Raw genomic sequence first — 52,395 nt, 5'->3', positions numbered from 1 at the left:
TCAGATAATGACTGTTGTAAAGGCCCTTGATCCAAACAAGTGCCTGAAGCCTCTTGGGATGAAAAGGAAGTATCTGGAGACCCTGGAGCAGATGATGAATGTCCAAGAGATTCTTGTACTGATGAGGATAGTACCAGAGCTCCTTGTGTAGACAATAAATTTGCTAAATAGATTTTCTGAGGTGGTGAATCTTCTGGAGTTACTTTTTCATCCAAAGACACTTCCTGTTAACCTTTATCTGTTAGCAAAGATCTTATAGGCCCAGTTTTACATAAGGCAGATTTCACAGACTCTTGGTCAGATGGAGAATGGTTCAGAGTGTCCTGGGAAAATGTTGGTGATACCAGTATCACTTGGTTAGATATAGAAGGGTCCACAGCACCTTAGGCAGCTGTTGAAAGTTTCAGTGCCTCTAGGACAGATGCCAAAGTTTCTAGAGACGTTGAGATCAATTTTAAAGTTCTATGAACCTCTTGGGGAGATGGCAAATGTTCTGATGTCTCTAGTTTAAATTGTGAAGGACTAAGAGTCCTGTCCAATGGAGCCTAGATTCCTATAACTCTTTGAGCAGATGATGCAGACTCTACAGACCCTTGGGCAGATGATGGTGTTTCTCTAGCACCTTGGGTAGATGATGATGTTCCTAGAGTACCTTCTGGAGACTGGGAAAGTTTATAATCTCCTGGAGCAGATTGAATATGCTAAAGCCCCTTGGGCTAAAGAAGGGCCATACTCCTTTTAGGAGAATGTGAAAATTTCTGGAGACCATTGATGAGGTTTTGAATGTCCTACATACTCTTGAGTTGATATGGAAGTGCACAGAGCCCCTTGCGAAGATAATGAATCTCTTAAACACCCGTTCTGTGATGGTGAAGGACCTAGAGACCCTTGGGTAGATCTAGGCAATTCTGGACACAATTGGGCTGATAATAAAGATTCCAAGGTCCCTGGTACAGATGGAATAGGTTCCACTGAACCTTTAGAAAATGGAGAAAATTGAAGAGTTTCCTGGAGAGATTTTGATGATCCCTATATTGACTGGTCAGAATCACAAGGGCACACAACACTTTGGGCAGATATAAAATGTCCCAGAGAACGTGGAAGAGGTAGCAAGGTTCCTAGAGTCCCTGATAAAGTTTCAGAAAATTTAGAAACCATTTTTGGGGGATGGTAAAGTTTGTGATGTCTTTGGAATACATTGGGAAGGTCCCAGATACCCTCAGGAATGAGGCTGAAGTGCTAGAGTACCTTGCACATCTAAAGAAGCATCTACATTTCTCTCGACAGAAGGTGATGTTTCTAGACTAATGTGGGAAGATGGCAAAGTTCACAACATCCCCTGGGCAGAGGGAGAAAGTCCACCTCATGGGATAGATGGGAACTGTGCTACATCCCCTTGATCATAAGTAGGGCCTAGCACTTTGTGGGAAGATGTGGAGGTTTCTGGATTCCCTTGAATAAATGATAAATGTCCTAGAGACTCTTTCCCCTGGGAAAATTGGAAAGGTTCCCAAGTTCCCAGGGAAGGAGATCTGAGTCTTAGATTGTCTTGGGCATATGGCAAAGGTTCTTTATTCCCCTGGCCAGCTGGTGAAAGTTTCATAGCCAATTGGTCAGATGTTGATGTTCCTAGAACACCCTGGACAGATGGAGAAGATTCTAGATTCACTGGAGTAGATGGTGAAGATTCCAAATCCCCTATTGAAGTATGGGATATCCTAAGATCACCATGTGTACTTGTAGAAACTTTCAGAGTTCCCTGTGAAGACAGGCAAGGTCCTCTAGCTTTCTTGGAAAGATAAGAAAAGTCCTGCACTCACTTGACCAGATAAGGAAATTACCAAAGGCGCAAAGGAAAATGCTGTATGTCCCTTGTCCAGGTGAAGAAATTACCATGTAACCTTTTGAAGAAGGCATAGATATTGAAGAGTCTGAAGCAGAATGATCTGTTTTTTGAACCCTTTGGGCAGACTGTAAAGACTCAACAGGTTGCTGGGAAGAAACAGAAGGTCTTAGACTACCTTGTGCATGTGTGCAGAGATCCAAAATCCCTTTTACAGGCAGGGAAGGTTCCCAAAGGCTTTGGGAAGAAATGAAAAGACTCACGTTTGCTTGGGTAGATATGGAAAGTTCCAGAGTCTCTTCATTATATATCACATGTCCTAGGGTTGTTGTAGAAGTTTTCCATGTGCCTACTCCAGATGGTGAATATATCAGAGTCTCCTGGGGAGATGGAAAAGATTCTAGAGACCCTTGTGCAGTTATAGAAATTCTCAGAGACTCTTGGGCACATTTGAAAGTTCCTACCATCTTTTGACCATGGTGGGTATATTCCTGAGACACTGTGGTGGATGGTAAATGTGCTACTATGCTCTGCAAAAGTGGACTGTGGGGCTGTACCTTGTTTGTGTGAGGAAGTGATTGAAAGGCCTTGGGCAAATGGAAGATGTCCTGCAGTCCTTTGAGTAGATGAAGACAGTCCCGTAGTCCCTTGTGTAGTTAGGCAGGAACCCATAGCTCCTTGAGCACAATGAGAAGGTGTGTGACTCCCTTGTTTTAAAGAGGAAAGTCCCAGGGGCTTTGAAGCACAAGGTAGCTACACAGAAGTCCCTGGAGAAGATGAAGTCTCCAAAGTCTCTCCTACATGTGACAATTGCCCATTTCACCTCTGTGTAGATTGAAGTGTTCCTAGAATGTCTTCAGAAGAAGACAAAGACTCTAGAGTTCTTGAAAGATAAAAGGCACTTTTGAAAGAGGCTGAAGTACTCAGAGAACCCTACATACTAAATTCTAGAGGCAAATGAGCAGAGATCAGAGGTGCTGGATCATGTGGGGCATTTGATGAAAGTCCCCTAGGCACTTTGTTAAAACAGGAAAGCTCTCTAGGACCTGAGACACACGGAGAGAAATGTACTAATGGTTCTAGAGTCCTTTGAAAAGATTTGAAAGAACTTTGCACGGGTAAAGTTCCCTCTGCAGCTGTGGAGAGTTCCATAGGCCCCTTAGAAGAGAGCAAATGTCTTAGAGACCCTAGAATAGTTAGAGTATGTTCCTCAGCACATGGTGCAGATGGTGAATGTTATACATCCTCTGGTGAAGCAAAAAAAAAAAAGATCCTTGAGTTTGCTGGTTAGGTGGGAAAGGTACTGTATCACCTGGGGAAGATACTGAATATTATTGGTCTTCTCATCCATGCTGCTTAATTTTTAGTCTCTGTGGCTGGATGGATCTTCTTTTAGGCCATTTTCCATTTTCATCAGAACATTTTTGAAAATTATATCTGGAATTTCATCTACTTCAGTAAGTATGGGTTCAGTAGTAGAGGAGGTAATACTGTTTGAGAGAGTCATGTTAACTTGTATTCTTATGTTTCTTGTGTTTCCATGTTATGATTTATTCATCTGTTGATTTGAATTTCTTTATTATTTTGTATTCAATTAGAGGGAAATATTTTTCTAGCACAGTCTATTCTTGAAGGTTCGATATCCAGTACTATCCAGTGAAGAGAAAACAAACTGCTTTAATAAGAATATTAAACCACATACAATATGGAAATACACTTAAAATTGATTGAAACTGAGTTTCACTTGACAAGATCTAAAATCATCCTGGAGATGGGCTTCTGTGTATACATGTGTAACAGTTGATTTTGATTTCATTAATTGATGTAGAGAGAGACATTTTTGACGCTCAAGGAAAGTTTTTTTTTCTCCCCCTCCCGCCCACCCCTCCCCCCAGCCCACCCCCCATTCCCACCTCCTCCAGATCAAGGTCTCCCCCGAGGACCGGGGTTGACCTGGTAGACTCAGTCCAGGCAGGTCCATTTATTATATCTTAAAAGAAAAATCTTGGGTTGCCAAGATGTGAATACCAACATCAGTCTAAAGGAAGATAATAGATGTGGGGAAGAAAACAGCCATGTTCTTTGACTTACTGGCATGAAGGTCGACCATGGGGCAGCCTTCTGGTGGAGAGTTTACAGAGAAGCTCCAGAGAAAGATTGTGATCCCAACATATCAGAAAAAGCACACTTTGATATTTAATCAGCATCTGAAAGAAGACAGAATAAAGGAAAAGGAAAAGTTGCAAAGTTAAGAGACTCAGAAAGTTGAGGAGACCCAGTGAAAGCTCATGGCTTCTAGGGTTATAGGAGTTGTGTGGAAATTGTGGTTAGGAACAATTCAGTACTCTTTAAAAAGAAGAGTTATTATTCTCCTATCTCTGTAGTGTTGCTCAATGAGAACCCACCTTCCAGAGGGGTAGTCCTGTATTCAGGTCATTGACACTGTATCAGTTACTTTTGCTTGCTGTGATAAATACCATGACCAAAAGTGACTTGTAAAAGAAAGAGTTCATTTTGGATTAAAGTTCAAGAGAAAGAGTCCATAGTAGCTGAGAAAGCATACTCACAGATGGACAGATTGGGAAGCTCAGAGATCACATGATGGTCCACATTCAGAAAGAGTAAGAACTAAATGGAAGTGGAGCAAGGCTGTAAACTCTCAAAGCCTGTGCTCAGTCTCCAGGGATGCATTTCTTCTCACAAGGCTATATGTTCTTAAAGTTCCATAACCTCTCCAAAGAGTACCACCAACTGTTGAAATACATGATCCTGTAGGGGACAATTCTCATTTAAAAAACCATACTGTCCAGCTGGAAGTTTAGATCCACCCAGGCCAGAGATTCCATTCTCTTTGCCAGAAGGACCCTTTATCTCTAACATTCGCCACTCTGAAGAGGTAACCTTAAAATGATTTAGGAACCAGATAAGTAATCAGATCTCCTAAACACTACTGGCATTTCTGGCCTCCAAAAAGGAAAAGGCTGCCCCAAAGCCCAAGAAAATTATGGTCTTTAGCCAAGAAAGAAACTACTTAATTTCCTCCATTGATATAAGTAGTAGAGATTTGATTACAATGCCTTGACCTTTGTCCTTAGAATTAGATTTAATATCATATACATATCATCTCTAAATCTCATTTTATGTATGTTATATAGCATACTCAGAGCTTTGTAACTCTCTTAGTCCTTCATGCTTTTTTCACCATTCTGGAAGAAACATCCAGCTATCTTAATCTTTATACACAACTCCTTTTTGCTCAAAATATTTTTATTCTTATATCCTTTAAACATTTATTTTTCCTACTTTCTGGTTACCTTTAATTTTATTTTTCATACCATGAGATACAGTAACAAAACTTTACCATCTGTTGTGAGAATTTTCTCCCTAAAGGGACTAAGTAATAGGAAGACTCATCTTAATTAGGGGATGTGCCAGTTCCTGGGGAGAGCATCTCAGAATATATATAAGGTGGAGAATGTGAGCTGAGTGCTAACTTGGATTTGTCTCATTGTGTTCCTGAATGTGGATGCACTGTTACCAGATGCTTCAGACTCCTGGAGTCTTTACTTCCCATCTATGATGGACTGAATTCATACTTCCCCAATCTCCATGATGGACACTCTCCTGGAAGAAGATTTGCTGCTGGGCCCTCTTCTTGCCATGAAACTTCAACGGAGATTTACAAGATCAGATTTATTTCTATTCATCAACAGCAAAGAAGCAAGGACAGACAGATGACAAGGAAACTTTGGAAACAATAGGATACAGGAGGAAAAGAGAACAAGATTCCATAAATCATATCCCAGGCCACCTCAAAACCTTCAAACGTCACAGTGAGGGGCAGAAGACGCTGGCAATCCAGGTGACCCAGCAGCGTGATCTGCTGCCCAGAAAGCCCAATGCCATGTGACACACACAAGGCAAAAGGAAGCTTAGCCGATGACCATGACCCCTAACTGAGGCTATAGTGAGGACTTGTAAATCAGTACTCCCAGTCCCCTCTATCACCTCCAGGCTGTTTCTTCTTATAAAATAAGGGTTCACTTACTAGGGTACAGCACTAGTACACAAAGCTCCTGTTCCACCTATGATGATGGGGTAGCCACATCATATTTGCTGGAGTTCTGGCTCAGCTATCTCAAGACCTCTGCCTTGTTTTCTTTTTCTGTCTGAAGCCCTGGAACATGGGGGAACCTTTTCTAAAGCAAGATGAGAAAGGACGTGAACAATTAAGACCCTTTCCACCTTCTTCCTGGCCCTCAGTGCTATTTTCTTCTCCCCAGAGGAGATGTTAAAGGACACTGAGAGAAGAGGTACAGGTGGGAAAGGATGAGGCCACACCCTCCCATTGGCACACCCCAGAAAGGCAGCAGGAGGACAGGAAAGCTAGGTTTCCTAGTTCGGCAACACTAGCAGCTTCTCTTCCTGCTCAGGCTTCCCATCCATAGCGTCACAGTCACAAGAAGTGGGAAAAGACACTGGACACTCAGGACCCACCCCAGCCTTGGTAGAGCATCTCCATTTACTCCACTGGTCTGTGAGTATGCTCACCCTGGCGGGCTTCAATGGGGGCTGAGGAAGGAGTAACGGAGAGAGGCACCTGTTCTCTGATGGTGGATTATGAGCTGGAGGAGGTCACTGTTTGCAGTGTGGCTCAGATAATGTGCCCTATGACTGGGGAGGAAGAGCCCTAACTACAACAGGGAACCTCCTGAGGCTTGTTTTTGATTTGTCCCGTTCGGGCTTGTTGTACCCCCTCTCGTCCTCCAGAGGGAGACAAATGCTGCTGGTTTGGTCTCCTAGGCCTGCTTCTGAGGTTTCCATGCAGTCAGTTGTCTGGCCCATGTCTCCCTGCAGAATTTCTCTAGGCTTTGGCACTTCATGGGACCCCTCCTGGAACTTCTGCATAGGTGCAGTAGGGTGCATGGGCCTTAAAGTTGCAATCAACGGGAAGCAGGTGGCAGTTTAAGGTTCCCCGTTCTTCAGTGCCCACATTGGGGACAGCTGCTGCAGAAGATGTTCTGGGGTTACCTTAGAGTGAAGAAACCAAGCAAACATGGAGGGTGGGTCTTGGAGGTGGCCAGAGGGAAGTGGTCTGGAGGAATTTCCTCAGACAGGAGAGGATCGGCTGGTTAATTGATCTCTCCAACAAGGGCCCCGGCAGGCCAGGTTGCCCCAAGAGCTGGTGGTACCTGAATGTTCTGCTTCTAGATATTTCACTGAAGTTATTTTTCCAAGACCACATTTCATGGACTCACATACATAAATGTGAGAGTTTGAATTTCCTATTTGTTTGAGTTGTGTACTGCCTTGAGAGGTGGTTTTCAATCAGGGTTAGGATATGTTTTTTTTTTAATTGTTAAAAATATTTTAATTATTCTTTAAAATTCAAAATCCCATTGTTTGTTGAATTAAAGGAAACAAGAAGAAAAGGAAACATGTATGTTACTGGTTATACTTTAGTTGTTAAAATCCCTACAATTACATAGGTCAGAGTGGCTCAGACTAGTCCGTCATCATGCTCAGACCTCTGTGATCATCATTCTCAGAATAATCACTAATGGTGAATACTATAATTCCCAGTTTAATTAGATGCTCAGCTTACATTTCTCTTAGAAGTCTGAAATACAACCATTCCCACTAACACCAATATTCAATAACTGAGCCAAACTTTGAAGCCAGAAAACTAGATGCCTAAGTCTACCTTTTCCAACTGTATATGTATCTGTCTTAGTCGGGGTTTCATTGATGTGAGTACATGCCATGACCATGGCAACTATTTTTTTCCATTTCATTAAGAAAATTTTTTCATTCATAAATTTTTCTCCAAGTGTCGGCAGCAATAACTTAGCTGCCTTAATTTTAAATGCCCTCTTTTGTCCTGTCCCAGTTAAGTTGTTTGTGTGAAAAATGTGCAGTTGGTTTCTGGAGTGTGCTGAAGATTAGTTCCCCTGTGGTTTTTCCTGTTTGGAAAGCAGTGTCCAGCTTGCCTCTGGATACAGAGTAGCTGTTCCTTGACCCCTGCTGTTAGAGGGGTATATAAGCATATGTTGGTACGAATAAAGAGAGCTGCTTCCCTGACGAACTGAGATTGGGTGTCTAGAGTGCTGTTTAACCTCGGCGTCCTTCGCCAGATTTCGTGCTCCAGCTGCTCAGGTCATGGCAAGTGGAGGTTCCACTGGGACCTGGAAAGAGGGGTAAGTGAAAGAGGCTCACCCTAAAAGAAGGGGTGGAGGATTGAAACATTGGTACATACCATGGGTAATTCTACTGCAAAAGCTCAGTTGGCCACTGAGGAACAGGAATTAAGTTAAGTAAGCAAGGAACCGGAATTAAGTTAAGTAAGCAAGGAAGAGGAGTTAAGTCTAGCACCACACTCACATTTGTGGACACCATAGCTGAAGCAAGTCCTTGGTTTCTGACGCGAGGAGATTTGAATATTCCAGATTGGGAAAAAGTAAAAAGAGATTTACAAAAGATGTTGCAAGAGAAAGGCACAGATAAATTTCCTACAGCTGCATTTTCTCTATGGAGACTTGTGAAAGATGCTCTTCTGACTGATGAAGTGAAAGTGAAAGAGCAACTTTCAGAGTATGAGCAAGCATTTGCTAATGCTCAGGAGGTAGAGATGAATGAATCTTTGAAAGGGGAAAAGGAAGAGGTCGAGGTCCCTTGTAAAGAGCGTATAAGGATATTTGTGAAAGATTTAATGGATGAGGAAGAAGATGATGATCTTGCCTGTCTCAGATTTAGTAGAGGAGGAAGAGCAGCTAGAAAAAGAGATAGAAGAACTACAACAGAAATTGTGCCGTGCAAAGGTGAAAGCACAGTCAGCACCTTCTGCTCCTCTATTGTCTCGACCCCCACCAAGAAATCCTCATTGGATAGGGGAGGAAAAAGAATCAGAGGACAGATATAGGCAAAAAAGGGGGTGGTTTGGCATGAAACATATCCAGTCATTGAAACGCAGAATCAAGCTGGACAGGTGGTCCGGGAGCATGTTCCTTAAACTTTCAAAGAGATGAAGCAGTTGAAGGAGGCAGTGAGCAGTTATGGGCCACAGGCTCCATTCACTGTGACACTGTTTGAATCATTTTCTGCTAATCATCTGACACCAAGTGATTGGCAGCAATTGTGCCGAACTGTGTTATCTGGGGGTGATTATTTACTATGGAAAAGTGAAAACCACGAGAAATGCTTAGAACTGGCTCACATAAATGCTCGAGCTGGACAACCCCAGAGAAATTATGACATGCTCACAGGATCAGTACAGTAGGCTAACCTTCAACAACAGATTTTATATGATCCCAGTACCTATGCTCAAATAGCTGCTGCCGCAGTGCAAGCCTGGAAATCATTACCTATTGTAGCTGCAGGAGAACAGATATCAAAAGTGCTGCAGGGCCCTTCTGAGCCATATGCTGACTTTTTCTCACGCTTGTTACAACTAGCTGAAAAGATATTTGGGGACTCTGATCAGGCTATGCCTGTTATTAACCAATTGGCTTATGAGAATGCTAACAAATATTGCAAAAAGTTACCATTTAAAATTGCAGAATTGCAAACCTTGCATCGATGGCAGCATTTTTTAGGAGAAATTCAATGGCTTAGACCTACATTTCAGATACCTACTGGAGATCTAAAGGCTCTTTATGCTATTCTTAAAGGAGATTCTTCACCTACATCATTACGGGAATTAACCCTAGAAGCAAAAGCGGCATTGGCTCAGGTAGAACAGGCTTTATTAGATTTACATGTTCAGCAGATAGATTATGGTTGGCCTTTACAATTATTAGTCTTGCCTTCCAAATTTTCTCCCACTGGAGTGTTTTGGCAGACTGGGCCTATTTATTGGGTTCATCTGTCTGCTTCACCTACTAAGGTATTGAATCCTTACTTTGAATTGGTTATTCAATTATTGTGGAAAGCTAAGGAACTCAGTTTGGTCACCTTTGGAAAGATGTTTGATAATCTTGTATTGCCTTATGTACAGGAAATGTTAGACACTTTGCAAAAGGAACATGAATCTTTGTGTTTGTTTCCCTGTACCTTTTGTGGCCAGATAGATAATCATTATCCTAAGCATAAACTTATTGAAAGTTTTAAAGTTTGCTCATTTATTTTTCCCAGGGTAATAACACAAATCCCTCTTAATAATGCAAGGACTGTCTTTATGGATGCCTCTGGGAATGGATATGTAGTGGTGGTTAGTGAGAACATTACTGAACGAGTATCTACTTCCAATATGTCTGCTCAGCAAGCAGAGTTATTTGCCTCACAGCTAGCTCTTCAAATGTTTCCTACAGAAGACCTTATTATCTATACTGATAGCTGTTATGTAGCTAAGGCCATTATGGTTATAGAAACTGCCCCATACATAGGCCGACCCTCTACTGTACAAAGCCAACTTCAACAAGTTCAACTATTAATCTGGGCAAGGAAGCATCCTGTGTTTGTTGGGCATCTTAGAGGACATACAGAGTTGCCTGGTCCACTAGCTAAAGGCAATAAATTGGCAGATCATTATACTCCTTTCATAGTTTTCTCAGTGTACTTTGAGTATTCAAGGCTGCTGCATGGCATGAAGCAACTCTTCCTGGCTTTCTGAGAGTCCATTCGTTCAAGGCTGCCTGGGCAGTACGGGAGAATCCTGCAGTTGCTGCATCTTTGCTTCCTTCCTAGAAAACGAACATTAGACAAGTACAAATTACCTACATTTAAAGATCTTACACTTACTACTAGTAGTGATTGTGCAACGGATTGTAATATTGCTTCAGAGGTGCTCTAAGACACCTGTCCAGTGCCATGGGGAGATAAGCCACCTTAACTAGATCATGAAAGTTCACACTATTTCGTGCTGTCCTTAGGCCTGGGATGCCAGTCTGTCCTTCAGGTCAGACTTAAAACTCCAATTCCATCTGGTCATGGGGAGTGCCATTGTCTTGGAAGTCCCTTCCTAAAGAGACATCTTCTTGAGGATGATCGAGAAAGATAATGGGGTCTGCTTGTTTTTTGGGGTTCCCCGGGCTGGCGGGATGATGAGATGCAAGCAGCTCATATCCCAGGAGGCTTCATTGAGAAGAAGGCCCAGAAACATGCCCTGGTGTACCTGTTCAGCCAAGTGTCTTGCAGTGGGTGAACACTGAGTATGAGGGTGCCTGCTGACTAGTGTGTTTGGCAGTCTCTACCCTCTCTGCCTTGGTGTGCACAAGGGTAGGAAAACAACACAGTGTGGAATCCAGTTGAAGAACCAAAACTCCCCTCACAATGGCTTGAAATAGGCCTGAGTTTTGAAATTCTCAGAGCTGCTGACATTGTTCTCAGGAACTCAAAAGTACAGGTCAAGATGTTTGAAGGACTATCTGGTAGCAACTGATTAACCACATAATGTCCCAATACCAGAGATAGTCAAAAGAACAAAGTCAGGATGTTTGAAGGACTATCTGGTAGCAATTGATTAACCACAGGATGCCCCAAAGCCAGAGGTAGTCCATAGGGTTAGACAAACAACCAGTCAAAATTGCAAATTAGGATAACAAAGAATTTTAGAAAGTCCCTAAAACTTGAGCTAATCAGAATTGTATCTCTAGTAGCACCGCTAACTGGTGTAACCTTGTGATTTTTGCCTTTAATACTGAGCTTGCAGAGGGGTGGACAACTCCTCTAGCCTCCACTACGTGGGGGTACATGATGAGGTCCCTAATGTGCTGCTTAAAATGCTCCTATAAACCTGGCTTTTACGTTTTGGTGATTCGTGTCTTTGGTGGTCTCTTTGGGACTCTTGCACCCAGGGCACAACACAGTGACACCAAGAAAGCCAAGTCTGAACAGTTTGATGGCAAAGACAGAGAAGTCCACACAAGCCTCCACTGTGGGACTGGAGGTGTCCAGCTAAACAGTCTGCATGGAGGGAGTTAGATTTGTCTGGGCTGGCATGGTGGAAGTGCCTTTGTTCATGTCCTCTGAGCTTCTTTTTTGTCAAGGGAGCCATGGAGAGTCTGGTCCATTTACATATCCAGAGTTTTGTAGCTATTTATTTCCTCTGAATTGAAACTTTCTTTCCTGAAGTGAAAGGACTCAGAGGCTCATATGGCTTAGGAAACAGAAAATTCAGGAGAGTTGCAGCATTCACAAGAGCCATCCCAAGGGTTGTCAAAGAAGTAAATGGAATTCTGGGGAGAGGCAATCCTCCAGGCTGGGCACCTGCAAATTTTACAAGGAGCTCCATGGACACAGCTATCATGAGCTGTCTGTCACTCATGCTGTGGAGGGACTTCTAATGATACAGCTACCTTTGAGTGACCCATGTTCTTGTAACCTCTCACATATGCCTCTGTTTGAAAACCCCGACACACTGACTGGTTTACTGAGTGGAGCCGTGTATTTGGTTTAACGTGGGTGAATCTGTGGTCAATAGTAGTTTGATCACCCCTCCTCAGGAAAAGTCACACAACTGGTGTAGGCCCTGCAGATTAAAGAGAGGTACTTGAGTAGAATGAGGACTGAATTTGCCTTTCCTTTCAGTGAAGAAGCATCAGGAACCTCTCATTGCCTTTGAGCCTGAAGTCCTGATCCAAATCCTGACAAAAACAGGCAGAGATCTCTGAAGAACTCTCAGGTAGAGAGCAGGATCTGGTAGATGCCTTGCCTGGAAGGGGTTGCTAGGAGTAAAACTGACCCCCAAGGGTTATTTTCCAGTAGCAGGAGGACCCCCAACAGAGATCTGGGTTCACCAGCAGCAGCTGAGGCTAAACACCATTGAAGGAAGCCACATTTCAAGGCATCAGCCTACCAACAGTAGCAGGCTGTAATTAACAGCTCACAGAGACAGTCAATTGCAATGCCCACGGAAAGGTTGTGGCAATCAGGAACACACAAAACAAACAAATAATAACCCTAACCTGGGCAAGGAACAAAAGGGAGAAGGGACAACCCACACACATATCTTTGATGCGTACCTGCTGACCAATCTGAGCCCATTCCCACACCTATAGAAAATAAACAGACTGCACTGTGGTGGAGCATGCCTTTATTCCGAGCCCTTGGAGGCAGAGGCATGTTGATCTCTGTGAGTTTGAGGCCAGCCTGGTATACAGAGTGAGTTCCAGGACATCTAGGGCTGCACAGAAAGCAGATTTCAAAAACAAAACAAAACAAAACAAAAAACAAAATCCAAACAACCAACCAAACAACAACAACAACAAAAAAACCAAGCCAACAACAACAACAAAACAAAACCCCACAGAGGTTCTTTGATGGACTCTCAGTGGCAGCTGGCTCCTGCTCTGGTCTGGAGAGACTTCAGAATCCAACTCTCAACTGGAATTGAGTTCTCAACCAGCTCTTGGTTCTGACAGGGGTCTTGGTACTAGAAGGACATTAGAGAAGATTGCTCCCCAGGCCTGCTAGGCTTGTTGGAGAGAGACTCACTGGAGATCATCCTCAGATAAGGGGAGTTTTTCTAGTTCCCACTACTGCTCCCAGAGTCATTGCTTTTGCGTTGAGATCCACAGTTTGGGCCGCAGCCTTGGAGACTTGGTGTTTCAGACACAGGCAGGGAAACTCCCCCGGCCTTTGAGACATGCCTGACATGGGAGATCTTCCACTTGTGCTCCTCAGTGGCCTGCTCTCTGCAGACTTGCTCTGCAAGGGACTCTTCCCAGTTGGCATACCGTGACCCCTGCTACTGAGACACTGGTTGATGGTGCTTGGCTAGGCACCCTGAAGCCTGCTAAAAACTTAGTGCTGAAACACTAACAACATCTCTCCATCACTTAGCATCCTTTCTTCTTCCCTAGTCAAATGTCCACTCTTGGGTCTTGCTTTGTTTTTACCCTTCACTGACTGTCCACTTTATTCCTGGAGGGAGGGGTAAACAAGGAATAAAAGTAAGAATAGACCACCTCAGGGAAATGGAGTGGTGAAACATCATCATCCAGCTGACCGATGTTGGGGGTGGTCACAGCAGGGACTGGTGGATCCCACTGCTGCTTCAGGACAGACAAATGGGAACAGGAAGGGAGTCAAGCAGGCTGTAGAGCTGTGGACACCAGAGGGTTCCTCCAGTAGTGCAAGCTGTGGGAGGAGAGCGTAGATCCTTAGTGCACTGACCTCCTTGAAGCTTGGTGAGAAGGTTGTGCTAGGGATCCTGTGGGTACCTGTGCTTTTTTCCTGCCCGAAACCCTAAGTCCAACCCCTCAGTCATTCAGTCACTTAGCAAAATATTGGCACACTGCTGTTATCTGGTAGCCATCAGAGTGCCCACCGTCTCAGCCTTGTGGAGAGGCCCAGGTACCCTGGAGTTGGCACAGGGACATTGGTGGGCTGCACTACCTCCTATATGGGAATAAGCTACCTGCCAAATTGCTTCCTCATTCCCAGCATGAGTCCACGGCCCACAGGAACACATCCAGAACTAGACAGGCCAATCCCCAGAGGCCCGCAGGAATGCCAACTCAGTAATAGGAGGTACTAATGGCAGTACAGACCTGTTCACACAGGTGGAAAGGCCAGGAAGTGTGCACAGGACAGGGCCTCGGAGTTAAATTAGAAAGTAGGACATGCCAGAAATAAAACCAGAAGGAACAAAGGTGGACCAAGGAACACTGATGGTGACAACTTCAAATGGAACATGAGGTCAGAGAAGGGCAGTGTTGGGCTCTGGCAAAGTCAGAAGGGCAGAGGTCAGCTGGGGGCAGTGTCTGAGCAGAGAAGCAGCAGAGTCAGGTTGGCATTTTGGAAAGATCACCCTGACTGCACTTGTGAGAGCATGATGTTCATGGTCTGTAAAATCATCTATCCTTAGGTAAGACTTTGGCCTATGGAGTAAATTCTCCAATGAAGGATATCAAGGCCCTTCCCTGCGTTTGGTTTAGACATAATTTTGCAGTGAGTATCACAGCCAAATAAACACACATTAAGTCATTTATAACCACTTTCTACTAGTAAGTGTTCTTCATTCTACATGGTGGTCACTGAAGAAGGTGAACGTTCTTACCACCCCACCAGGGGATATCTGAGAGCTGGTTATGCCAGCCTAAGCTTGCATCCAGGAAGAACAGGCCCCTCTCAGAGAGCACCAGGGGAGTTTAAGTGGTCAACTATCTACACAGCAGAACCATTTTTACTGGAATTTGAGCCCCACAAAGGCACATTTAGGGTCCTGGAGATTTTACAAGGGCCCAGGTTTCTTTCTGTACACTGGACCCTGGTTGGCCAGGCTGACTTACATGAGAAATCCCCACCACTGTGCTGCAGCCTGCCTCACTTCTGTACTGATGCACAGTCAGTCATGCTCACAGCATCTCTCTTCCTGCTGCACAGTCTTCTGACTTCTCAGTGGCCTCTCTCCTGGGCACTGCTGGGTACCCCAGCTCCAACATCTTTCTTGGGGCTCATAATTTTTTGTTTGGTTTCTCAAGACAGGGTTTTTCTGTGTAGTTTTGGTGTCTTTTCTGGATCTCACTCTGTAGTGCAGGCTGGCCTCGAACTCATAGAGAACTGCCTCTCTCTGCTTCTCCAGTTCTGGGATTAAAGGCATGTACCACCGCTGCCTGGTGAGGCTCATAATTGATACATCTTTCTCCCCAACCTTGACTCCTTTCCACTGGAAAATTGCCCCAGCTTGTCTCCAAACCATCTCCTGGCCATACCTCTGTCATCTCTTTCAGAGATACCATTCCCTGGAGCTTACTTCAGCCACCCCACCCTCTCCTTCCTCAGGATACTATCCTTCAGGATGTCTGCCCACCCAGCTCTCTGTCCTGGACTCCCTCTAAATCAACCCTGTCTCTCTCGACCATGTGTCTCTTACAAACAGCAGGAAGAGTCCTTATTGAGACCAGAGATAGGAACTATGGCCTGGATACAGCAAGAATGCTCCAGGGCCTGTTGCTTGGATACAGCATACCAGATGGGTTAATCAAGAACCCTCTAAAGTCATGTGGCTGGTTGAAAGACTGAAGAGGAGGATCCCTGACCTGTCCACTCCTTTCCTGGTTCAGAGAGGGGCTCATTCTTCATTATTTCTGCAAAACACACCGGTACACACACACACACACACACACACACACACACACACACACACACACACACACACACACACACACGAGAGAGAGAGAGAGAGAGAGAGAGAGAGAGAGAGACAGAGAGAGAGACAGAGACAGAGACAGAGAGAGTGAGAGAGAGAGACAGAGAGTGAGAGAGAGACAGAGAGAGAGAGAGAATCAGTTCAGATGAGCTAGGTGGCAGCCTCTGACTTTCCTGACAAAGACATGATTATCACTTCATGACTTGAAAGCTCAGGCCATGGAGTGCTGAGCAGAGAAAGGACATAGTGAGCTGTGACTAAGTGGGCAGTGCAGGGGTCAGTGTATCCTGTCCTGTGAGCCACAAAGGCCTCATGGGAGAGCCAGCCTGGGCACAGCTGGCTCACCGATTGTCAGATGTCCCTAACAATGCTGACCACGGGTGTGTGGAAGATGACTCAAATCTAGGAAAGCTTCCCCATTTATTATTCTTTCTATATGTTACATGATGTCATATGCAGATAAAATCTCATCAAAGAATTTATTCTGTCAATTATGTTTCTTCTTTTGTTCTTTAAGAAATTTTTATTCATTTTACACACCAACCACAGATCCCATTCTCATCTCTCCTCATGCTTCAGCCAGCATTCCCCCAACCTACCTCCCTATCCCCACCTCCAAAAAGGTAAGGCTCCCATGGGGAGTCAGCAGAGCCTGGTACATTCAGTTGAAGAAGGTCCAAGACCTTCCTCTCTGTATCAAGGCTGTGCAAGGTGTCCCAACAGAGGTAATGAGCTCCAAAAAGCCGCACAGGCACCAGGTATGGATCCTGATCCCACAATTATGTTTCTCCTTAGAGCCGATCAATTGCTTCTAAAATTGCTAATTTGAATTGTCTGAACACTCATTTTTTGGTATCAAAAATAACATTTTTTAACATAAAAAGTTTACATTCAAAAGTCGATGGTTATTTGGAACTGGAAGATACTTTCTCTGTAGAAAATAGTAAAAATGATAATATTTCCCAATAAGCCCTTTTAAGCCAAAAAATAGCTGAATTATACATATAAATATTGATTAGATTTTGGAATACAGAAGAATCCTGACTTCATCTGTTCAGAGAGCTATGTTTGTCCTTCTGAGTCTGTGTTGCCTCACTCAGGATGATATTTTCTAGTTCCATCTATTTGCCTTCAAATTTCGTGGTCATTGTTTTTCTCTGCTAATACTCCATTATGTATAAGTATTACATTTTCTTAATCCATTCTTCAGTTGACAGGCATCTAGGTGGTTACCAGGTTCTGGCTATTACGAATAATGTCTTAACACTCTTAAGGTAAATTTAACATTGTCTTGGGTTTTATTTAGGCAGTTATTCAAGTTTTATTTTTGTTTTAAAACTTGTATTCATCAATAAAACAGACTTACAATTCATTTGTGTTTCTCTTCCCTGCTCTATGAAATGTTTTCAACCATCTTCCTTTTATGCTTTCCATATTTCTGCAACTACTCTTACATTCTGAACATTAGCTTCACTCTAGGGGATGGGCCAATGGGATGGGAGGGCTTTGACTACAGATGTTTCTGCATGTGAATGTGTCAGTGAATGCACCTGTGTGTGGACGTGTTCATGCTGACCAAGAAATCCCTCAGGAAAATCTGTGTGCAGGTCGGTTTCCCATCTAATAACTATGATGAGCAGAGTCCCATGGGAAAATGGTGTAGAAACTCCACAATCACAAGCCTTAACCTAAAGCAGTGGCTCTTTACTTGTGGGTTGCAGCCCCTTTTACCTTTGGGGTCTAAAGTCCTTTACTAAGACTATTGGAAAAGAAAGATATCATATTATTACTCATAACAGTAGCAAAATTACAATTAGGAGGTAACAAAGAAAATGGTTGGAATCACCACAGCATGGGCAACTATATTAAAGGGCCACAGCATTAGGAAGGTTGAAAATCACTGACCTAAAGTATTGAGCATGTAACTAAACATGAAGGATTCACAAGATTTCATTAATGCATTTCAATCCTGGAGAATCCCTCACAAAAGATAACTTATAAGAAAATCACACAAAGCAGTAATTGGGCTCATGAATCACTGCTTTCGACAGCAAAAGCTGCTTATGGGTACAGGTTTCCTGTCATTGCAGGGATATGTAGGATTGGGCAAGGATATGTAGATATCAAGGAGGCAAGCAGCAGACATCATAAGGAGTCAGCAGAGTACAGTCCCTTCCCCAGGTCCAAGATGGGGACAGCAGAGTCATGAGGATCAAGGATAAAGGCAGAGATGTGTGCTGGTTTCCAGACTCACACAGATAACAGATTGGAGCATAGCAGACCTTGGTGTTTACCTGTGTTAGCTACTCACATAGTGCACCCCACAGTTCCTCTGGGTTACACATCAAGCATCCCTCTTTTAGGGTGCTGAATCACCCATCAGAGAGAGATATCCCTCTGCAACACTCTCTGCTAAGTCCTGGGAGCAAACTGCCAGAAATAAAAGAACACACCGAGTGTCCTGTGAGCTCTGTCGAAAGGGGAGGAAATGAACAGTCTCTGGAGCACCCTGAATGCATGATTGCTTACCTGCTTCAAACCAACCCTGTGAACAGCACATTGGGAAATTTATCTCAGAATCCGGGGTTGGTATGGATGCAGGAGCTAGGTATTTGTCCTTAGTGAGGAAAAAGCACTCACGTTCAAATTTCTAAGTTGCTCACATATGTTGCAGGGATGGGAGGGCTAAAAGGAGTGTTGGTTTGAAACAGCCAAGCCAGGAACACTGAAGATGAGACACAAAGAGTTTCTGTGATCAGTAGGACAGTCAAGCTGTCTCACACTGATAAAGACAGGGCTCCCAGCTAGTGTGGGCAGTCCAATCAGGCCACCAAGTCCTTCAGAAAAGCACACATGGCACTATTGTCTCCTTATATAGCCTGGCTTCTCCAGCAGCTAATTGTGAGAGGGAGTAAAGTCTGTGTCTAAGAAAGCCTCCCATTTCAGTGTTTCAGGGAAGCCTTTCATAACCACACAGGAGATAAGGAGAAGAGGAAGGACAGTTGCAGCTGCTTCTTGGTGACTGAGAAGAATGAGAGCTGAGGATAATTAAAAGCACCTGGAACAGCTGAAATGTCAGAGGACAGAAGACCACCCAGTGTCTGATGGTGACCAGACAGTCAAGGCTCACAACTCACCAAGCCCTGGTCAGTTATGGACAAAGGGGCCTGTGGTGGGAGGGGGTTGAGCCACCCCTGACTAGAAGGGAAATAGGTGACCAGAGCATGATCATCTCCTTGGTGTGGGCTAGACCATGTGGACCGTGGGCCCTCCAGAGTCTCAGCCTATGCTATCCCAGAGAACTAACCATCTCCTAACAATTACCTCAGCCATTGTCCAGACTCTGCCATGGTCCTATGAAAAACAAAAACCATGAAATGACAGAGCTCAGTGGCTCTTTTAAATTTTGGGAATATCACCTACTCTGAGGAGTCTCTAACTTTTCCTCAGTTCTGTCCTTTCCTGCAATTATTCATTGTAGAGCTGAATCCAGAATTGGTTACTTCTCCTGTCTTTCACCTTTACAGCTGTGAGACAGGTTTGGAGCCAGTACCTAGGGTAGATCTTTGATGTCCTCAGGTATCTGGATCACCCTAGGACCTTGGTCAAGCACAGCTAGGTGGAGAAAGGTCTCCATCAGAATGAGCTTGTGAATGCCAGTGGAGTCAGGCCTGTTGGGAGTACAGTCTCTCAGCAGGATCTTGCCCTGGCCTACCTACATATTTGCCATCGTACAGGGCTCTTCAAGACAGCACAACCAAGACTGAGGCATTTTGTTTGAAGGACATTTGCATAATTTAATAAAATGATTTATCTGGGCTCAAGGGCCTGCTGAGTTTGAGAAGGTCTTTGTGTTACTCCCTGTGACTAAATTTGAACAGTCCAGCCTTACCCAAATTGACAGGTGTCAGCTAAGCACCAAAGTGGACCTGCAGGTTGCATACACCCACCACACACACTCATTGCCTTTTTAAAAAATACTCGCTGCTCTTTGCAGCCCTAAACTGCTTCTGGATAGGCACCTCAGAGGACAAACCCACAGCCACTGAGCCTGTGCAGGCCAGAACGTTTGATTGGACACATTATAATTAGGTTGAGTCTCCAGAAGACAAGCCTTCCGGGTCAAGAGTCAGAGCTGTACCTCTGGCGCCCGACTCTAAGGACGCGGCTTTTACAGCTTTGGAACTCGGGTCTGATCGAAAGATTCCAGGCACAGAGACTCTCCAGGGCTGATGCCACAGTTTCAACAGGATGCTGAGTCCAGGACCTGATGAGGGACAGGAACAACAGCGTGGTCAGTAAAATGATTCTGACTGGACTTGTGCAAAGTCCGGGAAGCAAATCTTGTGGAAAGGCCAGTAACAAGGGAATTCAGATACCCTGCTTTGCTGTGGCCCGTCTCCAGGCTTTCCAATAATCCATGGGCCACTTAGCTCAGATCTTTATCTTTGTGTTTTTCTTTCTTGCAGGTGGGAATACAATGGTCCTGAAGGCTGGGGAGGAAGGAGGCAAGAAAGGGCTTGCACAGAGCGAGCTTGCTCAGGGTGAGCTTGCTCAGGGTAAGCTTGATCAGGGCGAACTTGCTCCAAGCAAGCCTGCTCAAGAAGAGCTTGCTCAGTCCGGTCTTGCTCAGGAAGCCATAAGAGTGGCACAGGAGGGAGAAAACGAAGAAGAAGAAATGGAAGAAGGAGGTGGTGGCGATGGTAGTTCTGGCCCCATTGACAAGAGGATCCACGTGGAAGGTGGCCATGGCAGCAGTGTTCAACAGCAGCCTCAGCAAGAGGCGGCAATGCCTGAGGGCTCCAAGATTCTTCTGGCTGGGGACAGGCTGCCTTTCCATACCTGCACCAGAATAACCCAGTCTCAGGTGCTGAGCCTGGAGCATCTTTTCCACGCGATTCCCTACCCCAGCTTGCGGGCAAGGTAAGCAGAATGCCCTGCTAGGCACCTGGTTTTCAGGCAGTGCATCCAGGCTGTCCTTTGGTGCTTCCTGAACCCCTGATTTCCTCTAGAAACAAAGCCACCATGTCTGGACCCTCCAGCAGAAATTGGACTCTGGAGTAGGAGGACAGGCCCTAGTTCAACTGGGAAGAATGTGTTTTGTTGCTTGTTTAACTGGTGCTTGAGTGAGTGGGAAATTTAGACAGTGCTTATTCTAAATAACTCTGTAAGTATGAGTGAGAAGCCTGAAGTGTGACTGGAAAAATGCAGGAGGGATTCCATCTCAGATTAAAATTTGGCTAACAGTTTTCATCATGGAGGCTTTCTTAATGAAGCTTTACAGTTTACCTATATCAACCAGGTACCAGTGTTTGAGGGATTACCATTTAACTTTGGTCCCTAAAAGAAACCTGTTACTAAAGTATGCCTCAAACTAGGTGTGAGGAATAGTGTGTGTGTGTGTGTGTGTGTGTGTGTGTGTGTGTGTGTGTAGATGTGTGCACACATATGAGTTTGGACAAAAACATTTAAAAGCAAACAGGACATGTCCTTATATACATTATGTCCACCACAAAGCCTAAATGTGGGAATCTTTTCACTTCAGGAAAGATCATGCAAGATGGATGGGTGTGACAGAAGCCGATATGATGGTCAGTATTCTAAAAATAATAATATTTGGGGAGGGCTCCACATCTTGTGATGTTCTTGTCTAGAAGAGAAGAGTAGCAGCAGAGTAGGACCCTGAAGTTGCATCCCAAAGATGCCAGACCATACCACAGCCAGGCTAGGCTCAAGATGATGAAAGACCTCCATTTTCTCAGGCAGGAAATGCCAACCTGGACACCTGAAACCTCAGATGCCAAGGTGCTTTGTCTGTCCCTTGGAGGACATAGTGTGTTCTCCATGACCTTCTGAAGGCTGTGCAGCCTGCATGCTTCACTTAAGTGAAGAGACCATGTTGTTGTCCACTTTCAATTCTTTCACTCTGCGTGTCTCAGAAAACCTTTTCTCAGACTTCTTTTGTTCTAGTCTGTAAATGTCGCATGCCTGGCTTAGTTCTGAACCAATACTGGGACCAGGAACCTCAAATAGCTCAAAGCCCTTTTACCAGTCTTTTGTTGGTTACTTATGTGAACTGTGCTCACCATTACAATCAGCCCTGGCTTTTCCAGACCACATGCCCACAAGGGAAAAGGCCTATAGATAGTATGCTTGGAGGCTAGGAAGGAAGCATAGAACAGGAAGAAGTGTCCTTTGTCTCATAAAATGTGCATTCTGGGTACTCACAAAAGGCTATCACCATGGAGCCTTTCACAGACAGCTTTGGGCCTTGAGATAGTTCTTTTTGATACTTTTCAACACACATCAGGGACCAGGATCAACCCATGAGCTACCTGAAAGAGTGCATTAAAAATATCAATGGAGAGAAGAGGCAATATTCTGGGTCTGAAGGACTCCGTGTGGTGCTACATGTCCTCAGGGGCTTCATGGGGGTGTTTTGATTGTTTCAACGAGAATGAAATCTGTTGCTTCAAGCATTCTGAATAATCAGTACACAGTTGAGGTAAGCCTTCAACCATTCTTGTGGTTAGGTCTATAAACAAACAGTTTCTGGGCAATCAGAAATGTGCTTTGCAAGTGGAGTGGCTCTGTCCTGGAGCACATACCTGGAATATACTGGCCCAGGGATGGGTTCCATATACATTCTAAAATGTTAGTAAAATTGAGCCAGTACACATGGTTACAGCATGAATTCTTCAGTGTTGGTAAAGTTCAGTGTAATAAAGCAACTCTTTCTTCTGATTGTAGGAATGGTTTAGGACCAGGAGAGCCAGTTTCAGGAGAAGCAATAGACTGGTGGTGCTGATTGAGCCACCACCTGCTCCCCAGAACAACAATCCCGGAAGATTTTGGAACAGCACATGAGTGCCACCTCGTTCCAAGAGCCAGATTTCCGGGGCCTGGCCCTGCCCCCAATTTCTTGACCACCCATGCTGGCCATGACATCTTTTTCTTCCCTGCAATTGTCTCAGCAATAAAGAGGTAGATTCTCAGTATGTTGGTTCCATTGGTTTTGAGGTTACTAAAATGTGGGTATAAGTATTTGAACAACAGTAGCCTATTCCAGAAGTGGCACTTATGGCAGGAGGTGACCCTGGCAAGCTGTGGTCACTGTGCCTTGCCAAGTGAGGAAGATTTCCAGGTGCTATGCTGCTTCATGCTGACCCCACATGGTTCTCTGCCCCATCATCATTGCCTTGTCAACTCATTCCATCTATGTGGAACAATTATTTCTAATGTCAGGTGGGGCAAGTCCCCAGCACAGGACACTGTGTATCTAGTCATGGCTGTTCCCACCCACACTCCAGTAAGTCCCACCTTAGACCAAGGTAGAAATTTCCCAGAGACTTGGCCCAGGTTTGACAGTGGGAGGAAGGGGAACATGATGTGTGATTTGCATCCTCTCTATGGATGTTCAAGGCACTAGGGACCACACTGGCCAGAGTTCTGATGCTTGAGATAGATAGATAGAGGAGAATCCATCTGTCCAGGCCAGAGGGAGGTTTCTGTTTAATTTCTTCCATTCCAGCTCAGAGAGCATATGATCTCACAGTCGTCTGCTCAGAGATCTTGACTAATATGTATTCTCTCTGCATTTTGTCACCTGCCTTGGAGAACCTTAGTATTCAGGATTCGGGGACCTTTGCTTCATAGCAGTTCTAATTTGTAAACAAGGTTGAGTCCCTAGCAATATTCTTAAAAAGTCATTCTGTGCATAGAGTAGTACTGCTTCTTTGCATATGTGAAGCTGCAGGTCCAAATACACAATTTCCATCTTGGTGAGATGGAGAGCTATGACCTAGGTGTACAGCCTCAAACTTACTGCATGGTGTTTTCCCAATACTGTGCTCTTCTGCCATTGTAATCCATAGTCTATTTTCAGTCTCTGGGAATGTGAGTGCTCCAGGGACCTTGCCTGCTGCAGGCACATGCTAGTTTCCTTTTGAGTCTTTATGATGTCTCCCAGCATGCTGATTTGAGAGCCCTTGCTGTAGTAACAGGTATCAGAATTTCACTAGTGCTGCGTCTATGGCCCTGAAACTGAGGTCTCCCCTTTTCAGGTCTAGCAAATAATATTTCAGTACAAATAACTAGTTCCCCTGGCTTTAAGAATCTTCCACCAGTCATCCTCATGGTCCCTATGCCTGTGAGCAAGGGGTCTGACAGAGATGTCCCATTAGACCTGAGTGTTCCACCTTCTCTTGTGTGCTGCTGCACATGGACCAACTGTGGGTCTCTGTACTAACCATCACCTTCTGCAAAGAAATTCCACCCTGAGCTCTCCAGGAGATATGATGTACATGGTGATGTGCAAGCTGACAGGCCCAGCAGCCTTGGATCCCCTGTTTGTCTTTGGTCAGGAAGAGCAGGAAGGGACTCTAGAAGGAGTAATGAAGTCTGAGCACAGCCCCTGGCCCCAGGCTGTGTAGGCTGCATTGAGCTCAGTGCTTATTCTACAGTCCCATGGGTTTTGGAATAGTCTGAAAACTGTTCTCTGTCTTGTAAGGGTGGAGTGAAAGCATTGGTTTCCAGGGACCTCAGATTGTCTCCAGGGACCCTGAGTCCCTGGCTGCTTCTGGCTTCCACTGTTTCCCTGTAGGAAGAAGAGTTCCTACACCAGTGAGGCCCCCTCCTCCTCCCTAATACCCCCACATTCCTTCACACGTACACATGGCTGCAGCTGCCAATACCACCATGGCCTCTGCTCCTAATTGACTTCTGGATGGTATTTTGCAATCAGCTTTATCTAAGGATAATCCCAAAGGGCTCATGGTGGGGACAAAACTTAGAGAAGCAGAGAGAAGGTGGGGGAGGAGAGAGAGAGAGAGAGAGAGAGAGAGAGAGAGAGAGAGAGAGAGAGAGAGAGAGAGAGAGAGATCACTTGGGCCCTGGAGGCATCAGGAGGAAGGGTCCTGAGGCTCCACATTGGATGTTCCAGCAAGAAATGACTTTACTGAGTTCCATTCCTGCCCTTGCTACCAATCTTCCAGGTACAAAATGTTATCAGCTGACATGCTCCAGTACCTGGCTGCCACATCTAGTGGCTTCAGTCTTTTCACTGGTGCCGATGCACCATGAACTGAACCTGCAGACGGCATCTTGTGTCTCAGGATTCTGTGCATTTGCATCCTGTGCTCCCCGGTTATGTGGAACTGAGATGTGCTGTTGACACTCTTCCTGGGGAGATGGGAGGAATAATGAACAAACGTCTACTAAGCTCAGTTGGAGCTATCCAGCCTTTTACTTCCTGTGTCTTAACCATCTCCTCCTTATTATGAAATGTTCAACCTCCATTTGGAATGTCTTGTGTCTTCAGGAGCTTTCCTCCAAATGGAATGCCTTATCTTGGAGTAAACTGCTACACAAAATGTGTATCCAGGTACAGGGCTAGATGACCCAGGCTCTAGGTGACCACATGCCTGACTCAGGTTCTGACTGGCCTTCCTATCAATTAGATGAGGCTTTGCTTTTCTGTAGCTTACACTGATGTGCAAGGGACCAGTTGTGTGTGTCTGTGAGAACATGGACAGAGACTGTGTGGAGACCAGGTAAATGTGTAAACAGGCATCTGTGTTTCTATTGGCTGACTACACATGACTGGTTGGGATCTGTGTCTAAGGCAAAGAGCTTTCATTGACACTTTAGGAGGAATGACTTTCTGCTGTTCTTTGAGGACATTTTGTAAACATCACTTCACCCAGATAGCCCAAATCCACACACCATTTGCTCCTGAAATCACAGGGCTCGGTTTCTATGACTTTCTTTGGGTATTTGGACTTACTAAGTTGGAGACCCCACTGTCAGGGACTCTGAAGTTCTGTCTTTCTGCTGGGTTTACCATGCACTTAAAGAACTTTCCACCTGCAGACAGCACTCTGAGCATAACCACCACACAGGGCCAATCCTTACCTTCAGGATCTCAAGCCCTTTCAGTTAAAAGTAGCAATGATCTATGCCTCCCCTTTCAATGAAAGGCTGGATATTAACTCAAAAACAATGATCTGTTTGATTTAGCTAATATCCAGTATTATTTGACAAGGCTTTATTTCTAGGCCTGGCATTCAAATTCTCCAGTCTTCACCCAAGCCTCATGTGCTCATTGTGAATTTTTCTCCCCTTCCCCACTCTCCATGCTAAATCAGCCTGCAATCTCCCATAGCCCCATTCCCAAGGTGTTCTGTGAGGTCCAAGAGCATGGGCCAGGGCAGGCAGCCAGGTCTGAGCAGGTCTTCTAAAGGTAAGAATCAGTGTCCTTCCCCCATCCCATACTTGGGCCACACCCCAGCCCATTCTCACTTCAGAGACTCATCCACTGATGTAGGAGGCACACAGAAAGTCAATAGCAATCTTGAAAGAGGAGGGCCTGAACCTTTGTGTCAGCAACCTGCTGAAAGCCCCCAGGGTAAGGCTCCTGCCAAACACCTCAGGGAAGGTGCTGGTGACTATGCTTCAGAGCACGTCCACAATTACAACAACAACTTCTGCTATCATCTGAAGGACTATGAGGAGGACAGCGGCCCCCATCCTGAAGAGGAGAGAGCAGCCGAATCAGGTGGCAGGGTCTATGAAGGAGCTCTAAGCCTGGACAACAGTGAGATCCAACAGGGCAGCCTCAACCAGGGAGGCCACCTGAGTCTGGGTCCTGAAGGTGACCACAGCAACCAGGTTGCCATGGAGGCGGACCCAGAGGAGCCAGCCATCTTGCTGGCTGAGGTTCCAAGGCACCAGCCCAGCAGGCACCAAATCCAGTTCCACTTCACACAGTGGCAGGTACAGGAAATGGAGACCATTTTCCAAGAAACCCAGTACCCGGATGTGCTCACAAGGTATGTGGCTGTCATTAGGAGGCACCCTGGCCTCCAGGGACTAGTGTTCATATTGACCTGGCCTTTACCCCTTCTGGGGAGGCCCATCTTCCCATTCATTTCCAAACCACAGGTAGCTTCTACCTCATTATGGGTGTGGGGAAGTTGCTTTGTGGCATCGAGCTCAGTGTTTGAATCAAAGTTAGTGTTTTCATGCAGTGGTGGCATGCGACAGGTGTGCTTGCTGCTCATGTCCTTCTGTATCTCGGTTCTCAACCGTGGTGCAACACAGGTGAATGAAAATCGTGTAGGAACTCAAACTATTCCGATGTGTTAGAATTCTACAATGTTATGATTTGTCTGACAGAGCTCTAGAAGTCCATTCCTCTTGACCAACTGTATCAAAATTCCCTTCTTCTTCTACCCCAGAACCTGATGTCTTCTTCCTTCCTGGTGTAAACAGTAGTGCTCTACAGGCCGCCTCTGACAGAGATCAAAGTCCTTTTATAACTGATTTGTCAGAGTTCTCGGGCTTCTCAGCTGTAGTTTCTGCTGCTGTTCAGGTCTTTTTGGGTCTGAATCTCACACTACTGTATCAACATACCCTGTCTTTGTTCAGAATCCCTCCTCTGAGGAGTTCAGGGTTGTTTTTGCCTTGTGGCTATGGGGGTGGGGTTGCTGTTACCTGGGATGACAAAACCCTCTTCAGCTCCAGGCTTCTGGTCTTGGCTATGTAAACTCTGAAATGGAGCCGGGCGATGGTGGCGCACGCCTTTAATCCCAGCACTCGGGAGGCAGAGCCAGGCGGATCGCTGTGAGTTCGAGGCCAGCCTGGGCTACCAAGAGAGCTCCAGGAAAGGCGCAAAGCTACACAGAGAAACCCTGTCTCGAAAAACCAAAAAAAAAAAAAAAAAAAAAACTCTGAAATGGAGTTACTGGATTGAGTCTTTTCCTACGCAATGCTTTTCCTCACATGGTGCATGAGTAGATATTTCCACCCACAGTCTAGAAGCTCCTGTTTTCTCTGCATCCTCACCTCTTGGTTGTGTTAGCTACCCCACTAGGTAAGAGATTGTGACAGTGTTCTTTCCAAACATTTTCCTACGCTGTGGTTGTCTTTGTCACTTTTGTGTGTCTGTGGTGAGGGTTGAAGGCAGGGAATATGTACACTCCACAGGCAGTCCACTAAATCTATGGCCACAGCCACCATTGCTTGGTTGATACTAAGGGGGTGTTTGGTTTCTTTAAAAATGGACTTCCTTTGGAGTCCTTGCTGAAATGGACCTCCCAGTGTAAACCAAGCTAATCTTGTTCTTGAGGCTATCCTCTCTCTGGTGTTCAAGTACTAGGAATACAAATCTGAGACTCCCTGCCTGGGCTACGAGCCTCCTCTTACTGATTCAGATAGGGTCTTTCTACCTTCCTTAAGTTGACCTTGAACTTAAACTAGAGCCCACACAGGCCTTATATTGTGACCCTTCTGCCTTAGATTCCAAAGTAGCTGGACTTACAGGTCTCCACTATCAGTTCTGGCTACACACTCTTGGTTGTATCCTATAATACACGGAAGATTATATTTTTGATGTGCTCTATTTTATCTCATTTTCTCCCCACCCACTCCTCTACTCCCCACCCCGACTCCTTCCTGGTCTTCCCATTAGGTACTAAACAAAATTTATAGGAAACAGTGTCAGGAGAATAAGATCCTGTCATCATGCAGCCTTTCACATATTTCCTACCTATTCCTATGCTTAAAATTTTCATAATATCTCTATCATAGACTTCTGCCTTTGTACTCATTTATAAAATACTGCATTGAAATTATTTGTGAAAGCTAATTAGAGTCATCTTGACCATCAATCTACAACACAACACTTTAAATGTTGTGATGATACGAAACCTTTGAAAAACATGTCGCTTTATCAATGACAAGTCCTTGAGAAGTTTAGCAGGAAGACAAAGATTTTCACAAGTACACACTGTTTCCAGCCTGTGATGCTTCTCAAATCCTTGACTAGTGATCTCTGTGCCTTTCTCTACACAGACGGGTGCTTGCCAGAAACATGAATGTGCCCGAAGCCAAAGTGCAGGTCAGTAAATCTGAGAAAGCATGGGGCAGGCCATCTGGAACACTTCAGGTCTTGGACCAATTGTCCTGGGTCTTTTTAAGTAGGTGTTGAAAGGATGAATATTGTTGTTGGTGGAGCTGGTTACTGGGGGAAAATTCATGAGGCATGGCCAAGACTATAAGAGTTACAGGGGGCTTTATTAGAAGGGAAAGTGGGGAGATGGAGGGGTGCCAGGCCTGGGTGGAGGGAGCAGAGCAGAGCAGAGAACAGAGAGCAAAGAGACAGAGGGTGGGGGTCCACATCTGGCTTTTTAAGGCAGGATTGCATGATGACATGGCAAGTATGTTGTTGCCAGTGCCTGCTGATGATGTAAGACACTGCACATGTACAGGTGTATGATTGCTCTCTTTCCCGTGATGGCAGTCACTGGAATCCTCATTGGAAGGTGGAAGAAGTATATTTCAGCTAGTGCTTTGCTGTGGGATGTTCTGTAGGTCCTGTGGGAGCCCATTCTCAGGTTCTTTGTGGCGTTACCCAGCAGGTCCGTATAGAGGATGATTAGGACCATGGGCCTGAGTGCAGGTGTTTGAGATGGTCTGCACTTGGCTGTGCTGGGGGATGGTCTGTATGCTCTGATTGGTTAATAAATAAAACCTGATCGGCCGTGGCTAGGCAGGATAAAAGGACAGAAAGGCAGAAGGAGAGCTGCAGCTGCCGCAATGACCAGAGAGGCTGCAGCCGCCGCAATGACCAGAGAGGCTGCAGCGGCCGCCATGACCAGCAGCATGTGAAGACGCCAGTAAGCCACCAGCCACATGGCAAGGTATAGATGTATGGAAATGGATCAATTTAAGATAAAAGCACAGTTAGCAAGATAAGGACAGTTGGCAAGAGGCCTGCCACGGCCATACGGTTTGAAAGCAATATATGTGTCTGTGTTTATTTGGTTGGGTCTGAGCGGCTGTGGGACTGGCGGGTGACAAAGATTTGTCCTGACTGTGGGCGAGGCGAAAAAATCGAGCTACATTTGGCGCCCGAACTTGGGGCTAAAGAAAAAAAGGGTTAAAGAAAAAAGGGAAGAAAAAAAAGGGACTAAAGAAAAAGGACAAATGAACAGGGATAAAGGCCGGTGTTATAAAAAAAAAAAAAAATACTAAAGACAAAGTCCCTTAACCAAGAGGCGCTCCAATAAAGTGTGATCTGAGAAGAATCCTCGCGTGGTGGTAAAGAGGATTCAGAACTCAACACACGGAGCGGTGACGTCGGTAAGTTCTCCAGGAACGGTGACGTCGGTAAACGCCCCACAGTTCCTAATTCTCTTTCTCAAATGAGCGGCAGCCGCCGGTTTGAGTTACTGGCGGGTTCCTGGTGTGTATGCTTAACCTGCAGTAAGGCGGAAATGAGGCCTCTGCAAATGGAACATTAAGCTGCGTGGTGGATTTAGCCTTTGCTAGTAAAAAAAAAATAAATAAATAAATAAAAGAGGTTTCTGGGCTACACGCTGCTTGGATAAAAGTGTAGACCCACTATTTCTGAGACTTGATAAGCCATGTAAAAATGGATATCACACAGAGAGTTTGGATTATATTGTCTTTGGGATTTTTAACTGCAGAAAAACATTTGATCGTAAAAGATGTTGAGTTAAACCAATATGTATATATTAAAGATATCTTGACTTTAAAATTTGGATATAAGGATGTGTTACTTTGGAAAGGAGACTCTGTTTTTGTCTCTACAGAAAGCCAGAGGCTATGGATTTGTTCCAGATTAAGATACATCAGGTTTGACCAGCCAAGACCACCTGAAAGGTCTCCGATGACACCATGGCCCAGATGATCCAACATCCAGAATCGTTTCAAGGCAACTGGCTCAGACGATACGGTCTCACGGACTACTCCATGATCCTAAAATTTTCTTTGCATCCCCATAAGATACAGCGCCCCCCTCCAGCAGGAAGTAGTTAAGAGAAGCTACGCCCAAATTCCTAAATATACCAAGCTGACTTTGGAGATGTGTAAAGGTTAAAACCTTCCTTTAAAAAAAAAAAAGAAAGGGGAAGTGCTGTGGGATGTTCTGTAGGTCCTGTGGGAGCCCATTCTCAGGTTCTTTGTGGCGTTACCCAGCAGGTCCATATAGAGGATGATTAGGACCATGGGCCTGAGTGCAGGTGTTTGAGATGGTCTGCACTTGGCTGTGCTGGGGGATGGTCTGTATGCTCTGATTGGTTAATAAATAAAACCTGATCGGCCGTGGCTAGGCAGGATAAAAGGACAGAAAGGCAGAAGGAGAGCTGCAGCTGCCGCAATGACCAGAGAGGCTGCAGCCGCCGCAATGACCAGAGAGGCTGCAGCGGCCGCCATGACCAGCAGCATGTGAAGACGCCAGTAAGCCACCAGCCACATGGCAAGGTATAGATGTATGGAAATGGATCAATTTAAGATAAAAGCACAGTTAGCAAGATAAGGACAGTTGGCAAGAGGCCTGCCACGGCCATACGGTTTGAAAGCAATATATGTGTCTGTGTTTATTTGGTTGGGTCTGAGCGGCTGTGGGACTGGCGGGTGACAAAGATTTGTCCTGACTGTGGGCGAGGCGAAAAAATCAAGCTACAGTGCTTCTTGCCTATTCCTGGAAGGAAAGTGACTTCCTGGTGGAAACAGGAACCCAAAACAACCACATGCTGCTCATGTTCTTTGTGCAAAGCCAAGGTCTTTATACAGCAAGGACTTTATAATTATGTACATGTAGAATACATACCTGTGAGTGCTGTCAATGACTGATTGATAAGTAAAGCTGATTGGCCAGTAGCCAGGCAGGAAGTATAGGTGGGACAAGGAGAGAGAATGCTGGGAAGTGGAAGGCTGAGGCAGAGAGATGCTGCCAGCCACCGCCATGACAAGCAGATGTTAAGATACCTGTAAGGTATGCACTACATGGCAACTTATAGATTAATATAAATGAGTTAATTTAAGATATAAGAACAGTTAGCAAAAAGCCTGCCATGGCCATACAGTTTATAAGTACTATAAGTCTCTGTGTGTTTACTTGGTTCAGTCTGAGTGGCAGCAGGACTGGTGGGTGAGAGAGATTTGTCCTGACTGTGGGCCAGAAAAACTCTAGCTACATGAGAGTGCATGGCTATTTACCTAAGATTCATGTTTAATTCCTTGACCACCTTTAGAGGAAACTAATGTGGAGTCATTCGGGGCTGAGGATGCTGCTGTAGAGACTCAAGTTGATGGAGGAGCAAACAGGGCTATCAAAGGATTCAGTTGCATTAAATTACTAAAAATTAGCTGTGTACACTTAGCTAAAGGACAACCTACTAGCTTTCGGGACAAGTTATCAATCTGCCCATGGAACCCACATGGACCAACTCATGCATGGTATGATGAGACTGATGTGGGGAGCATAGTCCAAGTGGTTGTTCCTCCTCCTCTGTGAGTGTGGGTGAGATAGCAGCACTAAATTTTAATCTGGGGGATTGTTTTCAATTCAGATGTTGCCTCCACTCTAACACATTGTCCAAACTGTCCCAAGGGCAGTGGAAGAGAGCAAGGATTAATGCCCTTGAAATTTTGTCTAAGACATGGAATAGTCAAAACCAGTTAATTCATTAGAGATGACCCAGCATTGGTAAATAAGATACCTGTAAAAGGGCACCTTGAAAATCACATTAAATATTCATGTGTCTGCTGGGAATTGAACTCAGGACCTCTGGACAAACAGCCAGTGTGCTCTTAGGCTCTGAGCCATCTCTCTGGAACCTTCTAAACATCACTATCTTGCCATATGACTATGCTGCCCCTCTAGACCTCAACCACGTGGACACACGCTTCCTGTTGTGGCTCTGCCTACAGATGTTCCTTTGGGTCTGTGAGGTTCTGTCAACTTCTAGTGATAATGCTGTTCTGTACAACCTAACTCACTGGCAGGAACACATTACTGGGTCTTCCAAGCACTAGAACAAACTTTTTTCAATTGACAGTTGCAGAATTGTGGAGTGTTTTTACATTGATCTTTTGCTAATGCAGTTAGCAGTATGTTTTACATGTATGACTTAATAAAACCTTGAATTGTAAAAAAAAAAAAACATATTCACATGTCTTGCACTGAGTCTCTTCCAGAACTTAGCACAGGGCTGCTGCTCTCCCTGTGTGATCTGAAGGAGCAGGCATACTATGACTTTTCAGAAATAGTGATTGCTGGTACTGTTTTCAGTTTCCTGTGAAGAAGACAGGGTTAACTGGAGTCTATCCATGGCTTCCAACACTGAACACACCCTGCCTGCTTCTGCCCTGGGTGGCTGAGCATTTGGAAGACAGCTGCTGAAGGGCAGTTCAGAATTCCAGTGTCCCGATGATGTGCCTCTTTGCATCAAAGTGCCCAGCATGCTGAGACATTTCCTGTTCTCCTCTGCTTTCAGACTTGGTTTAACAACAGGAGAGCCAAACAGAGGGCCAGTGACAAGAAAGCAATGCTCAGGAGCGCACCACCTGGGATCCAGGACCACATTTCCATGAAGGATGTGGGGAAAACCCTTGGATGCCATCCTTGTCCAGGAGCCACATGGAGATGGGCTGTTTGCTGTCACAATTCAGTCACTCATGAGGAAAAAAATATGTTTCTCTATATCATTAGCATTGGTATAACTGTGGTGATATTGTGCTCCCCAAAATATTGTGCACCGTAATAAACGTATATGGGGTCAGAGAACCGAACAAGCACTAGATATACAGGCCAGAAAATGGTGGCACACACACCTTTAATCCTATCACTTGGGAGTTTAAATCCACACTGGAAACAGCCAGGCATGGTGACTCACGCTTTTAATCCCAGGAAGTGATGGCAGAAAGCAGAAAGTTATACAAGGCGTGAGGACCAGGAACTAGGCTGGTTAAGTTTTAAGGCTTTTGAGTAGCAGTTCAGCTGAGATTCATTCTGGATGAGGACTCAGATTCTTCCAGTCTGAGGAGACAGAATCAGCTTAGGAATTGGCAAGGTTAGCAAGCTGTGGCTTGTTCTGCTTCTCTGATCTTCCAGCGTTGACCCCAATACCAGGCTTCAGGTTTGATTTTTATTAATAAGAACTTTTAAGATTCAAGATACATCTGGTGCCCAACATTCATGGTACAAATGTGAGAAAAAGCTACTTGCCTGTGGACTTGTAGGCCCCAGGTCAAACCCGAGCTACATGTTGCCGGTTGTGGTGGCACACTGGTTGGATTTACTGAAGGAGGCAGAGGCAGGAGGATCCCAAGTCTGAGGCTAGCCCAGGAGGCTCGCTAAAGAGAAGTTTTGGCCTCGGCCAAGCCACAAACCGTGGTGGTATGACCATGGAGGCAGTGGCTGTTGTTCCATGTTGCTGGCTGCTTCTCATCATGTTGGTGTTGCTGCTACCTGGGACAAAAGGTTTACTGCTGCTCGTTCAGAGAAGAATTGCCAGGACCATCCTGTTACAAGAAAGCATCGGCAAAGGTCGGTTTAGAAAAGTTTGGCAAGACAAATGGTGGGGGAAAATTGCTGTAAAGATTTTCTCTTCTAGGGGAGAACATTCATGGTTCTGAGAAACAGACATTTATCAGACTGTGATTGCTCCAAACCACAGAGGACACACACACACACACACACACACACACACACACACACACACACACACATCTGAGGGAACCATGACCGTGCCTAACAGCAACTTTGAAATCTTCAAAAGGATGACGGGACCCAACAACAATGATTCCACATGGACTATAGTAAAGCCATTAAGCTGATTAACACCAAGGAAAGATCATCTTTGGACTACAAATTGCTCAGGACAGTTTTAAGATGGCTAGCTGAGATGATCCTGATTCATAGACAACTCGAGCAAAGACTTGAGTTGAGACAAATCCTATATTTTCCCATTATGCAGACTGGGCAATAAATGATACAGCTACCTCTCCCAGGACTTGACAATTAACCCAAAAAAATTCTTTTCAGCATTCTCTAAAGATGTCTTCACCCCCAGAAAACAGAAAGTAATTTTAAGAACACGACACCCACATTCCCAAGAGGTGCGGTGGGTGGTTTTTGGTTGTTTAATGGGTTATGGATATTGTTATTGTTTATGATGGTTGGTTACAAGCTGTTAATTGTTAATGGTCAGAAAAAAAGCTGAGCAAGGAAATTAGAGTTAGAGTTTTTGTTTAAAAAAGAAAAAAGAGAATATAGATATGAGGTAGATCATTGAATCTACTCTGAGAAAAAAGATAAAGAAATAATAGGATAAATGTGTAGATCATTGAATCTACTCTAAAAAGAAAAAGGGGAAGATATAAAAATGACAAAAGGTAGATTATTGAATCTATTATGAAAAGAAAAAAAAGAGAATATGGATATGGTAAGATAAAAAGGTCAGTTATTGAATCTACTTTTAAAAAGGAACTACTTGTTTTAAATAGGATGAGTAATGAAATTTTTGTCTGAGTTTATCAAATGTTACTGGACTGGACATTGTTAATATACATAATGGAGGGGTTTTTGTCTGAATTTGTCAAATGTTAATGGACTAGACACTGTTAATGTAATTTCTGACTGTACATAATATATATACTTATTGGATATAGTTTTTCTTGTACTAGTTATAAGCTTTTTTAAATTTTTGACAAAAAGGGGTAAATGTGGTGATATTGTGTTCCCCAAAATACTGTGCACCCTAATAAACTTATATGGGGTCAAAGAACAGAACAGCCACTAGATATAGAGGCCAGAAAATGGTGGCACACACACCTTTAATCCTATCACTTGGGAGACAGAGATCCATCTGGATCTCTGAGTTTAAAACCACACTGGAAGCAGCCAGGCATAGTGACTCATGCCTTTATTCCCAGGAAGTGATGGCAGAAAACAGAAAGATATATAAGGTGTGAGGACCAGGAACTAGGCTGATTAAACTTTTAGGCTTTTGAGTAGCAGTTCAGCTGAGATTCATTCTGGATGAGGACTCAGATTCTTCCAGTCTTAGGAGAGAATCAGCTTAGGAATTGGCAAGGTGAGGAAGCTGTGGCTTGTTCTGCTCCTCTTATCTTCCAACATTGACCCCAATACCAGGCTTCAGGTTTGATTTTAATAATAAGAACTTTTAAGATTCGTGCTACAGTATAACAGGATCAATAAAGAAAGATTTTCACAATATTTTCTTCTGTTTTGTAGAATGTAGATGCAAAATGTTCTCTGTACACAAGATTCAAACAGATTGGCAAAGAGGTCTTCTTTTATGAGGTGGCATGCCTGTGTCACCTTCAGTAGCCCCTGTACTTCACAGTTGTTTCTCTGGTCTCTCTGGATTTGCACAGAAAGTGGCTTGTTCTCTGTCTCTCACTCCTGACCCCCATTCTGAATGCATAGGAGCAGAAACATGTTCAAGGATCCTCATTGTCCCCAGTAGGTGGTCAGTGCCTTTTCAGACAGCACAGCCTCCTGCCCACACTCATGAGTTCAGTACACACCTGAATCTTCCAAAGGCCGGTCACAGGACTCACTGGATCAGGCAGCATTCATCTTCACTGTGGGAATACAGGTCTCTGCTCACCTGACCCGTCTTCTGTGCAGCAAGCATGGCCCTAGGAGCCACAGTAGACAGAGGTCCTGCTGCTTCAAAAGAATCCTGGAATGATCTGAGACTTCAACCATACCAGGCTGGAGGGAGGCTTCCTTCTGTTTTCTCCTAACCTGGAGCCAACAAGATATGTTTATACACAGTCTAAAAACTCATATCGCTGAAATTTGTGAGTTGAATAAAGTCCATTCCTCACTGATTTACAGTAAATGGAGACATCATAACTGCTTAAAGAATAAGAATGTGGTCTTTATTTTATTGTTTTGAGAGTATGTTTTGAGTAAGATGGAGCTTAACCTCATCTCACAAAGGATGAGTGAAATTCTGATCTTTCCTCTAACTCCTGGGTGGTCAGATAACAAGCATCCCAGAAAGGAACACCTACTAGGCTTTAGCAGTTCTAGTGATCATCCAGGGCTTTCAGTTTGCCAGGGGAGCACTCTGCCACTGGATAAACATTCTCATCCTTAACACAGCTGTCTTTGCAAAATTGACCAGAATTAGAAAGAAGAATGTCTCAGCTCCTGGAGACTTGTCAAGTGATATAGCAAAGAGGAGGGGTGGGAAATGTCCATGTGCAGATTTATTGGTGAGGGAGTATCCAGAACTGTGAGGCAAGTCTTTTTATAGAAGGAAAACTCCTACTCAGGCACCAGGGCTCCCAAATATTCCCACACAAAAAGGAAGAACTGCCTGGTCATATGCTTTTTTTTTAGTGTCCTTCTAGTCTCAGAAGGATCAGAACAAGTTGGAAAATAGTGGCTGCCATGGGCTCAGTCTGGACACATGCCAGGGAAGGGGCTGCTTGGCTGACTATTCTGGGGTGGGGAACAGGGTTTAAAGGCCTGCTCTTGACAATTTGACTATTCTAAGAAATTAGGTATGTGTGCGTGCATGCGTGCGTGCGTGTGTGTGTGTGTGTGTGTGTGTGTGTGCAAGAGAAAGTTTAGGAACCTGAGCACAGGTATGACAATTCTCACAGCTTTTGCCAGCACTCATGAAGGCTGAACAGTACTACTAAACTCCTCCCCAGTAGCCCTGGTGAAGAGGAGCCCTCTGATCTGCCTGCTGAAGGACCAGCAGGCCCTGCAACCCTGCCCAAGCTCCTGGAAAGGCAGAACATGGAAGCATGACAGGCTCTAACTTCACTTTGTGTGAAATCCTAAAGAAGAAACTCCCAGATAAACACATTAGCTTAATAACCCTTCTTTGCCAAGTACCAGGAACCCAGTATGGAGTACTAGACCAACAGATATGGTCCACACAGTTCCACACGGCCTCTAGAGCTACTGGGTCGATCTTTTCTTAGTGCCAGCAAATGGGTTCCCCTAGTTGACCTCCACACGTTCCCTAGGAAGCTAATTCACCAGAGCAAAAGGACTCAAGAAGTTGCAACTTGGAAGGCTCCTTCTACACTCTACTTGCCCAAGGGCCACACCTTCCCTTTAAACACATCCTGCTCACTGAAGCTTCAAACTGCTATTGGTTTTAGACCTCAGGGTCTCAGTCCATAGCAACTGTCAATCATCCCAGGAAGCCAGGAAGGAAGGCTTCTGATTGGTTAAGATAGCCTGGATGTCAGGTCCTTAGGTCCAGAAGAGAAAGAAGCCTTCCTGGTGGAGTAGTTCCAGAACTATAGGGGGCTCCCCCTCAGAATGTGAAGAGACTCAGAGGAAGACAAACCTCAAGCGACTTTGACAGCATTCCTGTCATGGAGCATGGAAAGATCAACCACCTGCCTCTTGAGGGTCGTGACCAGGAAAAATGGAAAGGTCAGTGCATGCTAGGAGTGGTGGGTTGGCCATGTCCATGAGGGGATGCTGTTCCTCAGTTGTGACTGGAGAGGCATGGGGCACTGAGGGCTTCACCTGCTGTGATCTCATTGCGACTTTGCACCACGCCGGGCCCTTCGCCTATTCTTTCTGTTTCCCACTTTCAGGTGCTGAGACACCCATTCTCTCACCATATGAAGAGGGAAAAACGAGGAAGAGAGTGGAAGGGACCACCCTGGGTCGGGAGCCCCAACAGCAGAATGGAGAGGAGGAGAACAGATAAACAGGGCAGAGTGGAGAAGGTCTCTCTGCTGCTGTACCTTCAGGCCTCATGGATGACCTACAGGGTACCAGTCCCAATAGCCAGAAGAACGAGCGTCCATCTCAGAAGCCAGTTCCTGAGAGCAAAGGGGGCACGGAGGCTGTGCAGCTTTGTGAGCTGTGTACAGCATATGTCACATCTGGTGCCCCGAGTACAGTGTGTGTCAGTAACAGTGCCTGGTGTACAGCCTGTGTCTGTTACTGTGCCCCAGGTACATCCTGTGTCAATTACTGAGGACCAGATACAGCCTATTCCTGTTACTGTGCCCCAGGTACAGCCTGTGCCTCTTACTGTGCCCCAGGTACAGCCTGTGTCAATCACTGAGGCCCAGAAAGAGCCAATGCCTGTTTCTGTTCCTCGTGTATAGTCTATGCCAGTTTCTATGTCCAATGTACAGCATATGCCAGTTAAGGTATCTAGCACACCACCTATGGCAGTTCCTATTGCACACCCTATGCCACTCCAGGTGGGTTGTGTACAGCCATACCAGTTACAGTACCCAGTGTGCAGTCTATGCCAAGTACAGTGTCCCCCAATGAGCAGCCTGTGTCATTATTGGACCCCATGTCCACCCTGAGTCAGTTCTGACGCCCAGTGCACAGTCCATTCCAGTTACCATGCCCAAATCACAACATGTGCCAGCACGGGGGTCCTGCTGCTGCCTCTGTGACAGGGCTACAGCTGCGGGAGTTGGAACAATTTTCCAGAGAAATCACGATCCAGTGCTGAAGAAGGGTAAGCACGTTGTGTGGCTTCAAGTCCTTTCATAGGGAACAAGCTGGTACAGAGAGGCCTCTGGCTCCCTGGCAGCTGTCCTTCTTGTCTTCATTTACTGAAAAGTTCAGATCACATTTTGAAGTTTTATTTTGTCTTGGAATGAGTGTGTGTGGGGAAGAGAAGAGCTGTGTCTCACATTGGTAGTTCAGAGGACAGCTGGAAGGACTTGGTTCTCTCCTTCCTGGATGTGGGTCCTGTGCTCAAAATCATCTCCTGAGGCTGGCTGGCAAGCATGTTCTTCTGCTGGCCATTTTGTCTGCCTCCATTTTGCCTTCCAGAACTAAAGCCACCCACACATTCCAGCCTGCAAGACACCTGCCTTGCTGTCCTAGGGTTCCAAAAGGGAGTGGGAGCCCTGTAAACTGGGAGTGGAGCTGTTCTCGTGTAGTATTTAAGTGGAACAAGTAGAAATGTTTGTCCAGTGCCTGTTGATCTAAGTAAGGTCCTGTTACTCCAGGCCTAGGAAGCCTGAATTTTGGTTGGAGTAATACAGGGTACCACTCTGCCTTTGTTTAAAATATTGATACATTTGTACATGGTATATATTTTGGCTTTGTGATTACTAACTATAAACACATGGGCACAGTTCTCTTAATCATTCTTTTTGGCATTTTCTGAAAATTTCTGTGCCGTACTCAAAAAGAGTTGTCCAAACAGATAAGCTTCAGTGTTGGGCATTGTGGCTTCTGCATGTAATCCCAGCACTGAGAAAGCCAAGCCTAGATGACAGTAGTTAGTCCCTGGAAGGCCTGAACTACAGAGAAATCTTCTCAACATAGAGAAAATACATTATGTTTATCAAACCAGGTGTGTCTGTAGTCCCACTACTCTGAGAAGGAATCTAGGTCACACTTTCAAGGTCATTCTCAGTTATGTGACTAAAGCCATGCCAATCCCCAGGAGACCCCTTTTGCTGGTGGTTTAGGCCTGGTTTTTTTTTTCTTTTCTTTTCTTGTCTTCTGATTTTCTTATGCAGGGTCTCACTCTGAAGCCCAGAATGGCCTCTAACTTTCAGGAAAGCTCTTGTTTAAGTCTCCCTCATGCTGGCAATCCAGGACTGTGGATGATAATGAGCAGAACAATAATGAGAGTTTTTATAACATTCATTTTCTGTCTGATGTGATTTTACCATTTCATTCCTGACCTGGAAGGTGGCTCAGCAGGTAAAGGGCCATGCTAAGCTGAGACCCAAAAAGCCAAGTCCTGGAAGCCATGCTCTGATTCCCCATGTACACTGTGATCTAAGTTGCAGACACACACACACACACACACACACAGAGAGAGAGAGAGAGAGAGAGAGAGAGAGAGAGAGAGAGAGAGAGAGAGAGAGAGAGAGAGAGAGAGAGAGAGACTCATTACATGAAGCAAATGTAACAAGCCATTTTCCTGATGATCAGCCTTTTGGACATCCTTATGTGCTAACGGAACTTAGAAATTCTCAGGTAATTTCCAAGAATCCATCCTTTTTTTATTTCTATTTGTCTTTCTACCATGGCCAAGGCCCTCACAATGGGATTTCTATGTGTGCATTTGTTTTTATAGTTCTTCATTTGTATTAAGTAATGTTTTGAGGCAGTTTTATGCTCCACACACCCAGAGGTCGGAGCATCTGTTTGAGGTATTTGCTGTCTCTATTGGTGTTTGTAAATTGCTAATTAGCTATGTGCTTAGGGTTTGACTATGGATAGCACCTTTCTGATGCATTAAAATCACCTGTAGAAACTGGCTGTCCGAGAGGGTAGGGGACTGAGACAAGTATTTAAATAAATACAGAGTCCTTTGCATGCTTTATTTCATCTGTGGTGTCAAATACTGAACCTCTGTCGTTATTACTCTCAGAAAACAGCTTGCAAGATGGATGGGCATGCCTGAAGCCAAAATGCAAGTGAGTAACCCACAAGAGAATATTTGACAATCTAGCCATTGGAGAACTTGCTTCAGGTCTTGGATATGTCTGTCCTGCCATTGAAGTTGTGCTGTTCTTTTGACCTCACCATGCCTCACATTACTTTAAAGTGTGTGTGTGTGTGTGTGTGTGTGTGTGTGTGTGTGTGTGTGTGTGTGACATACTCATGAGTACCTATGGAAACCAGAAGAGGATATGGGATGCCCCATAGCTGGAGTTACAAATGATTGTGAGCTACCAGACATGAGAGCTGGTAACTAAACTCAGGTCCTCAGGATCAGGAAATGCTCTTAATCCTTGAGCAATCTCTGTGGCCACCTCAGAGTAATTTTCAGGTTTTGTTGTCTTTGTGGGGAAAAAATAAAACCAGAAGCCACACAAGGCAGAAGGGGCACATTTCAAATGGAACCCAACTTTCTAATGGAACATGGATTAGTACAAAGTCATTTTCATTCCTTACATGCATAAATATTACACATACAGTATCCTTTCAATAAACTATGAGTATAGGTGCTGTAACTTACAAAATGTGTACACATGATATATGTTAAGAGTTATTTCTCAGGTTTCAAACCTGGGACGCATGGCTAAGGTGTGTATTTAACATATAAAAATGGACCTGGCCACCAGGTTCTCCCTGCACCCAAGGTCTGTCCCTCCCTGTTACAGGGCCATCATGGCTGGCATACCCCACCCTCATTTTTTGTGGACCTAAATTTGTCCAGCCCAGGGGCCTGGCTGCCCTTCCCAGCTGTTGTTCCCTGTAAAATGAAACCATTTTGGTCAACAGGCCTCTCATCTACTCTCTTTGGGTCTCCTGGATGCTGCACCTGTTTCCCATCTCTCCCCTCTCCATTATCTTCCCAAGTATCCCCATGGGACACCTGAGTGTGGTCATGTCCAGTCTGGACTCTCCCAGATGTCCCTGCCTCTGTCTATGCTCTCCCACATATTTATAAGGAACCTTCCCCTTTATACCTATAATCTCCCATATATCTATAAGGAACCTTCTCCATCATACTTTTGCTCTCCCATATACCTGTAAGGAACCTTCTCCATCATACCTATGTTCTCCCATATATCTATAAGAACCTTCTCCATCACACCTATGCTCTCCCATATATCTATAAGAAACCTTCTCCATCATACCTATGCTCTCCCATATATCTATAAGGAACCTTCTCCATCATACCTATGCTCTCCCATATATCTATATAAAACCTTCTCCATCATACCTATGCTCTCCCACATATCTATAAGAACCTTCTCCATCATACCTATGCTCTCCCATATATCTATAAGAAACCTTCTGCATCATACCTATGCTCTCCCATAGATCTATAAGGAACCTTCTCCATCATACCTATGCTCTCCCATATATCTATAAGGAACCTTCTCCATCATACCTATGCTCTCCCATATATCTATAAGAACCTTCTCCATCATACCTATGCTCTCCCATATATCTATATAAAACCTTCTACATCATACCTATGCTCTCCCATAGATCTATAAGAAACCTTGTCCTTCATACCTTCGACCAATCATGTTGCTTTCCTCCTTATTTCTTTTTTCATTCTTCTGTTGCTGAAACCCAGGGCGGGACATGTTCCTTTCCTCCTTATTTCTATTTTCATTCTTCTGATGATGAAACCCTGAACCAGTCATGCTCCTTTCCTTTTTTATTTATATATTTTTTCATTTATCTGGTGCTGAAACCCGGGAATGGCATAAATGGGCTCCCTTCTGGGGAACTCGGCCATTCCTAGACTAGCAGCTAATCTGACTCTCCTAAGGTATGTGGGGATCATTTGTTTCTGCCGGCTTCTGCCACCCACAACACTTGATTCCAAACTCTTGAGTCTTATTCCTCAGCTGCTGCTTCCTTCTATCTGCTTTCTACCTGCTGCTCCCATCTCTCTGCTCTTCGCCCTGCTAAGCCCTCCATGTGGGCACCTCCACACTCTAGACATGTTCCTCTGACCCTCAGCCTGCTGCTCCTCTGGCCTGCTACACGCACATGGACATCTCCCTTTTCTCCTGCTCTCTCCTCTGTCCTTATCTACTGAATAAGTGTCACCTCAAGATGCCTGCTTTGTTTACTGTTACCACAAAAGCCACACCTGTGTGCCAAGAAGTTCCTCTCACCCCCACTCTGCTCCAATCACAAGGACAAGGGACCACTTTCCTCTGTGATTTGGAACACTTTTCTCTCTGACAATTTTCCCACTCCACTTCGGATGTCCTGGATGGAAATTCTTGTCACTAAGACATATTATCTACCTCAACTACTTGCATTTCTGGGCCCTGGCCTGCTATAGCCATCTGGATCTCTCTACTCCTGGCTCCCTTTGACCCTGTATCCCCCCTCCCTCCTACTGTCCTCACATGGCTCAGTCTGGTCACATCCATTCTGGACTCTCCCAGATGTCCCTGCCTCTTGTTCTGCTCTCCCATAAATCTATTACAGACTCTTTCCTCCACCATACCTTGGTGAAAGTCATGTTCCTAATTCTTTATGTCCTTTTTACATTCAGCATTTATATCGATATATATGTACGAGTATATTCAAGTCCTTTAATGCTGGTATCCTTTGGGTAGGTTTTCTCTGTGGAGTAGTCCTGGGGTTATGACCAATAAAGGATTCAAATTAGTGTAGCTAGGGTTTCCATGATCCTAAAGTGTTTTAAATACTGTAAAGTAAGCATAGATTCTATCCTTACAGGCGTAATTTGGATGTGTAGATAGTTGAAAGGCAGAAAGAACTCAGCACTAACAATGTTGATGTAAACTTGGTTAAACAGAGACTGATGGGAATGGGAAACAGACACCTGGTCCCTCTGCTGTTTTGAAGCATCGGGAGAGGCCCCACAGATAAGGAACCCAGCCTTATAATTATCTGAACCACGCTGGTGCATCTGCCTGAAAATCCTGCTGACTTCCCACAGGGTGAATTACTGTAGGGAGGAGGGGCGGAAGGGCATGCAGAGTTTGGACATTTGTCCAGGGACTGTTCTGCAGTACTCGGGTGGAAACCAGGGCCTCCCACATTCTAGGCAAGCACTGCACTCTGTCCCAGCCCCTCAGCCTCACACAGCACTAGAGTAGGGAGACAGCAGGTTCTTCTGTGCAATCTAAATTATAGAGAGCAGCTAATGTCACAGGATGTCTTTTCTGATTATATCCTGATTACCCTACTGAACAAATCCCTCTTCCCTCTCATTGCAGAGATGGTTCAGGAAGAGGAGAGAACAGATCTGGTGAGGGAAGAATCTGCCAGGACTTAGCAGTGCTCCTCCTAGGACATGCTCCACCTCAATCTGAATATTGTGGAGGAGCCCCAGTGTGCCTGCCTTGACCAGGATCCACTTGCAGATTCATTTTTCTCTTTCACCCACATGTTGTTACATCTTTGTTGCCTAAGAAACTGTGTTTGAAATAAATAAATTCTCAATTTCTTCATGTGTCTTCCACATTGGTATGGCATGCATGACAGTTATCAAGGAAGTACAAGTCTTTAATCCCAGCTCTTGGGAGGCAGAGCTAGGCAGATCTCTTTGTGTTCAAGGATATAGCCAGCATGGAGACACATGTCTTTAATCTCAATACCAACCATAGAAGACCTGGAGATCTGTACAGACAGGCAGTGACGAGGAGGTCATGGGGTTTGCTTTACAACCATTGAGAAGGCAGAATAGAAAGTCTATAAAAAAGACAGACAAGAAGTAGCTCTCTTGCAGAGAGATAGGACAGCAGTGGCAGTGAAGGGTAAGGTTTTTAATCTCAACTCTTAGCTATTGCTCTGACCTCTTGGCTTTCAACTGTATATTTGGCTCTGTGTTTCTTATTTAACAAAATGGTTACATCTACATCTGGTGGTATGGGAATGAGAGCAGGAGATGGGGAGGGAGGGGAAACTGTAGTTGTTATGTAAAATAAAGAAATCTTAAACTGAAAAAAAGTGCCTTTAGGACAAGGCTTCCCAAGACCTGAGGAAGGCTGTAGATTGACTGTTCAATGGCTTTGCTTGGATTTACTGACCTTCACTTTGACTTCAGGAACATTCAAAGCTCCTGTAAGTTCTTTCCTGTGGAAAGAAAACCACAAATGTTTAGCATGCAGTGGTTTGCACAAAATGCAAAGTCATAAATGATTTCTATGCTTTTTTAATATTGCTATCCTTCCTCATGCCCCCATTTAACTTTCATTCACAGAACTAGTCTTGCTTTTGAAATTGTTTCACCTCTTACAAAAGTTTCTAAATAACAAAGATTTTAATTTTAACACACTCTTAAAAATTGAAATTAAATGCCAAAGTATATGGTGAGCAAATTATACTAAATTAAATAAAAAACAGCACCAGGGGAAGTGAAAGGGAAACCGAAAGGAGTTGATGGATAGGTACACAGTCCCTGAAAAGATGACAAGACTACTCATGAGGAGGTCACCCAACAAAGTGTAAATCCTTAACACTGGAGAAATTTATACTAGTGAGTATTTTGACACACTACACTCATGTCTCTTTATTTTACAGAAATTAAAATATGACTTGAAATGAGTAGTGTTGACTATGTACACTTGTTTCAGGTCAACACTACACACTAATACTGACCTTGACCCCTACATAAGGCACCCTCCTGTACCCACCACCGAGGGAGAATACAGCAGTGGCTTAGGGAGGGATGATAGGAAACCAGGGCCTGGAAGAACAAAAGGACACCTCAACCTGAGACAACAGGGAGGTTGGGGATAGCTCCTGGTGCCAGACACATACCTGGCAAGCATATCTGGGTACTGGGTTTCTTTGAACAATTTTTCCATTTCCTAGACCTGCCCCAGTGTGAACTGCAATGTAGTTCGCTGCAGCCTTAGTGAGGAATGGTGCCTAGGAATCGGAATCACAGGCTCGGCTGAGGGCCTTGGCTCCTTCTGGTGAGGCTCCAAGGAAGAGTAGTTCGGGTCCCTACTTCTCTCCTCAGAGTCGTTGTGGCTCTCACAGACCTGGCGGCCCCCATTATTTAGTGCCATTACGAAGCCCGCATCACTTCCACTAGGGTTGCCACCCACCATCACCAAGGCAGCCTCAAAAGTAGAGACCTCAGCTATCTCCTCACCATTCTCATTGTTCACAACTTATATATATCGTCAATAGAGCTTGCGGGCCATGACTAGTAGTGGGCCGAAGCCACAGAGAGAAGTGGGGCCCCAGGTATGACCAACCTCAAGGCCTATTGTTCAGTCATCTCTACTACCAACAAGGCATCAAGAGGAGGCCTGAGGAAACGGTGACATCAATGTGTCCTGCGCATGCTCCATACTTCTCCATGTTCCACAAGGTTGATGTCCACATACTCCTCTCCAGATGGGCATGATAGGCTTTTCCCTCCCTTACTGACTAATCTGGGCTTTCTGAATTCCTGCTGAGGTAGGTGGTATTTGCTTTGGTGCACAAATGGTGGGTGTGGCCCAAAGATGAGGAACTGAGGGAGCCACTGTGAACAGGCTTGTGAAACGTCGTGTGAAATTAAACCTTGTTTCCAGGGCATGCGTGTAGAATGAGTTTTAGCCTGCATCTGCATATATGTGCATGCTTCCTGTTCCTCCTAGGTTGTAGAGATGACACTGAAGGATGAATTGTGTACCATTGCAAGATAATTGGAGAATAGAGTGTGGGAGAAAGGTGGGAACACACACTGACCACAGGACCCTTGCGTGAACATGTAGAAAATTTCTGTGAACCTCACCCTCCACCTACCACTGCTGTTCAGAGAATGGGCTTAGAACTAAGTGGACATGATCAGATTATTGGCTGATAGTTCAAGAGTGCCTGTTAGTACACTGAATGCTAGCTAGCCATTCTTCTTCAAGCTCAACATCAAGATCTTGGGGTTGGATTTGAATATAATTCTACTTAATGGCACTGTCAAAACCAAACAAAAGATACTCCCTCCCCTCAAAAGAAAAATGAACTGCTGAAGAAATAATTTCCTCTGATTATAATAGTTTTATAATCTCTGTTAAATTCCACATGTAATTTTTGCCTCAGTTCTTATCACTGAGGATGCTGATGCAGTCCCTTATTCTGTTGGTTTGAAAGTAAATACATAAATATTCAGGCCATGTTTAAAATAATATTCAACATGTGACATATGGCATATGTCACCTTTTTGGAAAACTAATAGGTGCCTGAGTTAGCCAGTGTTGGAAGTGGGGGAAGATCAGTTCCCTTGCTCCTGACAGATTCCCAGAAATAAAGAAAATATTGCCTTATTCAGGATTACAAATTGCTCCTAAAAAGATGCAAAAAGGAGATTCTATTAATTATTTAGGATATAAAATAGGTCTACAAAAAATTAGACCACAAAAGATGCAAATTAGGAGAGATTGATCATGGACTCTTAATGACTTTGAAAGATTATTCAGAGACATTTCCCATCTATGAACTTTTGCTGGTGTAAAAAATGATTAACTGCATAAGTCCCAGGTTTCAAACAGCTATCTCATGCAATGAGCCCAGAACCTGGTACCACTGCCTAGATGCCTCCCAAACAGATCAAGCCAATCAACTGTCTCACCTATTCAGAGGGCCTGATCCAGTTGGGGGCCCCTCAGCCTTTGGTTCATAGATCATGTGTTTCCATTCATTTGGCTATTTGTCCCTATGCTTTATCCAACCTTGGTTTCATATTCTCGCTCATATAAACCCTCCTCTTTCTCACTAATTAGACTCCCAACGCTCCACCAGGGACCCAGCCGTGGATGTCTGCATCCAGATTCCTCAGTCCTTGGATGGGGTTTATGGCACAACTATTATGGTTGGTCCACCCATCACCAGAGTAGGTCAGTCCCGGCTGTCTCTCAACCATTGCCAGCAGTCTTTTGTGGGGGTATCTTAATGCAGGGATGCTTGACTCAATCAGGGAGGAGGGGACTGGACCTGCCTGGACTGAGTATATCAGGTTGATCCCAGTCCTCGGGGGAGACCTTGATCTGTAGAAGGTGGGAATGGGAGGTGTGCTGGGGGGAAGGGGAGGGGGACAGGAAGGGAGAGAACAAGGGAATTTGTGGCTATTATGTAGAACTGAATAGTATTGTAAAATAAATAATAATAATAATAATAATAAAAATAAAATGATTAACTGAGTAATTTGTTCAAAACCTTAGAAGGTGACAAAAATTTAAATAGTCCAACAGAATTATCAGCTCAAGCTGAGAGAGAATTGGCCTTGGTGGAAAAGAAAGTACAGGAAGGACATGTGGATCATGTAGATCCAAAGTTTGATTGCATTTTGGTTATTTTACCCTCTAAGCATTTTCCTACAGGAAATTTAATGCAGAGGGAAGTAATTATGTTTGAATGAATATTTCAACCAGATAAACAGAGTGCAAAATTAAAAACTTATGTGAAAAATATCTCTGATTTAATTGTAAAAGGATAATTGAGACTTTGTTAATTACCAGGAATAGACCCAGCAGAAATTGTAGTACCTTACCTAAGGATGACATTGACAAATCATGGATAGAAAGTGAATCTTTTCAAAGAGTTTGCAGTAATTTTTGGGGAGAGATTAACAACAAATATCCCAAAACTGATAGAATTCAACTTATAAAGAGAGCTGATTGGATTCTGCCTCACATTGTATGTGAAATACCCATATCTGGAGTTCGTACATTTTATACAGATGCAAACAAACAAGGAAAGGCAGGCCACAAATCAGAAAATTTAAGAAAATATGTTCAAAGTCCTTATAATTCAGTTAAAAAATCAGAATTGTATGCTATTCTGATGGTATTTAGGAATTTTTAGGCATCTCCCAACATAGTTACTGACTCTCATATGCTGAAAGAATGGTACTACATATTGAGACTGCAGAATTTACCCATCATGAGTCAGAATTAACTTTGTTATTTATTCAGTTACAATATATAATCAGGAATCGGAAACATCCCTTACATATAACTCATATCTGATCCCATATGGATCTACCAGGCCCTCTAGCACAAGGTAATGATGAGACTGATAAACCATTGATAGGAAATGGGCTGAAGACCTCAGAATTGCATAAAAAAATCATCATGTCAATATTAAAGTTTTAAAACAGGATTTTTCAATAATCTGGCAACAAGCCAAGGAAATTATAAGAAAACGTCCTACTTATACTTTTGACAATCAGACTCTACTACCAGCAGGGTGTAACTCAAAGGGTACTTAGAGGAATAAATAGATGTGTTTCAATTTGTAGAATTTGGAAAATTGAAATATTTACATCACACTGTTGATACTTATTCAGGATTTCAATGGGCAACTTCTCTGAGTTCCTAAAAAACTTATTCAGTAATCACGCATTTGCTATAAGTTATGGTCATCTTGGGTATACCTGCACAAATTAAAACTGACAATGCTCCAGCATATGTCTCTGGTACAATAAAACAGTTTTTTGCTTATTACAATATAAAGCATATTACAGGCATACCACATAATCCTACAGGCCAAGCAGTTATAGAAAGATCAAACACATCTCTAAAGAATGTACAAATTAAACAGAACAGGGTAACAAGACAACCCAGAAATAGACTGCATAATGTTCTATTAACTTTGAATTTTCTCAATGCTAATGAGTAAGGAACAACAGCTGCAGAGAGATATTGGAAATAGAAAAAACTACAGAATTTAATCATCCTATATACTTTAAAGATATGGTGACCTCAGAATGGGAACCAGGATATGTGTTACATTGGTGATGAGGTTTTGCTTTTGTTTCTACAGGAGAAGATATGCTGTGGATACCATCAAAATTAATAAAGGTTCAATTTCATCAACAGAGACCTCTTAATTAGAAGAGATGATAGTTCATTGACCAGCATAATCATTCAATTAAAATTAACTTATATCACTAACAAATGCTTTTCATTTAATCAGATGTAACTTGCCAAAAGGGGACATCACCAAAGTTAGGCTTGGGGAAGGGATTTTGTTTTTGTCTTTCAGGAGAATGAAGGCTAAGGAATCTGAAGAATACTGGACAAATGAGACATCTCAAGAAAAGGGACAAATCATCCAGAAAAAAAATGTCTCAAGAAAAAGAGTAAATTGGCCTATTGTTATATCACATATAAAATTTCTTAAGTATTCCTAAATGTTTGTTTCTGCTCTACTCTCCAGACACTGAACACAACCCTAGGGTTTTCCCTGCTTGTTGAAGTTTGGGGAGGGTCAGGATTAAAAATTCAGTTCAATTTTTTAAGGTTTCTTTTTCTTTTTTTTTATGTGTATGTATTGTTCACTTGTTTGTATTTGTACATGTGTGTGGTTGTAGACACATAATAAGGCATATCATACCTTTTCAGAAAAAAGTAATAGGTACTGAGTTAACCTCCGGCAAAAGTGAGGAAGTTTCAGTACCCCTCTTCCTGAAAGATGCCCATATGCCTTATAATGTATTTTGCATGTTTCTAAAAGCTGACTACTTGGCTGTGCATGAATTTGTTAGTGTAGATAAAGAGACAGAGACCCTGACTCTGAAACTTGCTAATGCAGGAAGCTGGAGTCTTTATGGTGATGCAGAGCCATGGAAGGCACTTAACATTTCCTTTCTTTGTTTGTTTTGTTTTTTGGGGTTTTTTTCTTCATGTTTGGTTTCTCTGTGTAGCTTTGCACCTTTCCCGGAACTCTCTCTTAAGGTGTTTAATTTTGATTGGACATGTTAATTAGGGAAGCCACAAAAGGATTTTGATTGCTGTACTTCAATACTTTGATGCAAAACTTGGTAGTGAGCTTCAGGAGAAGGAAGTTGCCAAATAAGGGAATAGACCTTGGTGGTTAGCTTTAGGAATGTAAGCTAACAGTTTTTAGCAAGGCATAGGGAATGGGGAGATGGATAAGGCCTGCCAGAGCCACATTTGCCATGCTCAAGCTGGCTAGAGTCCCTTCAACTTTCTCCTTCCTCTGAGCAACCAGCACCTGGCTCTGGGAATTATTCCCATCTCCCAACTGAGGGAACAGGCAGAAGTTTGGGGTTTCTCTGAGTTACTAGGTTAGGTCCAAAGGATTCTGGTTTCCAAGGAGAAGACACAGGTCTTAAGCCAAGGGTAGGGGTCTTGGTTATTAAGAGGAAGCCATTGGTTATTACATGGGAACTGGTGGTTACAGATGAGGCTTGGAAGCACCCAGGTAGTCATAGCAGCAGTGGAGCCAGCTGCCACGAGGCACAGCCACAACTGCTGCCAGAAAAGGGGGCACCACAGTGCTGCCTGGCATTGCCCATGAGCTTGCAGGAAATTGTGCACTGCCTAGGGGCAGCTCTAGCTGTGGTCTTAGATGACTTATCCTCCCTTTCCTTTTCAATCTGTTTCTTCAGCCAACAGAACTGACAGAAACATGCAGGGAGACACAGTTACACTGAGAGACACATACAAAACACAAATGACAAATAGGGGTGGCCACCACACATTCATACACCTGCAGACCAATAATCCAGTGACATCTCACAGATCCTAGACACAGGATCTATAGTCAAGTGTGACCTCTCCTCTTGTGTCCTAACCAGATGGCACACCTTACAGACCAAACTTAAATCTGGAGGTGTTCAGACCAGATGACTTTTGTTTTAACTTTTTTGGTTGTTTCTATTTTGGGTGGTGACCAATACTGGGTGCCTCCAGAGTGCTCAGCAGCAATGGTACAGAGATGATTTTCTTGGGATCCTGGACCGTCTCAGGCTGAGCACATCCCCTAAGATTCCTCTCCATCTGGTGCACTCTTCACTGTTCCTGGGGATCCTAAGTATCTGGGTCCAATCTCTGGGATCTCAGAGAGACCTTCAAAATTTTACCCATAGCCCACCAGATATGGCCAGTCAAACAATTTATAGCCAATCGAAAGTATTTATTCCAGCTGGATGGGATCACATCCAAGCTATTCGGGGACTTAGGTGTACCCTCGAGAGTACAGAGCATGGGATTTTTAAAGACAGAAAACGTCCTGGCATCACACTCGGCAGCAGCAGGGGGGATTGCAGAGTAAGTACTTTGAAACAAGCAGTTTTATTAGAAGACAAATTAAGTGGTTAGCTGGAGAGAGTGTTCTGTACAAGCAGGTAGTTTAACAGAAGCTAAGATTAGGCAGCTAGGACATCTTGACCTCTGGTCCCAAGAATAATAGATTTGGATAATTTTCCTGGTTTTTCCAACAAGGAGATCAAATTCCTGGTAAATC

At 44.3% G+C, this 52,395-nt stretch overlaps 1 protein-coding gene across 1 annotated transcript; it reads left to right on the top strand.

Annotated features, from left to right (window-relative positions):
* The first annotated feature begins 20,062 nt into the window (after positions 1-20,062).
* Positions 20,063-22,930, top strand: LOC143270827 (uncharacterized). Its single transcript, XM_076561960.1, has 4 exons — positions 20,063-20,226; positions 20,402-20,855; positions 21,478-21,523; positions 22,683-22,930. Exons 1-4 carry the CDS (start codon positions 20,184-20,186, stop codon positions 22,797-22,799), a joined length of 660 nt encoding a protein of 219 aa, XP_076418075.1. The 5' UTR covers positions 20,063-20,183; the 3' UTR covers positions 22,800-22,930.
* The last annotated feature ends 29,465 nt before the right edge of the window (positions 22,931-52,395 follow it).

This window comes from Peromyscus maniculatus, chromosome X, assembly GCF_049852395.1.
Source record: "Peromyscus maniculatus bairdii isolate BWxNUB_F1_BW_parent chromosome X, HU_Pman_BW_mat_3.1, whole genome shotgun sequence".
NCBI lineage: Eukaryota > Metazoa > Chordata > Mammalia > Rodentia > Cricetidae > Peromyscus > Peromyscus maniculatus.
The sequence above is the reverse complement of the archived record's forward strand: the minus strand, read 5'-3'. Positions and strand labels throughout refer to the sequence as shown.

Bases quoted from the DNA above. Each gene is read 5' to 3' on its own strand.
- LOC143270827 (XM_076561960.1), top strand. From the start codon at position 20,184: ATGCTGAGTCCAGGACCTGATGAGGGACAGGAACAACAGCGTG. The intron at 20,227-20,401 runs GTCAGTAAAATG...TCTTTCTTGCAG, and splicing joins GGGACAGGAACAACAGCGTG to GTGGGAATACAATGGTCCTG. The intron at 21,524-22,682 runs GTCAGTATTCTA...TTCTGATTGTAG, and splicing joins TGACAGAAGCCGATATGATG to GAATGGTTTAGGACCAGGAG.